The sequence below is a fragment of the Leopardus geoffroyi genome, chromosome B1, assembly GCF_018350155.1.
Source record: "Leopardus geoffroyi isolate Oge1 chromosome B1, O.geoffroyi_Oge1_pat1.0, whole genome shotgun sequence".
Lineage (NCBI taxonomy): Eukaryota > Metazoa > Chordata > Mammalia > Carnivora > Felidae > Leopardus > Leopardus geoffroyi.
This window is the reverse complement of record NC_059327.1, coordinates 9,342,859-9,400,606: the sequence shown is the minus strand read 5'-3', so window position 1 is coordinate 9,400,606 and position 57,748 is coordinate 9,342,859. Positions and strand designations below refer to the sequence as shown.

Below are 57,748 nucleotides of genomic sequence, written 5' to 3'. Positions count from 1 at the left end.
CTCTGCCTGGAGGATCAACACCCTAATCTCCTCCTGGCTGGATCCTTTTTTTCTTTCAGGCATCACCTTCAGGGCAGGCTTTGCCTGGCACTCCCAAGTTCACTTTCAATCCCATCACCTTAGTTTATTACTATGTTTTGTTTTACCATTTGTTTACTTTTTGTTCTCTGTCTTCTCTCACTATAGTGAATACTGCAAGTGTTTCCTAGGTAACTTACTGGGTCTTATTAATGGGTCTAATTAATGGGTCTCTTACCTTTGCCGTCTCATAGATAAGGATGTGGGCCACACCGGAAAAGGTGCTGTTGGCAAGTTTGGACCATTTCTATGTTCCTCTGTCTCTCTTCACATACCACTGATGTGGCAAGTGAGTCCAGATCACCTTCCTTTTTCCTTTCTCAGGGACAGACCAGTGGGTAATGCCTTGTATTGCTCCAAGTAAAGAGTCTTTATCCTTCACATCCTCGTTTCCTATCACACTTCCTTTCTGCTCTGTCCTCGACCGCATTCTCCACTTCTGGTCAGTCACCTCTGACACTTTCTCATTCAATGAGTTTAGTTAGATACATTACAATGATTGTATCCTTCTCAGGGTCAAAGACACATTCATCTTTATGTATGAAAAATTGATGCAAGAAATGTTTATTAAAATATACTTTGCTCTGGGTTTAAATGTGCCTGTTAGTTGATGAAATTCACAGTAATTTTTACAGAATAAATAAAATGGCCTAGAGAGTTTTTCAATTTTCTCAGTCTCCCTGACACATTTTCCTCCCAGAATAATCATAGATTAAATTCTTACGAGGTGGTTATATGTGATAGCTCAGGAAAAGATTCTAGTATCCTCAAATTTGGTAATTCAGGACAATATAATAAATTATAGAGAACTGTTAAATCTTAATTAACAACAAGTAGGGAGCACCCTCCTTTCTCAGCTGATCTAGCTTCTACACGATCTTAAACAATTGTATGTTTTGAAAACATTATCAGCTAAAGACTATGCTTGAATATCTTCGGAATTAATGGGTAATGCTAATAACTAACACAGCAGTAAAACACGTTGGTTTGATCCTTGGATACTTGTTTCCCAGCTAAAACAACATTTGTCTTTTCTCCAACAGTAAGAGTTAAAATAAAACAAAGCAAGCAAACAAATGACTGACACACACACACACACACACACACACACACACACACACACACTTGAGGATCTCCAGTGAATCTCCAAAAGTATATGGTCTTTGGAATAAGCCAATGACTGCACAAAGCAGGCTTCTTCTGCCTAAAACCACCAGAATAAGACAACCCTCGTGCCAGATGCCACAATCTGCAATATGTTTAGGTACAAGTTTTGTTCTTTAGCCTCTACGCTACTTTCTTTCCTCCTATTGGTATAAGATTCTACTTTTTTTTTTTTTTTTTTTTTTCAACGTTTATTTATTTTTGGGACAGAGAGAGACAGAGCATGAACGGGGGAGGGGCAGAGAGAGAGGGAGACACAGAATCCGAAACAGGCTCCAGGCTCTGAGCCATCAGCCCAGAGCCCGACGCGGGGCTCGAACTCACGGACCGCGAGATCGTGACCTGGCTGAAGTCGGACGCCTAACCGACTGCGCCACCCAGGCGCCCCGAAGATTCTAAATTGTTAGTAGACATCCTTCTCCTTAAATCGTGGTATTCCCGACTCTTATCATTGATAACCACTAGGTTATATGATGTCATTGTAATACCAGATGGTTTGTTTTTTTTTTTTAAACTTTTTTTTTTTTTTTCAACGTTTATTTATTTTTGGGACAGAGAGAGACAGAGCATGAACGGGGGAGAGGCAGAGAGAGAGGGAGACACAGAATCGGAAACAGGCTCCAGGCTCTGAGCCATCAGCCCAGAGCCCGACGCGGGGCTCGAACTCACGGACCGCGAGATCGTGACCTGGCTGAAGTCGGACGCTTAACCGACTGCACCACCCAGGCGCCCCCAGATGGTTTTAAAAAAAGATTATTTTTGAGAGTACATGAAAGAATTCTCACAGAGGTCAAAATACTACCATTATAAACATGATATAAGATCATTATCCATTGAATGAACAGTGGTGCCAGTTTGGATTGATGATAACACCAGGAGATGATGGGCTATCCTTCCACTTAGGCTAAAAACCCACCAGAAAAAAAGACTAATGAAATAAAAATGTGGTCTCTGGAGAGAGCTGGGCTGTGCGTGTGTGTGTTTGGAGAGGGGGGTAGTTGTGGTAGGAGGTGAAAATTTGCATGGGAACTGCAATTTGCAAGACAGACTCATCTATTACTTACAAAATAGATACATCCAGCAAGCAAAAATGTCATCTACACCACACACTCTCTGCAATTAGACTCCTTTAATATCAACTTGATTACACCCATATGTTCCAGGAAATAAAAAAAAAAATACAGAAAAATGTTCCTACATTTCTACGGGGACTCGCGTGCTCTAATGAGATCACTAACCATTCTAGCACTTTAACTATTTGATATATCCTGACCAATCCTTCCAAAGACAAACTTATGACCAACTTCACTTACGAAATCCTAAAATTATCCTTCCCTAACTTCTACAAAACAACCCCAGTCACTGTTGTGTATATCATCCCTTGCTGGAAATTGAATAAACCCACATTCTTAAAAAGGTTCACTTATTTATTTCGGGAGTGCATGAGAGAGATTGTGTGCCCATGTGCACATGTGTGCACGAGCAGGTGGAGAGGTGGGGGGAGGGCTCCACTCCAGGAACCATGTGATCATGAGCTGAGCCGAAATCAAGTGTCAGTCTCTTAACTGGCTGAGCCACCCAGGGTCCCCTAAACCCACATTTTTTTTTTTCAAAACCACAACTATATTCTTGGTGGTCTTAGGTTGGTGACTTCTATCACTAGTTAACAAAGGTAAAATTCAGTGCAATTGCAGAATTGCTGTGAAATATACATAAATAAACTCCAACATTGCAGTTTCCAAGTTTTATTTAAGGGGTCACAAAATCCTGTACTAACTTATTTAAAATATTTTCCTCTTTACTGCTCTAATTAAATCTTCAACCTGGTGAGTGGAAGGAAAATTAGATATTTTTAAAGAGTGACTAAAAGAAAAATATTTACAAGAAAATATGTTCTTCATTCCCACCTCTTTTTAAAAGTTTCAGCAGCCACAAGCATTAATGAAAGTTTGTGGTTATACAACAAATCTTATTTTATTTTTCTGAACCTGTGTAACTATCTTCACGGCACTAACTTTTTAAAGAAGCAAATCTAATATCCAAATGATCAATTATTCTATTCCTTACAATAAAGCATGGGTATAAAGGTGTAATGTAATAAAGAGGGCTTTTTCCCCCCAAATAAATTCTTTTAAACTTCCAGAAAAATTGTGATTTCCCTGACACTATCTGAATGCTGACTTCATAATACTACCTGATACCCCAGATATTTATTGTCTTTGAATCCTGCTTAGGAAAAATCAGAGAAATTATGAGCTTCAGACTAACCAAAGTAGAGCAATTACGTGAATTATCTGATATTGAAAATGTGTGTAATTTAGGCTATTATGATTCTGCATAAAATGATAAAAGTTACCTTTTCCCTCTTGGGGACATGTAACATGTACAAAACAAAGCTTAGGTAGCAATTACGAATTATAATTAGGAACTGAATAAATTGTAGTCCTGGTTTCTTGCATTATTATTGTAATTATTTTATTAAATATTCTTACCAAAATTTCTAACTTCATTTTACTCAGTACAAATTATGATGAACTACAGAGAGTTAATGGTCAGGCCTTATTTCAAAATTTTTAAAATATAAGATCCAACCCATAAACAACCTATAACCTATTTTAGGAAGTTTGGGAAGGCATAGGTGAAGTTACATGGTGAAGTTAAACATTAACACATTTAACAAAAGATTAATTTTTTTCAACCTTTAGGCTCCATCTGATACAACACAAAATCTATTAATCATGCGAATAATCATGTTATCGATTAAATTTCCCCCCAAATAAATAACTTGAGTGGAAAAGTGTCAAAATGCCCATTTGCAAGTAAATTCTTATTTCTATTTTGAGCTCATTGGTCCTTTTTTTAAAGTTTATTTTTTTATTTTGAGAGAGAGAGGGAGAGAGGGAGGGACAAAAAGATAAGGAGAGAGAGAGAATTGCAAGCAAGCTCCGCACTTTCAGTGAAAAGCTGGAGTGGGGCTCGAACTCACAAACTGCAAGATCATGCCCTGAGCTGAAATCAAGAATCAGATGCTCAACCAACTGAGCCACCCATGCACTCCCTCATTGGTCCTTTTGATGCAAGCAAGTTCAATCAAAGAATGAAAATTTCAGTCAGCATTGCCCATTAGAATACAAACCATCACCTACGACAATGAGAGCTCAGTGAGTGTTTGCCTCTATTTTAAACCGCTACAGTTGTTAGTTTAATGCTCGGTGGATCTTTGTGCATGGTTTATATGGTAAGAGGGGAAATGCCCTTGTTTTGAGAATTCATCGTGTCACATAAAATTTCCCAAATTGCTTTCGTTCTTGGAGTGAAACTAAAGATGGGTACCATTTAAAATGAAAAGAGCCCTGGACTCCTTTATTATTTGAAGATGAGATCACAACAGGATTCCTTTACTGTACCTTAATAATGTAGTTGCAAATATCTGTCTGAACCATGTGGCTCATTGTGTATCCCTGTGTATTTATAGTATGTACTAGGCTTCAAATTCTCATTTTACGTAGTGCTGTGTAACTCAAACAGTTGAGGCATAACGTTGGGTTGTTTGATTTGTTGAAATTAACTTTGGCAGGTTATAATGTGCAGCACGCTCAGAAAATAGCTTCAGAAATCAGCATTCACTAACCAGAACGGCATAGCCCACACAGATAAAAGTTCCTTTCCTTAAGTAATTATTTTTTTCTGGTAATACGTATAATACATATTAATTGTAAAAATTTTGGGAAACTTTATAAGGAAAAACAACCACCCCAAATTAGGCATGACTCCACTACCCGGAATTAAGTATCGTTAACATTTATTTCTAAAAATCAAAATTAGAATTATACAGACCATGTACACTGAAATGGTATATTCCATTATATTTAATAGTAGATTATTTTCCCATATTCCTTAATATCCTTGCATTTCTTGTAATGCTAATTTAACCCATAGTGGTCAGAAAAGCATGCAGGTGAACTCTAACCTAAAAACGACCCATTGTTATGCAAAGTTGACCATGAGTACATCTGAAGTCCAGCTGATTCTTTTACACAGTTTCCTCCAGTGCTTTTTAAACAGTGACAAAGTAGACTCATTAAGGTTTGGAAGTTCCACATCTCCTCTGGTCTCTTCCCCTCTGAGCGTTTCTGCTTCTTTTCCGTAAGTAGCAACTCTGATATACACTGCTATTCCTTTAACCCAGGTACCACCACCCATATTTTTTTCAGAGAGGAGTACCTAAGGAAAAAAAAATCTATAATTGTTTTGATATTGAAACCTTGATCCATTGTTGCATTAATGATACTTTCTCAAATAGAAGTCAGGATGGTGAGGCACAAAGGGGTGATGGAGGCACGGCCCCCCACCTATACCATGAATGCAATGGCTACGTATCACTCCATCATATGGGTGCATCACAACTTATTTAGTCAATCTATGATTCTAAAAACTCAATCTATTTCTTTATTTTCCAGTTATAAATAACAATGCAATGATGATCATGTTTTCCTCTGATGGATTCCTAAAATAAGTTCCTAGAGACAAATTATTAAATCAAGAATATGAACGTTTTCATGAAACTTAACTCAAAATGCCATATCGAGTAGAGAGATATAATTTATACCCTATGGTAGTTGATTATTTTCTTTTTACTTCTTCCTCCAACCTCCCTTTCCTTTCTGACCCTAAGATCCATTCATTGCCGCTTTCTGCTCTGTTTTCTGTCCTGGGAAGTTCACTGCCAGGAACTTGACTATATCACCTGGTTCTAGTTGGGATAAGTCAAAGGGAGACACCAGCAAGAGATGGAAAGGGAGGGATAGATCGGGGCTCTTACCCTCTCTTCTGCAAACTCATTGATTCCCTTCTTGGTGATGGCAGGGTATAAATGTACAGCTTCTATAGGGAATCTTCACTTCTACAGCCCTGACCTACCCATGCTCTTCTAACCCCACTTGCTACCCTTTCAGGCTTCAGTTAGGTAATGGCTTTCTGCTGGTGGTGGTCCTTGTGTGTTTCACCATTCCTGATGGTCCCTTATGGTTCCTTAACTGTGACCACAATAAATAGAACTTCATTGAACTGCTCTCAAAAAATTTGAATATGCCCTCTGTTTGCCGCTAGGACCCTGACTAATACTTCCAGCAGTGTCCCAGGATGCTGGCTTCAAAATATATTTGGTAATAAAAGAAGGACTTTAAAAGAATATTTGACAATCTGAACAATTTTAAGAGAAAAAGATATCTCATTTTTATTTAAATCCTTTGATTCCCAGTGAGGCTGAGTATTATAATAAAGATTTTTTCTTCAAATTTTTGTTTAAATTCTAGTTAGTTAACATGTAGTGTAATACTGATTTCAAGAGTAGAATTTAGTGATTCATCACTTACATATAACACCCAGTGCTCATCCCAACAAATACCTCCCTTAATACCCATCACCCATCTGGCCCATCCTCCACCCTCTTCCCTCCATCAACCCTTGGTTTGTTCTCTATCATTAAGAGTCTCTTGTGGTTTGCTTCCCTCTCTTTTTTAACCTACACTTATGGGGGGATAGCCATCCTAACTATTGCTTGTTCACTTTTTTAAAGAAGAGTTTGTCTTTCTCTTACAGCTTTGAAAATCATCATTTATATAACAGAAATGTCCAATTTGATACTTAATTTCATTTAGGATTTAAAGAAAAACAGATTGTCATTTCTACCATTGCCTTGAGTTTTAATTTTCTGCTCCCTTTGTCAGCCACATTTGATGCATACACGAAAGTTTTCATCTCATTGTAGCTAATAGCTACACGTGATTGCAAATATGAGAACTTTCCAACGAGGATTCAGAAAGGTGTTCCTGAGTCCTGGGCTGCTGACCTCTGCCAGATCAGAGTTGATCAGACACACCTGCAGCACAGTGGTTAGTACTTGCAATAGATAAGACAAAATTCATGAACAAAACCACACTTCCTATAAGTCTCTGTACTTTCCTGTGATGTATGTCATCTTCTAGCTCAACTTTTGAGCTAGATAACACAGTGACTAGATAACACAGTGATATCCGATAGCCAATAACACAGTGACTAGAACCACCAATTTATCACATCCAAAATATTAGTGGAAGGGGATAAGCTTCTGCAACTTGTCACAAGGTTGTAGTTGGTATTTTATAAATTCTTTCTTCCGATACCAATTTCTTGTCTTTGCCCTCAGGTGGAGCTCCATCCAGTTCTTAACTTCATACATTGAATGAAATTGTCATTGAGATTTGGGGTCATTAACGATCTGATTTCGAGGTGTTGTAGTCTTTCATTAACTTGCAGTAGTGGACAAGGGCATTACTAAGAGGTACTACCAGAGAATCACCTGAATTCCAGAAATTCTTCTCGTTGACCCCATTTTGCGGTAGCAATTCCATTCTCCCTTAATGAATAGGACCAGTCAACTGCGATCCCCATTTGTTGCGGATTGCCAAACCACAAGTGAAAATGTGGTGGCCTCAACATATAATTCAGAACAGCTTTTGTTGTGCTCCCTGGTGGGATCATATCTTCTTTGGTTCTAAGACCTATAAACTGTCAGTGCCCAACAGATGGAGGAAAGGAAATATAATATAATAAAGAGTTTGAGGGTATATGTTGATGTTTCCACAGTTTTTCAGCCTCATCCCTCCTTTCTGGCTTCAGCACCACACCTGGGCAAGCTGAAAACAAAGCTGGGGTGCTCCCTGCTTAGATACACTGGTAGGAGATACAAACCACATGAGCTCCTCCCGATGTGTGGGAACCCTCACTCAGCTTCCACCCCTAACCACAATGAAAGCGCCCGCACAGTCTCTTTTACTTCATCTCCCAGGTCGTGTTTAGATATGTGTAAAAGATCTAGTCCAATGATGAATAAGACTAATGAAGTCAGGCATCTTTATTTTCTTCCCGAACTCAAGGGGAATAAAGAACAATGTTTACCATTAAAATGTTGCTAATTTTTGTTTCTGCAGATTTTCTTTCTGAGAACGTCAGTTATATCTGTGTGTATCAAACTACATCGCTAGTTACTAGTTGAAAACAATGTCATTTATTTAGATGATGATTCTGTGGCAGAAGCTTCTACTGGGATAGGCTAGCCAGTTCTTCGCTGGTCATGATAGTTATTTCCGATGAACTAAACTCTATCTCATCATAAGGTGACCTAGTTATTTCTAGTGTTGCATTTTGCTTTAAAGTTTATCTTCTATTAAAATGGGCACATCAATTTTCTTTGATTATTATTTATATTACATATTTTTCATCCTGTTATTTTACATTTTCTTCATGCTCATATTTCAGATGCATCTCTTATAAGCAAGTATGAATTGCTTGTACATTTTTCATTTAGACTATCAAGCATTGTCCTTTCTTAAAATATCATTTTGAGTTTTATTGAGGTATAACTGATAAAAATCGTATATGTTTAAGGTGTACAATGAGATGGTTTGATAGGCACATACGTTGCAAAATGATTCCTACAATCATTTATTACCTCACATGTTACCATTTTTTTTGATTGAGGACATGAAAAAACTCTCTTAGCAAATTTAAAGTATGCAGTGCAGTATTATTAACTATATACACCATGCTGTATATTAGATTTCCAGAACTTATTTATCTTATGTCTGAGAGTGGGTACTAACAACCAACTTCTATTCATTTCTAATAGCTCTCAAGTCCTGCAAACCTCCATTCTCCACTCAGTTTCTGAGTTCTAATTTTTATGGATGAATGCTATCGCATCACATAAATAAACAGGTATTTATCTAGAGTGAAATACTACTCAGTCAAGCATCTTTCACATGGTTTATTGCCCATTTACTTATTTATTGGGCTTTGATTATATGATATCCTTATGTTATTCCTATGTGTCTCCAATATTTTATTGTTTATTTCCCTTCTTGTTTCTTGTTTGAGATATGTTCATCATTCCATTTTTTTCCGTTGCTGTGCTAATTTTATGGTGTTTTACTCTTAGTGTTACCCTAAACATTTTATGCTCTTTTCATTAATTTAATTCTGTATATAATTTCAAACACCACAATATGTAATTTTCTGTTTATTTTTTAAAGATTTTATTTTTTAACATAATTTATTGTCAAATTGGTTTCCATACAACATCCAGTGCTCACCCCAACAAGTGCCCTCCTCAGTGCCCATCACCCACTTTCTCCTCTTCCCCACCCCCCATCCACTCTCAGCTTGTTCTCTGTATTTAAGAGTCTCTTATGGTTTGCCTCCCTCCCCACTCTGTTTCTATGTATTATTTCCCCTTCCCTGCCCCCATGGTCTTCTGTTAAGTTTCTCAAGTTCCACATATGAGTGAAAATATATGATATCTGACTTTCTCTGACTGACTTATTTCACTTAGCATAATACCCTCCAGTTCCATCCATGTTGCTGCAAATGGCAGGATTTCATTTTTTCTCATCTCCAGGTAATATTCCATTAGATATATAAACCACATCTTCTTTATCCATTCATCACTTGATGGACATTTAGGCTCTTTCCATAATTTTCCTATTGTTGAAAATATTTTATTTTTAAGTAATCTCTATACCAACATGGGGCTCAAACTTAAAACCCTGAGGTCAAATCGCATGTTTTACCAACTGAGCCAGCCCAGTGCCCCTGTAATTTTCTATTTAGATAGTGATGCCCCCCACCATATGTTACACTTTTCCTTTGCTTTTATAGTTAGACATATTACATCTTCTAATGTTTCCTCAACGTCTCATCCTTTCTTCTGTGGTTTTTATTCTTTTGTCTTTTGGTGCTTCATTCCTGAGAGTTCTCTCATTTATGTCCCAGTTCACTAATGTTCTCTTCAGCTAAATCTCATTTCCTGTTATGTTGGCTCCTGAGTCCTTAATTTTAGTAATTACATCTTCAGTGGAAAATGTTTAGTTGTTTCTTTTTCAAACTTGGAGTATCAGTTTTTTTTTTTTTAATCTTTGAGTTCTTTGCTGAAATGTTTACACTTGTCTATTATCTCCACAGTAAGCATAGTTATTGTACAACCTGCATCTCCTAATTCTACTATCTGGAGTACCAGTGGACTTATTTGATTCTTCAGAAAACTTAATCCTTGTATTCATAATTTTATTTGTTTTGAATAAAGCTTTTTTTTTTTTTCAATTACCCTTTCACTATTACCATAATCAGGACTCTCCCTTTCCACTGTCTTACTTAGAACATCTCTCCTCTCTCTCTCTCTCTCTCCTTTTTTTTTTTTTTTCCTGATAGGGAAAACTGTAAGAACTCTGAATATTATAGACTTAAGGTGACTACCATAACTATTTTATTATAAAAGTTCTTAAAGTTCTCATCACAAGAAAAAAATAATTAAAAATGAATTCCCTTAAACAAGCAAAGGAAGAGAGAGAGAGAAAGAGAGAGAGAGAGAGAGAGAACCAAGAATAGACTCTTACATATGGAGAACAAAATGATGGTTATCAGAGGGGAGGTGGGTGGATGATGGGTGGAAGAGGGGATGCGGATTAAGGAGGACATCTGTCGTGATGAGCACTGGGTGGTATATGGAATTGCTGAATCACCATATTGTACACCTAAAACAAATATAACACTGTAGATTAACTATACTGGAATTAAAATAAAATTTAAAAAATCAACTCCCTGATCATAGGCAATGCTGAGTGAAATTTTATGATAAAAAATAAGGTATTTAATAAATATATGGATGTGGTGTTGGTAGAATTAATGTAGATAGAGAATGCAGTTACATATTAAGAATAAGTGTCTATTTTACTGTGGATAGATTACTGCTCCTGCCATGATGAAAGAATTCCAATGTAATCAATCTTAATTTGCCACTATTTGGCTGCTCTTTCCCTCCAGAGAATGGTGCCACATCAAGGAATCAACAATATTTTCTGTTGTTGACATATGAGATATGCAATAGTAGTGTTAGCCAAATCAACCATGGTAAGACAAACGCTGCACAATCATGTTTTTCCCAGCAGCCCTGGCTATATTTTTTGTGTCCCTTTAGTGAGAGCCAGGTCAGTTGGAAAAGAAGGCAGACTAACCTCTAATGAATGGGTCATTTTTGTCTATCTGATCACTGAGAGCTTGATCTGTAGAAGATGCACTTTGATGATCAATCTTAATTCCGTTAAAGATTTTTACACACAGTTCCAATGCTGGACATCAGTTCATACATTTTGTGCTCATTCCTCCATTGTTATGCCTTCCAAGTCTGTGACCATGAGCTAAGTAGTTAGCCAACATATCAGTGTCGCTCCAAAATTTTAGCTCTCTTTTCTTGTAGGCAAAGTAGATGAACAGATTTATAGTTCAAGTCTCTCGACTGGGAGTATTTACTTTCTCATTGTCATTGAGGGACATCCCTTTGAGAGGCTCTGTGACCAACCAGTGTCATTTTAGGCTGAGTCAGAATATTATGCAAAGCAATCATAAATAAAGGCCCAACTATTTAATTTCTCATTTTACTGTCATAGGGAATTCCACATAGATTCACTGGTTTGGGTTGAGATAAAGGTGGTCATAGAACAATAGAGGGGTGACTGGATGACTCAGTTGGTTAAGTGTCTGACTCTTGATTTGTAATTAGGTCATGATCTTGTGGTCCATGAGATCGAGTCCTGTGTCAGGCTCTGGGCTGACAGCATGGACCCTGCTTGGGATTGTCTCTACTCTCTCTGCCCCTCCCTAGCTCACTTGTGCTCACTCTCTCTCTCACTCTCTCAAAATAAATATAGGCGCATGGGTGGCTCAGTCGGTTAAGCATCCGACTTCAGCTCAGGTCATGATCTCACAGTTTGTGGGTTTGAGCCCAACTTGGGCTCTGTGCCTACAGCTCAAGCCTGCTTGGGATTCTGTGTGTGTCTCTCTCTCTGCCTCCCCTACTCATGTTCTGTCTCTGTCTCTCAAAATAAATAAATGTTAAAAAAATAAAAAATAAACTTAAAAAAAAGAATAGTAGATACTATATAGGAGTCTGAACCATGGTTTATGAGATTTTTATGCTTTTAGAGAGGATTTAGGCATGATATTTACATTACCCTCATACTTGGTAATGGAATATTTAATTTTATGCCCTCATAGATCAGATTATATGTCTTTTCTGATAGGCAGGTCAGACCACAAGCTCACCAACTGACTCAGGGCCAAGCATTCCGCATCTACCAGCGAGCACCATTAAGCCAGAAGTTCTTGTCCAAGTAGAATATTTGTGGGTAAAAGAGAGCATGCTTTCCCCAATCTACGGTGTTTGTCTTATCAGATCTTGCCAGAGGCTCCACATGCCGACCATATCTGTCACAGGCACTTGGAACATCACCGATCTGGTTCATAGAGCTCAAGTGGCTTAGTAGTTTGCAGTGTCCTCAACTTGCTCTTGTTGTTGGCCCACGGAAATTGGCAGCCTTATGGTTCATGTTGTAAATGGGTCAAAAAAAATTTTTTTTCATTTAAGACATTTAATCAATCACAGTAAGACATTCAGGCTATAAAAACATTCTATACAGTGATCGTAAAAAGCGATTGTAAAAAGTGATACGCATCCCCCAAAAGCAACCCAACATATATACAACACAGACCCATTTCTCCTGAAGAGCTTCAAAGCACAAAGCCCGCATGAATAATCTTTGTAAAAGAATTAGAGGCATCTCAGAGACAACTTCCCCCCAATGCAGAGCCCCCATAGGGGTCACAGATGCAGCAACCAGGGTTTGCAAAAATAAATAGGTCTCTGTTTCATATATATAAGTGATAAATGTCTAATGAATATACAAAGTGCAAATGTAACAAAAAGTGCCCCCGCCCCGTATCTGTACAGCGGTTTATTTACATGCTTCAGAAGGAGAAAAGGCTTTCACAGTTTCCTACAGAGTAGGGCACAGTGCTTAGTGGTCATGCAGTAAACAGTGGACACTCCCTAGACGACATTAAGCAGGAATCCACAAGAGGCTGGCACTTCTTTCTTTGGTCATGAGTGTGACATGTGTGATAAGATCAGAAAGTTTTGTTTCAGAAGTCCCATAAAAATGACCAAGCCCAGGGGATGCCTTACAAGGCTAAAACGAACCATCTTCTTGGGGAAACTAACGGCTCAGGGGGCATCTGCATAGAAGCGGCAACACTAGCTGGACAGTCATGATTGTGACTTTGACGTGTTGGGGGGCTGGGGGAGGGAGGCCTCGAGATAGCACGTTCATCCACAAGGGCCCTCTCCACTAAGTCCACTATGCTGTATTACGTAACTGTTCACAATCCAGAGAATTGCTAAATAGAATAAGACAGTCATTCCTTCTGATCAACAGATCTAATCAGTATGTGACCAATCGGATAAACTAGTGCCATGTCCAAACTGATACCAAGATGGTCAAGATTAGTCTATGACAGTCATGAGGATGACATAATGTTAAGACTAAGAACATACTTCTATTCATACCAAGTGAAAGAAAACTACATCTTTCTTGCTTCATATAAACAACAACACATTTTTCAAATAGATAGCTTTATCTCAGAGGTTGGGCTAATTTGCACCTGCAAAGGGAAGACATCAGTGTAATTGGAGTCCTCACCTGGCTACTTGACATTGCACTATCGTTCTTTAAGATACATTTGCCTTATGCAAAGGCAAAAAGAAAAGTTACACAGAGATATAACAGAAATCATACTGTTTTCTTTTCTCTCAAATCTTTGTTGCTTTAAAATTGGTATTTCCTGAGAAATGTGGCTTTCAATTCAGTTGACTATTTTGATAAAGAGGGTAAGTTCCACTGGTTCTATCCGAACTTTTAAATCCTAACCATAAGTTTGGGGGGCTGTGAGATGATACTGTAGTTCATCAAGCTACATGTATTTCTATTATGAATATATGTTCAGGACTCACCTGTGCCAAAACCCTATTTATTATTTTTCATAAGCTTCCATTTTAGTATAGACCACAAAGGTACTTTGTCTTTCCAGGGATTAGGATAGGGTCAGGCATGTGGTACATTCTGTGGTACATTCTCTTGCCTGAAGAACTTCTTCTAACACTCCTGATAATGAAAGACTCCTGATACTGAATCCTTTCAACATTAGTTTGCCTGAAAGTCTTTATTTTACCTTAATTTTAGGTTGACAGTTTCTTTTTCTCAGCAGTTGCAAATCTTCTTCTCTTCTTCTGGCTTACAGAGATTCTGATGAGAAATCGACTCGAATTTCCCACCTTTTTTCCTCTGTTTTTAATGTTGATGTTTCTTTTGCTCCCCTCCAGATTTTTTCTCTATCTTTGTTTTCAGTAGACTGACTCTTCTGTATCTAGGTGTATTTTTGAATTTTATTATTTTTTTAAAATCCTGCTTGGATGTCTCTAAAAATTTGGAATATGTACTTTGTTGCCTTACTAATTTTGGTGGATTCTTAACCATTATTCTTCCAAACATTTCTTATGGATCATTCTCTTTTCCTTCTGAGATTACAGTTCCAACTACATGTAAGTTAGATAATTTGATTGACTTAGGTTCGGTGTTTTGTTTTCTGTTTTTTGTTTGTTTTTGTTTTTAACTTTCTCTCTTCATGAAACTGCAAGTTGAGATAATTTCTTTTGACATATATTCAAGTTCACTATTTTCCCATCAGCTGTGTTTCGTTATCGGATAATCTTGTTGAAGGCATTCATGATTTATATTGTGATTTTTATTTCTAATATTTCCTTTTTCCTTTTTGTTTTAATTCCCCTGTGGAATTTCCCATCTGTCCATGCATGCTGTGTATCTTTTCCACTACGTTTAAAAACATTGAACATAGTTACTGTACATGCCCTATCTGCAATCTGCATTTGAGTCATTTTTGCAGCTGGTTCTATTGACTAATTGATCTCTTGGCAATGCCCCCAACCTCACCCCACCTAACTGTATTTTGTGGCTTATCATTTTTTTATTGAATGCCAAGTATCACGTAAAAAAATAGTAGAAAATGAGGTAATTAGTATTTATGACTAGAAATGATGGATCCACTTTTGTCAGACTAATGGTGTGATGAGTTGATCTAGTCAGTTCCTTGGGCTGGGTTTGGGTTTTGTTGTTGGGAGAAAAGCCTCAGTGTTCCACATGCCTTTCCAGTGTTGGGTCATTGTTATCTTGTCCTTAGTGAGCTTAGGGTGCTAGAGTTTTTCCCACTGTCCCTGCTCCACCTTCAACTTTGATCAGTTCCTATATATGGCATCATAGAGGCAATTTCTCTCATGCTCTTGTCTCTCCTCTTATGGTACATTGCTATACTTCATTACTTAGTGTGGGCTTATGGTGGAGGCAGGAGGGTTTCTTGTCCAACTTCTATCTTAGGCTGGACTTTCTTACCCAAGTTAAGGGGTGAGATCTTCTGAGCATTTATGCCTTTTCCTCATCTGTCAAACTGCTGCCAGATTCTGCCATGTATCTGCTGCAAATCAGCCAAGAGAGGGTTTCCTGTTCCTCCCTGGATTTTAGCAGAACTTTTTTTGTACTATTGCAGGATCTTGGGTTGTACAAGTTGTTTGTATGTTTGTTTGTTTGTTTGTTTTTAGTTTTGATTTTCTTTGCTTTTGCTTCTACCTTTCCAACAGGACCAGTGGATCTGTACCTTGTTCCTAAAGGTAGGAAGAAAGGTTGTCTACCCATCCCCCAATTATAGATACATTTTGCTTTTTTTTTTTAACACCATTTTATTTAGGTTTATTTACTTATTTTGAGCATGAGCAGGGGAGAGGCAGAGAAAGAAGGAGAGAGAGAGAGAAGCTGAAGCAGATTCTTCACTGTCAGAGCAGAGCCCAGTGCAGAGCTCAAACCCACAAACCATGAGATGACGACTTGAGTTGAAATCAGACACTTAACCGATTGAGCCAACCCAGGCACCCCTAAGTTTTGCTTTTAATACTCACCCAATATTGCTCCTAGGGTGGAGAGAGCTTGCTGTGGTCCTCTGTCCTAATCTAAATATTTTAAGTAAGCAAATGACACAGAATCACAGGGAAGAAATTTCCGTGGGAAATCTTTTTTATGTGTAGGACTCCCAGGTGAGATTCTAAACTAACATGCTCACCATGTTATTCATCCTTTACAAGTTTAGCTGATTTCTTCTTACCCATTTCCATGGTAGCAACCATTTCCTCTCCTCCAATGGCAGAAGTTTCTTTTTCTGCCTCTTCTATGGGGACTTGTTACACTTTGGTTCTCAGTTGTCTTGATTATGTTATGACCTACAAGCTACTTCATGAGTTAAAGGAAAGCTAAACTTTTGCAGATTATCTTTTTGTTTTGTTTTGTTTTGTTTTCTTTAGATGTTAGGATGCTGTAACTTTGCTGCTTTCTACTAACAGTAATGCTTTCAATGCAGGAAATGGGAGGCTAACAAATCATTGGAAAAAATTGAGAAGTGAAAAAATATGGAGGTTCAGAGAGTATAGGGAACTAACTCTCTGTGGTCTTAACTGATTTTACTACCGTAGTGCAGTCTCAACAGGGCATCCAAAATCTATGGGATAATCCCAACTCAGGAAGTTGCTGATACCCATATACCTGACTGCAGTTGCCCCTTGAGAATGATCTCTTCTACCTTCCTCAAGCCACAGTGTCTGTCCACAATCTTCCCGGCAAGAAAGACTTGCAAGTGGAGTTTTCAGGATTGATGGATTGATGCCTTGCACACAGCAGAGCATAGGATGGTGTGAAATACGCTGAGTATCAACAAATAATATCAGGCACATCTCAACCCATTAAATTGTCATTTCCAGTAGAAGCAAATGATTAAATATCTGAATATGTATTTACACAACTGATCTTGGAATAAATGTTACATGTTTTATAATCCTTAAATTATATTTACAGTGTACTGTAATGGCCCTGCAAATATCACAAGATACACCATTTTAATCTTATTTTAAAAGTACCAAATGAAAACACCAAAGGAAACTCAAGCTAATCAATTGTTAAAACTATCCTTTGCTTGACAGGAGTCATGTTACTATATAGGATTCTATAACAGACTAGCTAAAAAGCTCATGCATTTTGTTTTTGAGAGAAAGAGAAAGCACATGACTAGGGAAGAGGGACAGACGGAAAGACAGAATCTTAAGCAGGCTTCATACTCAGCGCAGAGCCCTACTGGGGGCTCCATGTCACAACCATGAGATCATGACCTGAGCTGAAATCAAAAGTTGGACACTCAACTGAATGACCCACCCAGGTGCCATGGAGCTTATGCAATTTTAATAACACAATTATCTAGATTACAAAATGCTTTATGTAAGCACACATTTTTTTTGCTAGATTCTATGGGTAAAATGTTGTAAGTTTATAACAAGCTTTTTTTTCCTTCAGAGCCAATGCTATGAAGTCCAGTATACCCTTCGCATTAATGTACCCTAATTCTTGAAAATGCAACTGTGGATGACCATGACTCAGCACTACAAATGAAGTAATTACTGAAGAATGCCATGACATGGATGTCAAAAAACATTAAACTGAGTGAAAGAAGCCAGGCTTAACGGGGTATGTACCGTATGATTTTATTCTCATTAAACTCAAGAAAAGCCTCATACAATCTACCCTGACAGAAAACAGGTGAGCGCTGCCTGGGACTAGGGCTGGAGGAGGATCGACTGGGAAGGTGCAGGAAGGAATTTTTGAAGTGATGGAAATATTCTGTATCTTGATTTGGGTGTGTTCCCATCAGTGTATACCTTTATCAAGATTAACTGAAATGCGCTCTTTCATGGAAGCCCTTTATATCAATTATATTTCAATGAAGTGTGTTAAAATAAACAAATAAAGGAAACCAACAACCGAAAGAACTATCGGAGTCACATAGGGTGGCCAAGGCAGTTTCCCGGAGGAGGGGACTTAAAGACGCTAAAAGGTCAAAGTCATCAGTGATAAGAGACAAGGTTTTTCAGGAAAAACCTGTGGTAGGAAATGCTCCTGAGTAAGAAGTTGACCTGGATGATTGCTGTCCTCAAATCTTCTAGAAGAAGCAAACAGGTTCTTCCTTTGAGACTCAGAGCAATGAAGGAGGAAGATGAGTAACTATCTTCCCCACAGCCTGCGAGGCAGATGGGCTGGAGCAGGAGCACAGGTTTTCTGAGTCAAATGCGGTGGGGCTCCTCCCGGGGTTCCTTCTGCTCCTGCAGCATTGGGGGTGAGGCTTCACGTGCAGCAGGGATGACATGTGGCTCTGGTCACTGAGGACACCCAGGGAAGTGTCAAACGAGTATCATGTGCCTAAAAAAACATGCCTAACGCAGTGCTTGGCATATGGAAAGCGTTACACAAACGTATGTATGGATTTCTGACTGTGACCATAAAATCAAGCTCTTTAGTTCCATCCTTCTTAATCGCTGTTCTCTCTCACTCATGTTTTGTGAGAAAATGCACAAATCAATGCTACGCCTCCATCTCAGCTGCTGTTCGGAGTCACCAGAAGGTCTCCGTGTCCTGTCTTGCTTGTGTAAGCCCCCAGCTGATTTCAAGCAGACACGTCCCACTAAGTGTAACTTTGTGATGAAAATTATGGTAGGCATAACAATGGCCGCCCAAATCCTGAAATCTGTGAATACACAGTCAAGGGAAGCTGGCAGGTGTGATTAAGTTAAGAGTCTTCAGATGGGGAGACTGGCCTAGATTGTCCAGGTGGGTCAATGTAATTCCAGGTCCTTATAAAAGGAAGGCAGGCAGCGCAGAGCCCTACTCGGGGGTCTGTTGCTGGATTTGGGGGGTTTCCCGTGATATGAAGTCAGAGTCACAAATTGAGAAAGGCAGGCAATCTCTAGATCCAGGGGTGTGTGACCCTGTCATACAGCTTCACTTTAGACTTCGGGTGGTAAGTTAATTTATTTTTTGTTGTTTTAAGAGAGCTTGTGGAAGTTTGTGGCAGCAGCCGTGGGAATCTGTTAAGGGGGGTGTTGGATAACGGTGGTGAAGATCTATAGATTCTCTGCAGGAGTCCCTAGGGTCGCCTTGAACCTAAGACTCCTTTCCTCGTCCAATTTCTCTGAGGCTGTTCACTCTTATGGTCCCTTATTCCTAGATCTCTTTGAGCTTCAGTGACCATATATTCTCCCACTCTTCCACCCTGTAGTTGGAGAGGGAAAGGCCTCTATCTTCCCAACTATCAGATCGCTGGCAGTGTAACAGAGACACTGACTATTCATTTTTTCAAACACCTGCTGTTGGTTACAGGGTCTTGCTGAGCTAGCCACAGACTGACACAGGGCTCAGTCATCACTTCTACTGGGATACAGTTCTGTGTTTTCGCTGCAGCTAGAAATAGAGCGGAAGGGAAGGGATTTTTTTTCCTCCAATCTCATAAGCACGTTTATACTTAGAGGCCACTTGAGAAGTAAAATTAAAATTAACACTCTCCACATCATCGTGGACAGTGAAAGTTATTTACAGTTACAACTGTCTTTTAGAAGGAGCTGTTCACTGGTTTGTAGTATATGTATTTTTTTTTCTGCCTTGCAAATTATTTGAAAGAGGTGAATGTTTTCAGACTAATGATTTGGAGATGAATTCTGCAGGTTGAATTACTTTAGTGATAATGAAACATTCAATTCTAAAACAGGCTTTTGCAATGGTTATAATTGCTAACCTATGGTTTACAGAGAAAAATACTGTATTTTAAACCACTTGGAGTTTTTTTGTTCCTCATGTAAGAAGGATGGAGGAAATAATCTTTTGAAACATTTCTTTGTTTTCAAGTGAAGGTAGATAGAAAGTCTCGAAGTACTTGTTTCAAGGTACTATGAATTTGACAGTTTTCTCCTGAAGAAAATTCGGTGGTATTAAATAACAATGGGAGGACATAAGGATTTGATAGCTTGGAAAAATAGTGTAAAATCAAATTGGAACGTGTACCTTCTTGAAAGATGAGACCACAAGCCTTCAAAACACTACGAATCGTCACCTAGAACAGTATCTGAACTTGATTTGCAGGTTGACAGAAATCAGTAGGAGAGCTTTTAAAACCTACTGGAACCTTATTCTTCCCATCAGAGATTGGTTTAATTGATTTGGAGGTGTGGCCTGACTGTGTGTGTGTGTGTGTGTGTGTGTGTGTGTGTGTGTTCGAGCTTCTTTCTCCCCAGGTGGTTGTAATATTCAGGCTGGCCTGCTAACCATCCTGTTTTTCCTAATGGGATCTGCAAAACAGGCTCTAGCTTTCTCCTAGGCTGTTCTATCAATTAAAACAAATTTTGGCTAGCTGAGCCTTAGGGGGCTTGATTTTCAACATGACCTTCCTGGCTCAGCTGAAGCCCGATCTACAGAACGGCTGCCTCAGTTACCTTATAACTGAATATTATCAAAGTACTTAAAACCTCGGGCCCCAATTTTATCTTCTCATAAAAAGAAGAATCCCTCAAAGGTGAATAAAGGATCTAATAGGAGTTCACTGTGAGGAAAATAAAAATGGCCAGTGCATATGGAACAATTCTCAAGATAACCACCTATTTAGCAACTGAAATTTGGAAAAAAAAAAAAAAAGGTTCATTGGCAAAAATCCAAGTCTGATAATAACAGTGATAGTGAGGATAATGGGAATGTACTGTCCTATATTAGTGGTAGAGGTGAAAATTACTGTAGACACTTGATGGAAAAAATGGCACTATTGAATAAAAAAACCTAATGCAGCAATTTCAAATCTGTATGTAAAATCATTAATTTGTTGACAAAATGACATACAGGTAGATGTTCACTGCACTTGTATTTGTAATAGCAAGTGAGTGGAGAAAAGCTAAATTATGAAAAGCAATACATATGCTACACAATGAAAAAAATATTAAGTTAAAAAATTCATTAAATCTTATCTATATAAATTGTACAAAATACAAGCTTTTGAATGAAAACAAGACTATACTAAGTCTGAAAATCTAACAGTACAAGGAATGAAAGTGGGACAGATATGCACAAACATTTTACTTGGCTACATTCCCCTTAACTATAGTCATTCATTCTGGTAACAAAACTTGTTACATGAATTAGCAGCAGTACTGTTGGTACCTTTTCTCCTTTTTTCTTAATCTCTCTGAAATGGCCTTATTCCCACCTCTGTTGAAATCCCTGTCAGTGGTAGTGACCTTCATCTTTTCAAATACACTGATCTTGTCCTAGTTCTTATCTGACTTTTCACTAACCGTTTTTGAAATTGTTATATAACTTGTTTTCCAAGATAGCATTCTTCTCTCTAGAAGCTCATATTTTCTAAATTTACCTGTTCATACGTTGGATTCTCAGAAGGTTTTTTCCGTGGACATTTTCGTTTTTAACTACCCTTATTCCAGGTGATCGTGTCCTTTCCAAACCTATTCCCCTATTCCATACCGTCTGCAAACAAAACTGGTTCTAAATATTTAACTCCAGCCCTAAAATTTAATTCTGCCCCTAAAATCCAGCCTTTTAGGTTAAGTCACTTCTTATTACATCCACTACCACCTTATTGCAAGGTACTGTAATTTCTCACTGCGAAATTGGAACCACCGTTTCAAATGTGTGAAATTAGTTTCCCAGAGAAAAGAAGATTGAATTAATGGTTGAAAACTGGCTAAATGAGGATAACTATAAATCCACAGATGGAAAAAAAGGAGTTATTAAACAGAACCTCTTCAAGTTACAGATAATATAATTCTTTTTTTTTTTTTTTAAGTTTATTCATTTTTGAGAGGGACAGACTTGCATGAGTAGGGGAGGGGCAGAGAGGGAGAGAGAGAATCCCAAGCAGGCTCTGAGCTGTCAACACATAACAGAGCCTGATGCAGGGCTTAAACTCAGGCACTGTGAGATCATGAGCTGAGCCAAAACCAAGAGTTGGATGCTTAACCAACTGAGCCATGCAGGCACCCCAATACATTATTTTTTTTTAATTAATTTATTGAGAGAGGGAGGGGGAGAGGGAGAGAGAGCACAAGTCAGGGACGGGCTCAGAGAGAATGAGACACAGAACCTTAGCAGGCTCCAGGCTTTGATCTTGCAGCACAGAGCCCGACAAGGGGCTGGAACTCAAAAGCTGTGAGATCATGACCTGAGCTGAAGTCAGACGCTCAACTGACTGAGCCACCCAGGTACCCCCACCCCAATAAATTCTTTATACCAGCCAGAAAAAATTAGAGACAGAGGAGCAAAAGGGAGAAGGACAGCAGACTTTGCAGAAAATATTTAAAGGAAAGACCAATTGAGATTTCTTTGATTTACTGAAAAAGGGCCTATCTATAATTGTACACTAAGCAAGCCTACAACTCCAATGAAATGATTATTTTAGGGGAAAAAGATGAACCAACGGGTGTGAACTATACAAAGTCATAACCTCTGAGGTGAGAAAGAAAAAATACCCCATACGATAGGACCTTCAGTGTCCATAAAACTGAAACACTAGGAAGCATACATACGTAAGTCAGTATTAATGACCTCTTTACTGTAGTCTCCATGTATTTTTTTTATTAGTCATTGATGTACTGGTTTAATAGCCTGTTGTCTAGCCTCCACATGTTTGTTGCCTAGTTTTGTTTGTGTCTTTGTTTTTGTTTTTGTGTTTCTTGTGATGCATTCCTTGTTTGGTATCCTTGTGATTGGAAAAGATGAATGATAGGATTTTAGTCCTGTTAATTGCATTGAGACTTATTGTGGGGCCAACTCTGTAATCTATCCAAGAGAAAGTTCCATTCCTCGGTTCACTTGCCCTGAGAACAGCAAAACCTTTAGTAGAACTCCATCTAAGACCTGACCTAACTCTACCATGGCTCCTGGAAATGTAATGCTGTGTCCCCAGGATGATCCCCACCCTCCCTCCTCCCCAACACTGCATCTCCAACAAAATGTCTGCCTGAGAAAGCTCAGTGTTGCCAGCAACTTTACTACTGCTTGTAGCCAACAACTAATGAATTTCCCTGACCTTCTTAGAGCTTTCACTGAAAAAGGCTGAACATTTTGAGTAGGTATCTTTTAAAACTCAGAGGCTATGTCTTGAAGACATGAGAGGATTTATTTTGAAATGAAATCTTTGGGAAACCTTCTTAATCCCTGGAAGGATTGAATCCTTTAACCTTCTTAATCCCTGGGAGGATGGAATCCTGGTGTCCAGGTAACAGAACTGTCCTAATCACATTGATGTTGACCAGTCTTGTGTGCTTGTTGACTTCTCTTGCTCTACTGAATAACCTGTATCGCTCCCTCCCTTCTCCTCCCTCTATAACTCTCATATCACTTTCATACCTCGAATGGAACCCACTCTTGCCCCTCGGGTCAGAAGTTGGCTGAGCAAAATCTGTTATACCACATTGACGAATGTCTGGCTATGTTGATCCTTGACACCTCAGTTCCTGGCAACCACTGGTAGGCTTCCTATCCCTTTGAATTTACACTAGTACTCCCATAAGTGGGGTCATAGAACATTTATACTTCTGTTACTGGCTTACATCCATTAGCATTAGATCTTCGAGTTTCAACCAAGTCCTAACCTGCAGAATTTGCCATTGTAAGTCAGGAATATTCCCTTCTGTGTATACCACATCTACTTATCCATTCACCTGTCATTGGATACCTGGTTTGCTTCTACCTTTTTGTTATTGAGAATAATGCTATTACAAATAAGGATGTACAAACAAAAATTAAAGCCTCTGCTTTCTGGGGTTTTTTTGGGTGGGTATATATTCAGAAGTTGAACTAGTGGGTGATACTGTGTTTCTATAAAACTTTGGAGCAACTGCCATATTTTTCTCAAGGACTTCACCATTGTACATTGTCATCAATCACGCACAAAGGTTAGAATTTTTCTATGTTCTTGACCATATTAAGTTTTCTGTTTTGGTAGTAATGATCATAATAGATCCTAATGATGATAATAGATGTGAGTTTGTATCTCAGTGTGGTTGTGACTTTCATTACCCTATTGATTGATGTTGAACATCTCTTCACATAATAGTCTTTTGTGTATCTATTAAGGAAGAATGCCTAATTTGTCCATTTTTACATCAGTTCTTTTTTTGTTTTGAGTTACAGGGAATGAATATTAAGAACATGTAAACTATCAGACATGGAACATAAAAATATTTTGTTCCATTACATAGGTTACCTTTTGACTATGTTGCTAGTGCGCATTGAACAAAAAATCTAATGTTCAGTCTGCATATTGTTGAATTTGCTTTTGATCCTATACAAAAAAATCAGTAAAAAATAAGTCTTGAAGCTTTTTCCCTGTGTTTGCTCCTAAAGAGTTGTATGGTTGTTGCTCTTAAATTGAGGTCTTAGTTCCATTTTAAGTTAATGCTTCTACATGGTATAAAGTAAGGGTTCAACTTCTATTTTTTTTTTTTTTGCATGTGGCTATCCAGTTTTCCCATCATTTGTTGAAAAATGAAACTTGTCAGATCATTTGACCATATATTAAGTTTTATTTGGTGGCTCTCTATTAAACCTCTTTGCACATTTCTTTATGATAGTACCAAACTGTGTTGATTACCGTAGTTGTAGGTTTAACTGGAGCTTTGTAGCAAGTTAGGCCATCAGGAAATGTGAGACTATCAGTTTTGTTGATGAATAAGATTGTTGGCACTCTTCAGGCTCCCTTGAGATTCCACGTCAGTTGTTAGATAAATATTTGCTTGTCAAATGTCATTGGGATTTTGACAGACCTTGCATTGAATCACTTGGTCACTTTGGGTAATACTGACATTTCAGTAATATGCTTGCAATCCATGAATAGAAGATGCCTTTCTATCTGTAATTCTTACTGTCTTTGAACAGGTTTTGTTGTCTTTTTGCCTCCTTGGCTAAGTTACACCTAAGCATTGTTTTTAATAGTATAAATGGGATGGTGTTCGCCATTTGCTTTTCAGACTGTTAGTATATAGAAATAGCACTTTTTTTTCCTTTTTTTTTTTTTTTTTTGTCTAGCACTTGATTGATTTCTAAAAGGGAACTTGGCTTTTGGCATGTGTAATCTTTACAGATGATAGAAACCTAGACCTAAAAAGCTCTGAACAGGTAATTTACTTGGACGGTGGTGGTGGTGGTGGTGTGTGTGTGTGTGTGTGTGTTTAACTGCTCTGGCTGGGATATCTAGTACTCTGATGAAAGTGGCAGAAGAGGCACTTGTCTTGTTAGGTGTTAAAATGGCTCAACATGTGAACCTTACAATTAGCAACTGTAGGCTTAGTAGCTTCTGCAAGGGCAAAATAAAATGGAGTGGGGGAATAGAACTACACAGTTGTAAGGCTATTGCTGTGTGTATGCAAGGTACATAAGATACACAGTAATTACTTTAAGATGTATGATGTAAACCTACACAAACACAATAAACAAGTATAGCTCATCTAATAAAATTTTAAAATCATTTAAAAATAATTTTAACTCCCTTGTGTACAAGAAGGTAAAGGTAGGACACTGGTAACAAATGGTGTGTGTGGGGCGGGGGGGAGAGGGAGGGAGAGACAGTTGTAAAGACCTCTATATCAGTTATATTAAACTCAAATGACCTAATGCTCTAAGATTGTCATCTTAGATAAAAAAAAAATTGTATCCTCTCTCCCACATAATGATATTATAAACAAAGACAGTTGATGGGTTAAATATGAAAACTAGAATACTGTAACAAGGGATTAAGTAATACTTTGACCAGATGAAGATAACACAGATTTATGAAGAAATAATAGAAAGGATAAGCAGCATCACTTAATAAAATCTTCAGTTGCAACGAAGGTTAAAAGAAAAAAAAAAACCTAACTGTATATGCATGAAATAAGCCTGAGGAGAACACCTAATAGAAGTATAAACAACCAGACAACTGTTGGAAGTGAGGAATTCACTGTGCAATTCACATGTAGACAATGAACCTGAAAAAATGTGGAGGGGGAACGGGGGAAAACCTAGTAACTCTACCTCTATCATGCTTATGGAGTAAGCTGCCAAATGGCAGAAAATAATTCTTCTTAAAAGGCCCACAGAACATTTACCAAGCTAGCTCCTCTTACTTGAAAGTAATGTAACACTGTGTGTCATCTACATGTGAATAAAACTGGTAGTAAAAATGTATTGAGCCATAATAGAAGTCTAAATTTCAAAAGAAGCAAAAAAAAAAAAAGAGTATGCTCCCTGAACATCCTGGAATTACACTAGAAATCAAGAGTACAGAGATAATCATAACAGCACCAAGTGGTGGTAAATAATCTAGTATAGTTGTAAAAGATTCGTTGGTAGGGCACGTGGGTGGTTCAGCCATGAAGCATCCGACTTGAGCTCAGGTCATGATCGTAGTGTTTCTGAGCCCAAGTCCTGCTTTGTTGTTTCTTTCTGTCTCTCTGTCTCTCTCTGCCTCTCTCTGCCTCTCCTCTCCTCTTGTTCTGCCCTTTGCTCCTGTGCTCGCTCGTGCACTCGCGCGCTCTCTTTCTCTAAATAACCATAAGAAACGAAAGCATGCAGACTGAGCCAAACACTAGATGAAAAGAAGGAAATATCAAATAATGAAAACACAAATCAAGAACTAAAAAGAGTAAATGCACAAAAACTGGTCCTTGGAGGAGATCAATAGAAGCAAGTGCCAATATCATGAGAGTTGCTATTGATATTTAAAAGTTCTAAAAGGCAAACTACAGCACTTGGGCGAGATCCAGCCTGCTGCTTGTTGTCCACAATTCTACTGGAGCACAGCCATCCCATTTTCACGTTGCCTGTCAGTGGTTCTGCACTGCCGTAGCAGAGTTGAATAGTCGGGGAAGAAGTAGGGTGCACAAAGCATAAAATTATCTGGCACTCTATAGTAAGTTTGCTAATCCATGTGTTTAATAAAGAGCAGTATACACAAATGTGTACCAATGTAGTAAAAACTTCTGTGGAAGGCGCAAATTTCCAGAGAGGCATGAAGCTAGTGTTTCTCTGTCTAAGACCAACTCTGTAACCTGTCGGCATTTTATCAAAGACCTAGCCACGAAAGCACTTCTGAGTAGGTAGGTTCCGCAGTGAAAGGAGTAACATCAACTCTATAAGCACAGGTGCACACACAGTCCATTAGAACCCATTCCAACTCCTTCTTGGAGTGCAGCATTACCCAGGTACTAAAAAGAGACTTGAGGCTGCCCAAGAAAGGGAAGCTACAGAACAATTCCTGTCAAAAACATAGGTGTTTTAGCAAATCAAATCCAACAATGTAAAGACAAATACAAATAAAAAACAAATGAGGTTTATCCCAAGAGTGCAAATTTGGCTTGTTTGAAAATCAATGTGACTCATCTTCATAAATGTGGAGGTAACAGGTGTCAATTACATCAGTCATCCTTGATGAAATTGTCAAGATGGGATTAGAAGGAAAAACTTTCAACATGGTAAAGGACTTACATGGAAAAATCTTAAGTTTGCATTCTACTTGATAGGAAAAATCTAACTGCCCTCCCTGTAAGAAAAAAGCAAAGCTTTTCCTCTTCCTGCTTATATTGGCATTGTCCCAAAGGCCCTAGCTTTTGAAATAGAGAAAACAGAAAGACAAATGCATTGACATTGGAAAGAAATTAAAATATATCCTTTTGCAAGTGACATGATCTCTTGAGAACAAAATCCATATGCACACACACACACACACACACACACACACACACACCACAGCATTGCTAGTGAAAGTGAAAAGTCTGCAATAGAAGGTCAGTATGGAAATCTCAGTGGTATCAGCAAACCACTGGAAATTGAAATAAAAAATGCTATTTATCATCAAATGACAAAGTGCTTAGGGGTACATTTAAGAATATGCTCAAGAGTTGTACAATGAAATATTGCTAAGAGAATAAGGTATAAATGAAGAGATGCCGTATTCATAGGCCGAAAGCCAATATCTTAAAATTTTCAATTCTCCTTCAATTGATCTCTAGATTCAGTAAAATCTATATCCATAGGCCAGCAGTATTTTCTTTGGAGAAATTGACAAACTGATTTGAAAATGAGGTAATAGAAATTAGCTAGAATAACCAAAACAATTTGGGAGTAAGTTGGAAGATCCACGGTACTCAATTTCAAGATTTGCTATAAATGTACAGCAATTGAAACAGATGGCCATTTGTCTAAGGATAGACACAGATCTATTTTTAGTTTGCAGGCTTCCTTGTGAAAGCTTTAACACCTAAATCAGGTTTAAGATTTACTATTTTCGAAGACAGCTAGTACGGTGGATGTAATTCTTCATTTTTCGGTGTCCTTGACAAGATAGCAGCTCTAATGCAGAGGTACCAGGTTTATGGAAATGATTACTTTTCTATGTGGTCCCCTCTGTTTCTAGCCTTTCACTTGCTTCACCAAGTGCCACACCGTGCCTACTCTGGAGTCACACATAGGCTGTATCACTAATAACATGGCAGTCTTGCCCTTCTTGACTTCAACCATCATTCTACAACTTCCTCCTTGTCTAATTTCATTGTTCTCTTTAACACAATTTTTCTGTAAAGATTGAGGTTCATAATGGGATATTTCATGGTTTCCCTTTGCATGGAATTCATGTTGGTACATCTGGGAGTGAGTGCTCATAGGTAGCAGTCTTGTTGATCTGGACACTCAGTAGTGACGGTGGTGGTGATTATTAATCCTCATTAAAATAAGCGGGAGCCCATTTTTCATTTGTGCTGGTGAACAACTTTCAAGGAAAGAGTAGCTTCCACTTTCTAAGGAGAATGCTTTTAGACCAACTGACCGATGATGAGAGATCAATTTATTACCAAATGATAACACGACTTCTCTTGGCAATTGGGAAGAGAAACCTAAAATATCCAGTGTCTCTTGTAGCATATTCAGAGAACGTTGTGCTCCTCCTACTCCATTGCTTATATCTACACCTTATAACTTACATATTATGGAATTGAATAAACTAAGATAAGCACAGTAACACACTTAAAATCACAAATAGTTGTCATAATCTTACTTCAGTTTTGTGTTCTACCTTGCAAGCTTTAATGGGCAACAAGAACCCCTTGAAATAGCCATGTTCATGGGGCACCTGGGTGACTCAGTCTGTTAAGCATCTGACTTCGTCTCAGGTCCAGATCTTGTGGTACAAGCCCTGCGTCAAACTCTGTGCTGAAATCCCGGAGCCTGCTTTGGATTCTGTGTCTCCCTCTTTTTCTGCCCCTCCCCTTCTCATACTCTGTCTCAAAAAAGGTCTAAAAAAATTAAAGTAGACGTACTCAACTTAAAGGAAATCTAATAGCTTAAGATACCTGAGCAATTATCAAAGGAAATAAAAAAAAAAAACAAAACATAGAGCTCTTTTTCTAGAAGCATGGTAGATGCGGTGTCAATAAGCTTGGCTTCCACATCCTAACACAAACACGTAGGGTTGCTGTGTAAGAAAACTGAGTGTGGGAACAGGAAACAAGGGCTGTCAGCTACAGCTATACATACAGGGGAGCCTCTGCCTATCTTAGTAAACAAAAGGCTTGCATTTTAAATGACTATGTATGAAATGAGAGATGAGGCTTGGATTCTAGACAGAGTATTAAGTTGGGAATGAGTTTTTTATGCATAACTTGGGCCATTTAAAGCAAGGATTTTTCACCTTTTTTTCCCCATCCCGTAGCCTAACAAAAACTTACAACATTGCACTGGTGTAGTCAGGTGTGGTTGTTGGTGCTGGCCTGTAACCCATTTAGCATGATGGCATCGTGACTGGGAACCTCAAACTAAGAAAAATACTTTGATCTGGCAAAATGAGACTGGTAGGAAGTTTATTCTGATTCTATCTTCAGTGGAGGTGGGGAGGGGAAACTCTCTTGAGAATATATGATCAAGATTACCTTTATGTAGACTGGGGGCTCAAACTTCTAAAAACATTTATCCTTAGAGGTTAGCACAGAGGGACCTTGGGTAGATGGAAACCTAAATTGTCCAAAAGGACAGAATCTCAACCCAGATAAATCTTCAAGGATCTTCAAAGCTGAATCACCACCTAATGTGTCGATTGAAAGTGGTATTTGCAGCATGTGATACCATTTATGTTAAATAGAAAATTTTAGAAACCAAGGCTACTTAATATTCAGGTAAATGTATATAAATTGTAAGAGTAGAGAAGTTGTGTATGGGCACTGCATAAAACAAATTGAGGAACCTGGCTTTGTATAGGCAGAATGTTAACCTGATTTGGAAAGCAGAGGTACATGGGAGGTATTTAAATCGTACTTGTGAAGGGCGCCTGGGTGGCTCAGTCGGTTGGGCGTCCGACTTTGGCTCAAGTCATGATCTCGCAGTCCGTGAGTTTGAGCCCCGCATCGGGCTCTGTGCTGACAGCTCAGAGCCTGGAGCCTGTTTCAGATTCTGTGTCTCCCTCTCTCTCTGACCCTCCCCCGTTCATGCTGTTTCTGTCTCAAAAATAAATAAAAACGTAAAATAAGTAAATCGTACTTGTGATACTTAATTTCTTGAGTTGATAGGAATCATGTGTTCCTTCACTCTATGTTCATTAAGTAACATTAAAAAATAGTAGACGGTTTGAGAATGAAAGCCGCTCCTGTGGAAGTCAAAGATCACCTAGCATGCTGGAAAGAAAATGTGGCTAAGAGCCTTTGGGATCCATGACAGGATCTATAATTTAAGTTCTCAAAGCTTAACAGGATGGAATTCATACAATGAAGGCTTAAGTGGACTCCCTGATAATAAACCAGGATAAGAGATGGTCAGGATTTCCTTGAAAAACAATAGTGACAACTATCAGTAGTCCAAAGTACCGTAGGAAGATAGCAACTCAGAGAAGCAAAAGAATGAGTACAAGGCATATTTTGCCCCTCGTTCAGAGAACCTGTCTGGAGGTCTGAGATTAGGGCAAAGCAAGTGTGGAAATGTGATCAAAATCATATCACTAGTACCCAGCATCCGAAGTGTCAGGGTTTCTGTTGCAGAAGGCTATCTTGAATAGCCTGATGGAGAGACTGAGTGTACTTGGCCAAAGTGAAGAACCCTTCATTACTACAAATTATTAGCTTTTAGGAGTTAAAATTGAGGAGACTCTGGACATCAAGAATGTAGTATGTGTTCTCAGAAATCTGAAAGGAAACTACCTCAATGCAGACAAAAGCTGTAGAAGGTGGGGTAAGACTCCATCAGAAGAAATTGCCACTTAGTATATGAAGTATAGCTTCAAACAACAAAAACCACCTACTGGTGTAAGCAGAGAAGACACTTAAAACCATTAGGTAGTTGAGTTTCTCTAAACAGCTATAGAACTATAGGAGGCTTGACGGCAGCCAAAATTAACCATACCAGAGAACTTGGGCCAAGAACTTTCCTTACTTCTGCTTCTGTTGTGAGCCAGCATGCTCTTCAAACTCTGAAATTTCTGTTACCCTAACATGAGCAGAAGATTTCTGAATAAATTATGTCAGGGCATAGTGGACCTAGTTGATAATCATTCACCTTTTGAAATAGAACTTGTTCCTTTTTTGGAACTGCTGTATCTTTACTGAAACAGTTAATAAGTGTAACCTTTCCACTATTATTCTAGGTAACTTGAGAAATTAAGGCAGATCTGAAACTGAATACAAAACTAGAAACCATAATTTTTGTTTTTTAGTTGAGATTTTGGGTTAATGTCAGCAACCCAGATCAAATTGGCATGGCTTTGGGTAAAGGTAAATGTAGGGGGCTCAAATCTCATTAAAGAGTTTTTTTTGTTTTGTTTTGTTTTGTTTTTTATCTTGAGACACTTTGATTTGTCTTTTAGACTTTTTCTCCTGCTTCAGATACACTAAGTCTTAACAGGCAGTTAAGGAATGTGGCTTCTAGCAGCTAAGCTTTATATTTTAAACTTTTCCACCCCGGTGGAAAAAAAATAAAAATCCCCTTTAAAATTTGTAACAAGGGTCACTGGACCTGGCATGTCTTTGTAGTGATTGGCCGTTTCTATCCAGAACAAAAACAAGAAAGTGAGACGCAAGGATTTGGTAATTCTAAGCTTGGGCCACATACCAATGCCTGGTGCCCAAGAGTTGGGTCAATCCAACCAAACTACATATATAACCAGAAGAGATGGGGAAAGAAACTACTTCTTAAAGGAAACTGTTGTGTTCCTACAAGAGGAGCAAATACAATGGATTCCTCTTGTCTACCAGGAACAAAAAAGGTCAAAATATAAAGTATCCTCTGTCATTTGGTGAACCATCTGGTGACTAGTTTGCATAGCTCATTATTTTCTGATGAGATTTTTAGGGTCAGTTGATCGTTTCTTTCTCTGCCTTTGGTCTTTTAACAGATCCGTTAACTTCTGCCAAATCAGTAAATTTCAAATGATAGACATAAACAAAATGAGATTTGGATTAAGGGGTCATATTTGGGTTTTGGTATAACTATTGCTATAGTTTTGTACAATAAAGTTGATTTATTTGAACCTCCAAATTATTTTTAGAAAAATTTTTAACGTTTATTTATTTTTGAGAGACAGAGACAGCACGAGCAGGGGAGGGGCAGAGAAGGAGGGAGACACAGGATCTGAAGCGGGTTCCAGGCTCCGAGTTGTCAGAACAGAGCCTGATGCAGTGCTCAAACTCAAGAACCACGAGATGATGACCTGAGCCAAAATCGAACGCATAACTGACTACACCACCCTGATGGTTTGGTTCCCCAAACCTCAAACTTACTTTAAAACTAGCATATAAGATTCAATCTATGTTCTAGTTCTCTTGGACCTAAGTAAATAACTTTCCTTCTCTGTTTTTTCAAAATCCCTTAATTTGAAATTGACGTCTAAACATGGACAGAGTTGACAAGTTAAATGAAAGTATTGTAAAGTTACTTACATTCTATTTTCAGATGATAAAAATCATGGAGTATTCTCTTCTCAGATATTCTGTGCTTCAACGTTTATTTATTTTTTGGGACAGAGAGAGACAGAGCATGAACGGGGGAGGGGCAGAGAGAGAGGGAGACACAGAATCGGAAACAGGCTCCAGGCTCTGAGCCATCAGCCCAGAGCCTGACGCAGGGCTCGAACTCACGGACCGCGAGATCTTGACCTGGCTGAAGTCAGACGCTTAACCGACTGCGCCACCCAGGCGCCCCAGATATTCTGTGCTTCAGATGATGCTTTGCCACCAAGCCTTCCTTGTGGTTATTTGATAAACACTTTGGACCACTTCCAAAGATAGTTTTATTTTACTTTGACTTGAAGATCAAACAAAATCCTGATGAGACTCAAACAATTTAGATAATCCCCTTCAAATGTGTAGACCTGTTTACATGTGGGTTTTAGTGTCTAATAAAACTGAAAAATAGTATTCATGTTTATTTTCCTTAGCATAACTAGGAAAAATACTGACTATTATCACTTGGACTTCTTCACACTGTTCATCTTTAATACATTCTATACTTGAATAAGTATCCCAGACGATGGCCTAGGAGTTTAACAGAAAGTATAATAGAGATGCAATAAAGTGCACATACTTAAAGCATACACGAGGAGATTTGACATGTGTATAATCATAAGATCAAAACAAAAGAGAAAATGAGGATACAGTCCTCCAAAATTTCTTCTGTCACTTTGTAGTACCTTTCTTCTCCCCATCTCTAGGCAACCAATGAATTGCTTCTGTCATTATGGATTAGTTACACTTTATAAAAACCTACGTAAATAGATGCACACAGTGTGACTACTTTGACCATATTCTGAGATTCATGCATGTTCTTATGTAGATCAACTGTTTCTTCCTTATTGTCCAGTAATATTTCACGTATATATGACAAAATTTGTTCTAACCACGAGAATATTTGGGTGGTTTTCAGCATTTGTTAAATCTGTGATCACCACTTGGTGTATCAATTTTTGTATGGTGTTTATCCTTTGCTTTGGGGTAAATACCTAGGAGTGGAACAGGTGGATCATGTGGTAGGTGTATGTCGAATTTATTAAGCTCTTAAATTATTACATCATGTGCTTGTTACATTGTACATTGTTATGACCACCATATGAGAATTCTAGTGTTTCCACATCCTCACCAACATTTGGTATTGTCAGTTTTTAGTCAGTTTTTTTTTTTTTTTATTGGTATTGTCAGTTTTTAGTCAGTTTTTTTTTTTTTTCAATTTTAGGCCACTTACAAGGTGTGTTACAGTATGTTGCAAACTGAAGTAGAATCTGCCTAATGAATAATCAAGTTGAGTCTGTTTTCAAGTACTTTTTGCCATTCATGTATGTTCTCAGGTGAAATAACTGTTCTTGGAACGTCTGCGTTTACACTGGGTGGTTATATTATTTCTGAAGTTTTACCATTCTTTGTTTACTTTAGATACAATTCTTTTATCAGACTGAGAAAATTAACTTGGAAATTTTTGTCCTAGACGGTGGTTTGCCTTTTCATTTTATTTGTGCATTACAAATATAAAAAAAAAATTTGAAACCTATGTTACCAATGTATTCCTTTGATGGATTATGTTATCATTGTGTCTAAGAAATCTTTGCAAATTGAATTTCAAAGATGTTTTCCTCCTGTGCTTCTAGAAGTTTTATAGTTCTATATTTTACATTTGAGTATATCATCCATTTTAATGTTCGTATATTGGACAAGACAGCCAGCAAAGTTGACTCTTAAGCATAGCAACATACACATTGCTAGCAATATGTGTGAAAAAGATTGTCCTTTGATTCCTCAAGTTGTACACCCATATGGGTCTCTTTCTGGACTTGCTACCCTGTTTCATTGATAGAGGATCATTATGTTGATGACAGTAACGGTCTTCTACATTACTGGAGCTGTTAAGATCTTCCAGTCAGGCTGTTGTATAGTTTTTAGAATCATTTGGCCTAATTCTAACATTTGAGGATTTTCATGTGAATTATAGAATTGTCATTTTGTTCAAAAAGTCCTGCTGGGGGCACATGGGTGGCTCACTTGATTGAACATCGACTGAACTCAGGTCATGATCTCACAGTTTGTGAGTTTGAGCTCCATGTCCGGCTTTCTGCTGTCAGCTCAGAGCCTGCTTTGGATCCTCTGTCCCCCCTCTCTCTGCCCCTCTCCTTCTTGCTTTTTTGCAAAAATAAACATTAAAAAAAACCTGTTGGAATTTTTACTGGGATTGCATTGTATGTATAGATTAATTTTGGAAGAATTGACATTAACATCGATTTATCAGACTCGAAAAAGTTACATACCTTTTTTATTTAGGTATTTGAAATTTCAGCAATGTTTTGTGTTTTGTGTGCACAGATAGTACTCATATTTTGTCAGATTGATTTCCAAAACATTGACATTTCAAAAACATCTTAAGTTTGTTTATTTTGAGAGCCACAGAGACCATGTGATCGGGCGAGGGGCAGAGGGAAAGAGAGAGAATCCCAAACCGGCTCTCCACTGTCCTTGCAGACCCCGACACAGGGCTTGAACTCAGGAAACCATGAGATCACCACCTGAGCTGAAGCCAAGAGTCAGACACGTAAGCAGGCACCCCTCAAGAAATTCATATTTTGAATGTTATTGTAAGGTTTTAAAATTTGTTCTTGTTCATTGCTAGTATGTAGAAATACCTTTTTTCTCTTATCCTTCAAACTTCATAATGCACTTAATACTACTTACAACTTTATATATTGCATCCTGTTTTATATATGGTCACACATGTGTATTAAACATGGAAATAAAGCTACTTTCACTTAGTTTTCTTTTTTTTTTTACCATTAAAAAAAATTAAATCAAAGTTAGCTAACATGCAGTGTAATGATTTCAGGAATAGGATTTAGTGATTCATCACTTACATATAACACCCAGCCCTCATCCCAGCAAGTTCTCTCCTTAATGTCCATCCCTCATTTAGCCCATCCCCCCACCCAATATCCCACCAGCAACCCTCCGTTTGTTCTCTGTATTTAAGTCTTTTATGGTTTGTCTCCATTTCTTTATTGGTTTTGCTTCCCTTCCCCTGTGTTCATCTGTTTTGTTTCTTAAGTTCCACAAGAGTGATATCATGATATTTGTCTTTCTGACTTATTTTGCTTAACATAATACCCCCTGTTTCCATTCCCACTTTGTTTTCAATCTCTTTATTATTTTAATGACCTTATTACCCAAAATGGCCAGTTCACAGTTAAACAGAAACAGTACAGGCACCTGGGTGGCTCATTTGGTTAAGCATCTGACTCTTGATTTCAGCTCAGGTCATGATCTCATGGTCCATGAGTTCGAGCCCTGTGTCGGGCTCTGTGCTAACAGCAAGGAGCCTGCTTGTGATTTTGCCTCCTTGCTCTCTGCCCCTCTCCTGCTTGCTGTCTATTTCTCTCAAAATAAATAAAAAAAATAAAAAACAGTAGGAGGAACTTTCCTTCTCTTGATCTCAGGAAATAAGCATAGTCTCTATTATGTGGTTAGTTGTAGATACATTATAGATTTTATTATGTTGAAAAAGTTCCCTTTTATTCCCAGTTTGAGAGTTTTGATCAGGAATGGATATGGGATTTTTTCAAATGCCTTTTCTGAGTTTAAGATGATCATTTTGTTTTTAAGTTTAATATGGTGAAAGATTATTTACATTGAGCTACAAATAAAAACAAACTTTTGTTCTTGGTCATGATGTATATTTTTAAATGAATTTATCTTTATTCTTTTACTAACGTATTTTTTAGAATTTTTGCATCTGTGTTCAGGAGGAGTATTGTGAACAGCTTGCCAGATAAAATCAAGTTTTAGACATATAAAATGTACTAGGAAGCATTCATTCCATATTTTTTCACTTAGGTTTTGTAGAAATCACCAGTGAAATCATAGAGGCCTATCATTTTCCTTGAGGAAAAGTTTTTTTTTTTTAATTACAAACTCATGTAATACACCTGTACAAGTTTAAGTTTATTGTTTTTGAAGGAATTTGTCCACAACAAGTCATTGGAGTTGAATACATTGGCACACAATTGTTCATAATACTCACTTTGTGCTCAATTTTTGTAGAATATGATCTGTAGTTACATTTTTCCTTTAATCTTAGTAGAGTCTTACCTTTATTTTGTTCCTAACCAGTCTATAGTCTTAGCAGATTACTTCTTTAAGAGCCAATTTTGGAATATATTGCTTTTGTTCCATTTTTTTCTATCTGCTTTAGCTGTTAATATTTCTTTTTCTCTGTTGATTTGAAGTTTGGCTTGTTCTTTTTTTAGTTGGTTAAAATGAAACTTGAGGTCATGAATTGGGTTTTTTTCTAACACGATTTCTTTTTCTATGTTTCTGCCTATATATAGCTTCAATGGTATTCCACTTACTGTTATATTCTGTGCTTTTACCCACATTGAGTTCAAAATACTTCCTTTGTGATTTTCCTTTGACCCATGTTTTATTTACTAATGTTATTTAATTTCCATTTGCTTAAGGATTTTCCAGAACTCCTGTTAATAGTTTGTAATCATTTTGCAGTGAGAGAACATATTTTGTATGAATTGGAACCTTTTAAATTTGAGACGTGTGTTAAAGGGCAAGATATGGTCTATCTCAGTAAATGTTCCATGTGCACTTTAAGGTATGTATTCTGCTCAATAGATTGTTCTAAAATTGTCAATTGGCCCGATTAGGTTGATAGTGTTATTAAAGTGTTCCATACAGTTACATATTTTCTAGCAATTGTTCACAGAGTAGTATTACTGTTCAACTATAGTTGTGGAAATATCTCTTGGTCTTTGCAGTGCTATCATTTTTTTTTTTTTTTTTGCATTGCATGTTCTGAAGATCTGTTACGTACATTAAGTTGGGGATTTTTACTTCTTTAGGAATTGACTCTGTGTGAAGAGACCTTCCTTTTTGGTTATATTTTTCTGGAATCTACTTTGCCTATTAATGTCCTTATAGCAGACTTATTTTTATTAGTTTAGAATGGTTTATTCTATCTACCCATTTACTTTTTACCTACTTAGATACTAATAGTGATAGTGCTTTTTTTTAAATAGCAAAAAGTTGTGACTTTTTGAACTAATCTAACAATCTCTGCCTTTTAATTGTAGCGCCTATCAGTTACATGTATTAGGATTGATATGGTTGGGATTAAGTCCTACTTGAAGTTAACACTGGAGTTTGACTGGACATCTTCAATATATGCATGGATGGAAACATGCTTATATTCCCACATTTGGTTAAATATTGAAGATCATTAGAATTTGAAAGAAAATTGAACATAAAAATATCCACCTACATTCCTATGTTTGCCTTTATAACATTCTAATCTATAAAAAACTATGAGAGATTGGAAATTCTATTTTCTACTGTAGATGTAGAGACTAAGAACTATCTAAAAATATCTTGGACAAATCTCATTTAACATTTTATAGACCGTACTATATGCTCTGCATGAAGCTAATTTAACACACACTAGTTAAATTGTTTCTGTCATCTTGAACATCTAACCCAGTACTTGAGAGCCCATGTGCCAATATTGGTGTTCTAGATTACTAAAATGATATAGAAGCTTCTGGTCCATTCTAGAGTTTTAAGCTTGGCGGTACAGCAAGAAGTGGTCAGCTAAGTTGCCCACAGAGGGAGCAAGACTTTGGTCCCGGGTCCCACTTTGAATATTGTCTAGTCCCATAGGCTGTACTTCATGTGGCCCACACTCTGAATTTAAAGAAATATGACCTTCTCAGGGCACCTGGTTGGGTCAGCCAGTTAAGCGTCCTCTTGTCGTGGTCTCATGGTTAGTGAGTTCCGGTTCCTGGTCAGGCTCTGTGCTGACAGCTTAGAGCCAGGACCCTGCCTCAGAATCTGCTTCAGATTATTCCTTTTTTCTCTGCTCCTCCCCTCCTCACTCATTCTCGCTCTCCCTTTTGCAGTCTCTCTGTCTCTCTCCAAAGTAAACATTAAAAAATTTTAAAAGGACCTTCTTACTCCTTCCTCTGATGATATACGTAAGGAATCTGTTTTACACATCCATCAAAAGAAGGTAACAGGTTTGATAAAGGAGGTTAAACTATAGTAAATCATCAACTAAAAGGGATTTATGAATCCAGTGAGAAATTTACCATTTGTATTTTCATATTCTCTTTGATGTGTATTTTATACCTAAGTTACAAATCCAGATCACATGTATTGGTATCTAAGAAAATGAACTGTTAGCAAAGTTACTGATACACCCACATAATATTAAATCTAAAGCCTGTGATTTTGACATACTTCAATTATCAGAGCAGATGAATATTACAGTTGAACTTAGAAGGCAAATTGAATGTCTGTGTTGTGCAGATAAGCTCCTGATTGGCCTGCTACTTGAGTTCAACTGAAAGTTATAACTGTTTTTGCCCACTTGTATACTGTTCTATAAATCATGAGATTTTTAAAGACCTAAAATATTGATTAGCTTGGCTCTCATATCTAGAGACCAATTAAGTGGTAAGAAAAATGGAGTCCCAGAACATTTTAAGAGCAAACTATGATAGTATGAGTAAAATCCTTGTTACTAAGCCAAATACTTAAATTTCTGACAAAAAGATAATCCTTTTGAATAATTGTGTCAGCATACAAAACTATAGAGCACTTATTGAAAAATATACAAATGATTATCTGCCTGTGATGCAGTCATATGATGGTCTGACAACAATTACTATGAACACCACTCAAGATGAGAGTTTTTTTCTTTCACTTGCCATTAATCTAGAGCAGGGTAACCTGGGTAACCTGCCAGTTTCTAGAACCCACAGTGACTGCATTATATTCCAACAACTAGTCTTGAGATCTCAGCTCATCCAACAGCAGCTTCTCACTTTTTTTATGAGTAATTGTATGCCAAAAAAAAAAAAAAAAAAACATGTCCTAAGGTTGTGTTGGAATGAATGGTTTGGAAATAGGAGAGGGTTCCTGGTACATGTCTAAAACTCAAATCCTTTTAAGCCTTTATCCACAACTCGTGATACAGTGGCAATACAGCTTGTACCTGGCTATGTTCTCCCTGGAAGGCTTGCCCTCAGAATGGAAAGATCACTTTGGGTAATACTCTGCCTGACAGGCCCAGCTAGTCCCCCAGCTGACCGTCATCCTCTATGATAAGACATGTGAGTGAGTAAGCTTCCAGATGTTTCCAGGCCTGGATTTTTTTTTAAATGTTTATTTTTGAGAGAGACACAGAGGGCGAGTGGGGGAGGGGCAGAGAGAGAGGGAGACACAGAATCCGAAGCAGGCTCCAAGCTCTGATCTTGTCAGCACAGAGCCTGATGTGGGGCTCGAACTCAGGACTCATGAGATCATTACCTGAGCCAAAGTCAGACACTTAACTGGCTGAGCCACCCAGACACCCCTCCAGGCCTGGATTTGAGTTTCTACCTGTGTTCCAGACACTATGGCACAACAATTACATTCTCATAGGTCTTAACTCCTAGTTAATGGAAACTGAGAGATAATAACTAACTTGTAGCCTCTATGTTCTGGGAAATGCCTTGCACCACAGTAGACTGATGTTTCTATGTGGCTCTTGTAGTGAGTTTGAGTTGAAGGCGATGTCCGACTTTTCATGCCCCGCTGCGTTTGTCCCCCAGCCCACACAAATTCAGCCCTGACTTTTTGCTACGGTGACACAGTTTAGGAGTTGTGATGTCCATGCCAGCTCTAGTGTCAGGGAGGAAGACTGAATCCGGATGGGGAAAAATGTTCCCTGAATGATCATTTTCAAAAAAATTGCTACTGGTATAGTGCTTCTAGTGGTGAAGGAGAAAGGCTAGAGCCAGTGGCATTTTGAGCACCGTTTATATGTAATATCATTACAAATTGGTTTTTGCTCAGATTGTCAATGATCAAAATAAACTTTTTTTTCCAGTCTTTTTTAGTGAGCTATAACTGACCTATAACATTACGTTAATTTCAGGTGTACATCATAATTTTAAATTTGTATGTATAGCAAACAGATCATAACAAGCCTGGGTAACATTTATCACCATGCAGTGTTAAAATTTTTTTCTTGAAACTTAAGATCCTCTCTTAGCAGTGTTGAAATACATAATACAATATTAACTATGATCACCATGTTGTACCTTACATCCCCAAGACTTACTTTATAACAAGAATTTTGTGCCTTTTGACCCCCTTCACCTGTTTCATCCACCGTCCCATCCTTTCCCAGTGATATTGAGAAATAATTGACATATATCGCTGCCTAAGTTTCAGGCCTATAGAATGGTGGTTTGATTTACATAGATGAAATGATTAACACAGTAGGTTCACCTAGTATCCATCTTTTCATAAACGTTTTCCTTCTTATGAGAACTCTTAAGTTTTCCTCAACTTCACTATACACCATAAAACACTGTTAACTATAGTCCTCATGCTGTGTGTTATATCACTAACACTCATAACTGGAAGTTTGTACTTGATGACCATGTACCTCCAATCCCCCACTACATACACACACACACACACACTACCCCTTGATAAATGGCATTTGGGAAGTGTAAGAAAGACCTGCCTATGTTTTCTGAATGTTCAATCCGAAGGGAATTGGTACCATTTATTGATAGTACGAATGGGAATTCAGATGAGATGATGAGGTCAGGGGACTTGAAGACCATCAAAAGCAAATACCAAGCAGATAGTTTGATAAATGGGTCTCAGAAAGAGAGGGAATGTAGATAATATAAATGGTTGAGTCCTGTGCTTAGACATGAATCTAGAAACCATAGATGTTAGTGAGACCATATGAGTAGAGCTGTTGGAGGGTTGCTGAAAAGCACTGTTGACATGATGAGCAAGACAGTTTTTTCTTATGTGTTAGGTGCATTGCAGGACTTGGAGCAACATCCCTGGCCTTTGCAAGCCAGATGCCACCAGCACCCCTAGTGGTGACCGCTAGAATGTCTCCAATGATTGCCAAGTGTCCCTTGGGGCAAAAATACCCCTAGTTGAGAACCACTGGATTAGAATAGTAAGAGGAGAAAAATCCCTCTTAATATTATTGGAGTAACCAAACCTACCTGTGTTGTAAAAATGTAGACCATTCTCAAAGTTTTTCTAAGCAGAGAAAAGAGTTAAGTGACCTAAGCAAAACTTAAGGTAGCTGTTTGTCACGAACATAAGCAAAATAGTTTTTTTGAGGTTTTTTTGGTTTTTTTGTTTTGTTTTTTGGTAAATGTCTCCTGGTAATCCTAAAACTTAAGTCATCTACCTAAAATGGTGCTGAAATAGTTCCTTTTAACCAATCCTCTGCTGTCTGGGAACTGCACTATAATAACCAATCCATCGTAAAAGGTAAGCAACTTCCTCATCTTTCCCTTTAAAGTCTTTTCGTAGTTTCATGTCTCCTAGCTTCTTGCCAGTTTCTTGTTTGAGATCTCCCAGTTTCGAGTTTTTCCACTCAATAGAATACTCGTTTCACATCTCTTTGAATTTTTATTAACAACATGATTTTACATGTGTTTCTATAAAAACTTTTTACTTCTCTATTGCCAATAAAGTCCCTTTTCAGATATTATTCTCTGAAATCTACTCTCCAGTGTATATATATTTTTCATAAAAGACTTCTAATTTACTGGAAAAATTATACATACCCCATCCATATGTGGGGCAAAACAACTGTACCATCCTTTGATTATCTGAGCCTTAATTCTGTTCATATTCTTTAAGGACAGCTGGCGTGACTGTTACTTGTCAGAATAATTTGGGTATTCTTGGAAAATCCCATTTAGGAGATACATAAATCTTCTAAAAACATTTTTCTATGTTGCTTCAGTTTAAATGTTCTGATCATAATTAAACACAGAAATCTCTTCAGAAATATCTGAACCACCTACTATAATTAAATATATGGCATATTTCTTTTTATATTGTGTTGGACAGATTTATGAATGATAATTTCAAATAGGCAATTCCAAATTGATTTATGTAACAGAGAGCCCTCAATTATAGTGTTAACTGTCTAGAAATACATTTATCAATTCATGATAAAATTAATACTGCGGAAGAGAAAGATAAACTACACAGTATTGATTGATAAAACTTCATAATAAGTGGTTGTTAGGCAGTATATAGTTTTCTTTTAAACAGCCTAATGCCTTGAGATTACTTCAGTGATGTTTTCTTATCCATTTAAATTCTATGTTCCATAACATTAATGTAAATATCCCTAACCCCTGAACAAAACTCTCTAGTACTTAAATTATTAAACTTTTTTGGGGGAATGTCAAATCTTACAAAACATCCTTATAACAATGTTATTGTTATGTAAAGTTGTTTGTAAATAATCTTTTCCTCTATAAGTAATGGCTTTTATCAATTACCGATTCTTCATAACAAATCACCCTAAAACTTAGCATCTGAAAATGACAGTTACATTCTCAGTTTCTGGAAGTCAGGGATCAGGCCATGGCTTAGCTTCATCCTCGGACTCTGAGCCTCTCACATTTTCAACTAGACCCAAGTCCTCTCAAATTTCTACTGTGGCAGAAACAACTTACAAGATCTCTCCACGGTTGCAGGAAGGGCTCAGTTCTTCTAGGGTCTTTGGACTACAAGGTTTTTCTCCAACATGGGATTCTATAACATGGCAGCTGGTTTCATACACTTGAGCCAGCCAAGAAATCAAAAGAGTGTTCCCAAGAGAGCATTACTGAGATGGAAATCACACAGCCTTTGTAACCTAATCACATTAGTGACAGTTCATGAGTGTTGTTGTATTTCATGTTACAAACTAGTCACTATATCCAACCACACTCAAGGATAAGGGCAGAAATAACTCAGGGCCACCTTAGAAGTTAGCCTACTTATTTGCTTATGTAATTGGTCGTTGGTTTGGGAGACACCCTGAAGAACTGAATTTCCCACGGAAACCTTGCATGACTATGCCCTCTGCTGCTGCTCCTTGATTTTTCCAGTCTGCACCCAAACTATCTAAACAATGGCTGCTAACTCCAAGAACAATTCTTTGCACTTCTAGGAAGGATTTTTTGGACAACTATGCCCCAAACATTAGTTGACTTCCCTTGCTAAAAACTATAAAATTCCATCCTTCTTCCTCATAGTAGAAAACTCCTGTAGAGATAGATAAAGGTGTGTGTTTAATAATGTGGTTGATTTTTCTTTCACAGTATATTTGTTCATAGTCTGTCCTTGGTTAATCTTAATGGAAGATTGTCAATTTTGGTAACATTTTTGAAGAACCACTTTTGTTTTGGTGGTCACTTCTATTTTGTTTCTACACTTTTTATTTCATGGGGAAATGCTGTTTTAAATTTCTGAGTTGGAGGTTGTCAAATCAGGCCCTATGAGGGGCAGATGTCAAGATGGAATTACACGTGTAATATAGGTTCTGAAGAAACCCCTCTGAAGGGTGAAGTGAAAAGAATCCAGATCAATCAGAGAGGACCTTCAGACCATGATGTAGATGTGGTGATTGGGAAATGAGAGTAGGCAGGAAGGAGGGTTTGAGAGGAAGTGGTTCTGGTTGAAATGCAACTCTAAGAAAATCTTGGGATGTTAGGGCACTCTAGAGCAAAGATTGCCCAATAGTGAAGTCGGCAAGAATGGTGGAATATTTGTACCACTGCTACAATCAGTTACTGGTTTTATAAAGATGAGGAACAGTGTGGACTTGAAGTGAACACTGCAGCAGATAGGATAATGACAAAGCTGGAAACTTTCTGCCAACCACCCTTCACTCAGAAGGTACCCTCTTGAAACTGCCTTCGCAGTTGGACGTGAAGCACAGCATAGGTGGTGGTACACTCAATGGTCCAGTGATAGGACAATCGAACCCAAATACTTTTGAGATGTATCATCCCCACGTTTTCCATTAGCCCTTTTTCCTGAGGGAAAAAGACTAGAGTTGAGATGGAGGAACTAAACCCCCTAACTCTTGTTGGTCATGAAGCAATGTCTCTTTCTTGAATTCTGCGTTATAAATGGCCTCAGCCACTGCACTCCTCTCTGAAATTTTTGACCGCTTACTTGGTGAGCTGACTTAAATTCTTACTCAAAGAAAGTGAGAAGGTCTTGGAAATGCTGCCGTTCTCGGATCTGGACTGTTGCACGGTCCTCACACTGTTAGAATTGAGCTACATGAGCACCAAATGGTGTCTATGAAGATTTCCTGAGACACACAAGCATTTCTCCTTGACTCCAGTGTGTTCAATCTGCACTATCTCCTGGTGATGAGTGTAAATTATCCGTGGCAGTTAGTGGGGAGTTAACCTGCCTTTGCAGGATAAAGGATAGTGCAGAAGTAGGTGTGTAGAGCTTCAGGTCTACAGCGGACATGGATGGAAGCAGGGTTGTATAGGAGGGGTCTCAGGCCAGTAAATGGAGGGTGTTCCAAAGTGAAGATTGCCTGTTAGACTTAGCCCTGGATGGAAAGGGCTGGGCCAGCAATATTCCCCTGCTGTGTTCAGTCATTGTGACAGCATGGGAATAATATGTCCTTAGCATGAACACAATGGATGTAACAGATCCAACATTACAGCACCTGGAGTGTGTCCAGGCACTACCCCCTCACTACAGATTCACATGAAGGAGATCAGAGCAGCACACTCCATTCATCACCACCTGAGGTTTACAGCCATCAAATGTTTATTCCTCTTTAGCAGAGAGGCATTTGTAGATCTAATCTCTCCCTAAATACTTGGTTGCATTTCATCCATTTTGGAAGATAGTATTTTTATTATCCTTCACATGTATTTTCTAATATTAAGACATCTCCAAGTATTTAGAAGAATTTATACTAAATTTTTATTTCTCTAGGACTCCTTTCTAAATTAGGTATATATTTAGAGAATGTATTCAGTACAATGATACTGATTGTTGAAGATTTGTAGGGGCTTCTTTGAGTGTTAAATATATACATGGAAATAACTTGGTAAAATCCATTTTACTCTTCTATATGTTAAATATTCTTGCTGTTTATTTTATTCTTCAAACTCAAATACACAATATTTTTTTCTTTTTGTTCTCTTGATTGTTGAAGGACTCACTTTTAATTCTTCCCTGGGAAGATGGATTTAAAAGTATTGTGTTGAATCTATTAATTTCAAATTAAACAAAACTAGAATCATCATGTTACATATGTAAAAGCTCCAAAGTGTTCTATTTATAGAGTAGATTAAACATAGTGAATGCTATGTAAAAGTAATAGTGTTTCCTGGTAACAATTTTCTATTTAAATGCATTTTGTCTAGTATTAACATACTTACATTGATTTTTCAAATCTGCTTTTGCAGTTCTTACAGGTAGGATATATTGGTGGTAAATTTGCTCATGTTTAATTTTTAATATGAAAAACTATTTTTTCTCAGGGCTTTAAACATGTTTTTCCATTGTCTGCTGTCTTCAACTTTTGCTGTTTGGAAATTAGTTGTCTTTGTTGTAGTTTGCTTTCCATTGGTTTTATCTTCTCTTTGTCTTAAGTATAGGACAGTTTAATGATAGTACAGGTAGTTGTAGATTTATTTGTATCCCTGTTAGGCACCTGCGAAACTTTTTGAAACTGAAGTATTCTGGGAAATACTTCGAGGTTTTATCATCAAATACTATCTTTTGTTATTGCTATTCCTATCTTCTAAGACTCTGGTCTCATATTCTTAGTTTACTTGTGGTTTCATCTTCGTAAATTGTCCCATTTCAGATGTCTCTTAGATGCATTCTGAGTAATATCTTCGGTCCTATTTTTAACTTAACTAATGCTCTCTTCCCCTGTACCTAATGTTCAAATTGTATCTCTAACTTCAACTTGACACAGAAAAACACACTCCTGATAATTCTAGAACATGTCTAGAAATGATATTTGTTATGATTTTTAAATGCTTCGTGTTTTGATAGCTTATTTTTTTAGTCATAGTTTTAATATTCTTTAAAATATAAACAAATAGAGACTTCTGATCTTTTAAGTCTTAAGTCTAATTATGGGACTTCTTTATACTGACAATCACTTTTGAAGACAAAATTCCTAGTCATTGATTTACTGCATGCCTTTATATTTTTCAGCTCCTGTTCATGTTTTTAATTTTGTCTTGGGAAACTATGAGTCCTGAGTTAAGGGTACCCTTCTTCCAGAATGTTTTATTGTGTGTTCTATTAATGATTGGCAGTATTACCAACAGAAGAAGCTTAAAATTTTCTTGGTGTTAAAGAACCAAACAGTATTTAAAATGCAAATTCAAAAATCACATGATGAGACATCTGAAAAATTTCAGGTCTTATTTCACAGAAATAATAGCCCTTACCATCTTGATGTGTGAAGTAGCATTATTTTCTTGATCCTACATCTTATATCCTCTAGCTGAGCAACAACATAGTCAAAAGATGAAGTGTAGATCCTGAACTTGGATGGCCTATGCTGAACCCTAGTTCCACCATTTACTAACACTTAAGTCAAAGAGCTTACCTTATACTCTCTCTGCCTCAAATTCTTGAATCTGTAAAATCAGAATTATAATGGTTATTATAAGGAGAAGTTGATGTAGAACAAAATTGCTAGGACAGTGGCTGTTAAAATGTATGTGGTCAACATACATGAATCTAGTAGTTCGCATCGTACGCTGGTACACTGATGTGTTCCACAAAGCTAAGCTCTGACTTCCTTTTTTGTAAAAGTTTTTATTTTAATTCCAGTTAACATTCAGTGTGAAATTAGTTTCAGGAATAAAATACAGTGATTTAACATTTCCATACATCACCAAGTGCTCATCATCATGCCCTCCCTAATACCATCATTTACTTACTCCATCTGCGACCCTCCTCCCGTCTGTTTGTTCTCTATAATAAGAGTCTATTTCTTTGTCTCTTTTTTTTCCCTTTGTTCATTTGTTTCTTAAATTCTGCATATGAGTGAAATCATAAGGTATTTTTCTTTCTCTGACTTTGCTTAGCATTGTACTTTCTAGCTCCATTCATGTCATTGCAAATGACAAGATTTCATTCTTGCTTTTTTTCCCCCAAGTTTTTATTTAAATTCTAGTTAACATATAGTGTAATACTAGATTCAGGAGTAGAATTCAGTGACTCACCACTTACATATAATACTCAGTGCTCAACACAATGAGTGCCCTCAGTACCCATAAGCCATTTAGCCCATTCCCCATTCACCATCCCTCCATCAACCTTCGGTTTGTTCTTTATCATTAAGAGTCATATACGGTTTGCTTCATTATTTTTTTCCCTTACCATATGTTCATCTGTTATGTTTCTTAAATTCCATGGTATTCGTCTTTCTCTGACTTACATTGCTTAGCATAATGCATTCTTTTTCCATCTACATCATTGCAAATGGCAAGATTCCATTGTTTTTGATGGCTAATACTCCATTGTGTATATACCACATCTTCTTTATCCATTCCTCATCAATGGACACTTGGGCTGTTTCCACAGTTTGGTTATTGTTGATAATGCTTCTCTAAAAATTGGGGTATATATATATATATACCCCTTAAAACCAGTATCTTTGTATCCTTTGGGTAAATACCTAGTAGTGCAGTTGTTGGGTCCCAGGGTAGTTCTATTTTTAACTTCATGAGGAATCTCCATACTGTTTTCCATAGTGGTTGCACCAGTTTGTATTTCCACCAACAGTGTAAGAGGGTTCCCCTTGCTCCATATCCTGGTGAACATCTATTGTTTCCTGTGTTGTTAATTTTACCCATTCTAACAGTGTGAACTATTATCTCATCCTAGTTTTGATTTGTATTTCCCTGATGACAAGTAATATTGACCATCTTGTCATATGGCTATTGGCCATCTGTATGTTGTCTTTGGAAAAGTGTCTATTCATGTCTTCTGCCCATTTCTTAACTGAGTTATTTGTTTTTTGGGTGTTCAGTTTGATAAGTTCTTTATAGATTTTGGATACCAGTGCTTTATCAGATACGTCATTTGAAAATCTCTTCTCCCATTCTGAAGGTTTGCCTTTTAGTTTTAGTTTCCTTTGCTGTGCAGAAGTTTTTTTTTTATCTTGAAGTCCCCAAAATTCATGTTTGTTTCTGTTTCCCTTTGGCAACGTATCCAGTAAGAAATTGCTGAGGCCAAGGTCAAAGAGGTTACTACCTGTGTTCTCCTCCAGGATTTTGATGGTTTTCTGTCTCACACTTAGGTCTTTGATCCATCTTCAATTTTTGTGTATGGTGTAAAAAAGTGGTTCAGTTTCAATCTTTTGCGTGTTGCTGTCCAGTTTTCCCAATACACTTTGTGGAAGAGACAGTCTTTTTTCCCATGGGATATTCTTTCCTGCTTTGTCATAGATGAGTTGACCATATAGGTGTGGGTCCATTTCTGGATTTTCTATTCTTTGCCACTGATCTATGTGTCTGTTTTTGTGCCAGTACCTACCATACTGTTTTGGTGTCTATAGCTTTGTAATGTAGCTTGAAGTCCAGAATTGTGATACATCCAGCTTTGCTTTTCTTTTTCAAGATTGCTTTGGCTATTTAGGGTTTTGTCGTTCCATATAAATTTTAGCATTGTTTGTTCTAGCTCTGAAAAATGGTGGTATTTTGATTGGGATTGTATTAAATGTGTAGATTTATTTGGGTAATATATCTAATATTCTTACATTCCATGAGCATGGAATGTTTCTCCATTTGTGTCCTCATTAATTTCTTTCATCAGTGTTTTACAGTTTTCAGAGTACAGGTCTTTGACTTCTTTGGTTAGATTTATTCCTATGTATCTTATTTTTGCTGCAATTGTAAATCAGATTGATTCCTTAATTTCTGTTCCTGCTGCTTCTTTATTAGTGTATGGAAACAAGAGATTTGTATACATTGGTTTTGTATCTACAACCTTACTGAATTCATTTATCAGTTCTAGCAGTTATTTAGTGGAGTTTTTTGGGTTTTCTACTTATAGTATCATGTTATATACAAATAATGAAAGTATTACTTCTTCCTTAATGATGGGGATTTTTTATTTCTTTTTATTCTCTGGTGCTGTGGCTAGGACTTTGGATACTTTTTGGATGAAAAGTGGAGAGAGTGGACATCCTTGCCTTGTTCCTGACCTCCTCTCAGTTTTCTGCCATTAAAGATGATGATTGCTATAGGTTTTCCATATATGGTCTTTATTATGTTGAGGTATGTTCCCTCTGAAGCTACTTTGTTGAGGGTTTTTATCATGAATGGATGTTGTACTTGGCCAAATGCTTTTTCTGCATCTACTGAAATGATAAAATTGTTACGCTTTCTCTTACTGATGTGATGTATCACATTGACTTGTGAATATTGAACCACTCTTGGAACCAAGTAATTAATCCCACTTGATTGTGGTGAATGATTTTTTTAAATGGATTGTTGAGTTCAGTTTGCTAGTATCTTGTTGAGAACTTTTGAATCTATGTTCATCAGGGATATTTCTCTATTTTTTAGTGGTGTCTTTAGCTGGTTTTTGTATCAGGGCAATGCTAACCTCATAGAATGAATTTGGAAGTTTCCCTTCCAAATTTTTTGGAATAGTTTTTTTTTTTTTTTTTTTTTTTTTTTTTTTTTTTTTTTTTTTTTGCAATAGTTTCATAAGAATAGATACTCTTTTTAAAAGGTTTGGTTGAATTCACCTGTGAAGCCATCTGGTCCTAGACTTTTGTTTGTTAGGAGTTTGTTGATTGAATTTCTTTCCTGGATAACAGTGTGCTCAATTTTCTATTTCTTCCTGTTTTGGTCTGGGAGGTTATATGCTTGTAGGAATTTAGCCATTTTTTTTCCAACTTGGACCTTTTTTGATACATAATTTTTAATATTCTTTTATAACCTTAGGTATTCATGTAGTGTTGGATGTTATTTCTTTCATTTCTGATTTTGAGTACCCTTTTCATCTCTCTTTTTCCCTCTCTTTTTCAAATTTGTTGATCTTTTCAAAGAATTAGCTCATGGTTTGTGTTCTATCATTTAGCTTCTATCCTTTTTTTGGCTCACATCTTTATTTTCTTCATTCAGTGGGTTTGGGGTTTTGTTCTTTTGTTTCTGTTCTTTAAGGTATATGGTTACATTTGAATTGAGATTTTTCTTGCTTTTGGAGGTGGGCCTGTATTGGTATAAACTTCCTTTTCAGAACAGATTTTGGACAATTGTGTTTTCATTTTCATTTGTCACCATGTACTTTTTGATTTCCTCTTTGATTTCTTGGTTGACCAATTCTTTGTTTAGTAACAAGTTACATAACCTCCATGTGTTTTTGTTCTTTCCAGATTTTTGCCTGTGGTTGATTTTGACTTTTCATAGTGTTGTAGTCAGAAAAGATGCGTGATGTGGCTTCAATCTTTCTGAATTTTTTGAGATTGGTTTTGTGGCCTAAAATGTAAACTACTCTGGAGAATGTTCCATGCACTCTTGAAAATAATGTGTATTCTGCTGTATTAAGGAATATTCTTCATATATCTGATTGAATGTGAATCCAATGCATCATCAAAAGGCACTGTTTCCTTGTTGATTTTGTTTACTAATAGCTGCTTTGGGTGTGGGTGCTTCCATGTTGAATGCGTAAGTATTTATAATTGTTATAATTTCTTGTCAGATTGTTAGCTTTATGATGATGTAGTGTCCTTCTTTTTCTCGTTACAATCTTTGTATTAACGTCTATTTTGATTCATAAAGGTACTGTGACCTGGCTTTGCTTTCATTTCCATTTGTGTGATAAATGTTTGTCTATCCCTTGACTTTCAATCCGCATTTGTCTTTAGGTCTGCAGTGAGTTTTGAAGCAGCATATAAATGGGTCTTGCTTTTTTAGGCGTTAACCTTACATCTTTTGATTGGAGCATTTGGTTCATTTAAATTCAAAGTAATTATTGATAGGTATTATTGCCATTGTGTTACCTATTTCACAGTTGTTTTTGTGGTTCTTCTCTGTTCTTTTCTTTCTTTGCTCTTTTGTTTTCTGGCTTGATGGCTTTCTTTAGTGATATACTTAGGTCCCTTTTTCTTTATTTTTTGTGTATCTACTACTGATTTTTCAACTGTGGTCACCCTTAGGTTTATATAAAACATCTTGGGCATATAGTAGTCTATATTAAGTGAATGGCCACTTAAGTTTGAACCTACTTCAAAAGCAATAAAGTTTTACTACCCTCTGTCTACACTTTAGGTATATGGTGACGTCATTTACGTTTTTTTATTTTGTGAATCCCTTGACTGATATTTATAGATTTAATTAATTTTACTACTTTTGTGCTTTCTTCTTTTCATACTCCTGCTTATGGTGTGTCTTTACCACTCGAAGAATCCCCTTTAACATTTCTATTGGGCTGATTTAGTGGTGAATTTTTGCAGCTCGTGTTTGGGAAATTCTATCTCTGCTTCATTCTGCATGATAGCTTTGCTAGATAGAGTAGAACTGGTTGCAGATTTTTTTCTTGCATCACATTGAATATATCATGCCACTCCAGTCTGCCTTGCAAATTTCTGCTGAAAACTCTGCTGATGGTCTTATGGTATTTCCCTTGTTATAACTGTTTTGCTGCTTTTAAAATTCTCTCCTTATCACTACATTTTTGCCATTTTCATTACTTTGTGACTTGGTGTGGACCTCCTTGGGGGATCTCTGTGCCTCCTGGATCTTGATTTCTAATTCTTTCCCCAGATTCAGGAATTTTTCAGCTACTATATTTTCAGTTAAATTTTATGCTCCCTTTTCTCACTCTTGTCCTTGTCAGAGGCCCCTATATTGCAAAGATTTTGTACTTGATAGTATCACTGAGTTTGCTTCATCTTTTCTCATAATTTTTTTCTCTTTTTAGCTTGACTGCTTTCCATGTCCCTGAACCATTCTTTTGCTTCCTCTAGTCTATTTATTCCCTCTGCTGTGTTTTTAATCTGTTATTGAGTTCTTCATCTCAGATTCTTCTTTCAGCATTTCTCTTTGTGGAGGGTCTCAGTGAGGTGCTCCATTCTATTCTTATGTCCAGTATTTTAATGACTTTTGATTCTCCATCAGGCATACTTCTTAAGTGTATTTTGTGTAGCTCTATGGCTATGATTTTTGTACTGTTGTCATATTTGGGACATAATCTTATTATTTTTTTTTATGTAACTGTGTGTGTTGGTTTCTGTGTGTTAAGAAAGTCACCTATGTCTCCTGCTGTTGAAAGTAGTGGCTTTATGGAGAAGAGGTCCTGTAGTGCCACGCAGTGCGGTGTTGCCTCTTTACCAGAACCTGGTGCTCCATAGGTGTCTCTTAGGTATGTGCATGTACCCTACCATTAGCCTGGAGTGTGTTTTATTTCCATCCAGGCATCTGTGATGGCTCTCTGCCTATTGTGGCTGAAGTTTGGCCATTGTGCTGTTAGTGGGCCAGTTTGGGTGCTTTGAGTTTGAGTTAGGTCAGGTCAGGTATTTTCCAAAACTGCAGTCACACCAAACTGCAGGTCACTCTGTGTGTTGTTCCTTGAGAGACTTTGATTGGCAAGTAAGACCTATAATTACACCAGATGTCTATCCCCAGCTCACTGCTGGAGCCACAGTGGATGCAGTGTATGTGGTTATCTTCCCCTTTCCTCAGGGCAGGAGTCACTTTGGAGTGATGGTTGCTACTTTCTGGGCTGATGTATGATGCCCTATTTTTGGAGCTGCTTTGGATAGGCTTCTGCAAAGAGCAGATTTTCAGGAGAACGCGGGGGTGGTGTTAGCAAGTTTTGCCCTGGTCTGCTGTGAGAAAGGACCTGAAGTGCCTTGGAGAATTTCTGCTAAGAATGGTTGGGATGGCAGGTTGTGGGAGAGAGCAGGGGTGAGGCACAGGGTGTTAATATTGTTTGTGGATCTGTTGTGGGTGGAGGGGAGAATTGTAGCCATTTAGGAGAACTGCCAAGTGTGAGTTTGATGGGCAGGTCCGCAGTAGTAAGCTAGAGAAGGGGGCGGGGCACTGTGAGCAAGCTAGGTGAAGAGTGTTCATGTTGGTTCCTGCAGATGTCTATGTATCTAGCCTGGGATGTTGCAGAGGGAAATTATGCATGCCATCTCTCTTGTTCTTAGACTTTTCTAAAGACCCCTGGCCCTCCAGCACATGTGAGATGAGTAAATTTTCGTGTATAACCCAGGCATGTTTTCAGCTGCTGCTTCTATGTTGTATTTCAGTGGAGTTGTTGGTTATGCTGACTCTTTACTGGATGTGAACTCCATTTCCTGTTGCCTTGTGACCTCCCCGCTCCCTCCTGCCCAGTCTAGCTGTTGGTTTTTAAAGTTCCAGGTGTCAAGCCCCACTGATTGTTTTTTGTTTTGTTTTATTTTGTTTTGTTTCGTTTCACAAACTGGCAAAGTTGAGCCTCTTTGGTTTTCAGAGCCAAATTTGGGTATTTGTCTTCCTAGGGCAGGTCCCCCATGCCTGGGGTGCCTGGGATGGAGTATTGCCTCTTTTCTCTGTTCCTGTGGTGTCCCACCCTACGGTCTTGTCAGTCACTTTGATTCTGGCCTGCCTCTCTGCCCTTCCTAACATTTTCAATGTGCTCTCTTCTCTGTGATTAACTTGGAGAGTCTGTTAAGCCAGTTCTGGGGTAATTTTCTGGGTTATTTACACTGATGGGGTGCTACCTAGAAGTGTCTGTGGGAGGAAGTGAGCTTAGTGCCCTCTTACTGCACCATCTTGTCTATAAATCCCTCAGAATCTTATAAAAATAATTATCTCAACTCAATATACCCTTGGGGCTATTGCTGCAGTGTTCCCCTTTTCATAGTGAAACTTACTTTATTTTTAATTTGTCTTGAAAAGGATTCACTTAGTCACCTCCTTTTTTTCTCCTTCAGGTCTGTCCAACCTTCCAGCAAGTTGCAATGATCTTCACTCCTTGGGCACTATTTTGCCAAATCACAGCAACCATATTGTGATATCTAGCAAAATATCCTTGTCTTAATTTGCTTGAGCCCTTATTTGATAGCTCCTTGCTAATTGGGATCGCTGTTTTAGTTTCTATAACATTAGCTCTCACAGTTTGTGAGATGATGTCCTGAGCAGAAATCAAGATACTTAGCCAACTGAGTCACCCATGTGGCCCTCTCTTTGCCATTGTTAGTACTTCTTACTCTGAAATAACTGTTTCTATACCCACAAGCTTTGTTTCTCACTATTTGTTCTACAGCTTTGCTCTCTCTTGATAACACAATTCCCTTTCAGCCTTCTCAAGGGTTAAGGTTCTCTTTCCCAAATCCCTCCTGGAATGGACTTGGAAGCGGAGGAACTTTTCTTTTAATGTACATTGCTGTTTCTAGAATATGCTCCCTTGCCATCACTTAACCTCCTCGCATATGGCCCTTCATTATGCCCAAATTTTATCACCCTACATTCCACCCTACTTGTTTCTATCTAAAGAAGCTTAGGCTGTTCCCATTCACTTCTTCATTTAAAAAAAAAAAATTCACTGCTACTCAAATTCATTGACCTCTGAGCTCCTTGACAAAGCACTGGGAAACGTTTTCAAAGTTTTCTAAATGTTTCAATATCCCACTGTTTTAAAATGTAAACATTTAAACATTTAAAAAATTTTAGAATTGCTTTAGATTATGGAAGAATTTAAAAGATAGTACAGAGTTCCCAAAGCTCTCAAACCCTGTTCCAATATGATAAACATCTTCTATTAGTGTGGCATATTTGTGACAATTAATAAGCTGGTATTTGTACATTTTTATTAAATAAAAGCCATATATGATTAATTTTCATTATTTTTTCTCTAAGACCTATTATTTTTTCTTCTTGGATCCCAATCAGGATATGACCTACCTCTTTACTTATCCTATTTCTTGATTATCATTTTTTCTCTTACTATCTCGTTATCATATTTGCAGAAACAACAACTTCAACCTTACGAAGACCAACACTCTATTGATCATACCAGTGTTTTTCTATTGCAACAACCCTTTTATCTTGATTTCTTAGCTGGATTAAATTTCATGGTAAATAATGATAATTATATCCTTTCATAGATCTTCAATTCCCTTGCCACCTTTACCTTTTGTTAACCAAACAACCATTCCAATTATGTTTTCTTCCCTCATCCTCCACGGAAACGGATTTTTTCCAAAATTGATCAATACAGAAGTTACTGACAAATGACTTTCATATTGCTAAATCTAATGGTGAGTTTCTCATCATTCACCTTAGTTGGCATATCAAATTGATTCAGCTAACTACCTTCTTCTCTTTACAACATTCTCTTCAATTACTGTCTATTGTGCCTTAATGTTTTTAATTTCCTCCTTTGCCAATAAACTTGATCTCAAACTACTTGACATTTTTCTTTTCATCTTTTATTTGGCCTTGGAATGCCCCAGGATTTATCATTTGGACCATACCAATTCCTTATCCACTGATCATCGTATGCTGTCTTGTGATTTCAAATAGCATCTAAAAACAACTCCCAAACATACATATTTCCATCTTAAATGTTTCTCCTTGATAGCAATCTCATAAGCCAAATAGCCTTGTCAAATTTTGCATGGATATCTAATCAGCAACTCAAACTGGCTGTGTATAAAAGCAAAATCCTGAACACCACCACTGTTCCACAAAAAAACATACATACAAACGAAAACTTCTGCAGCCATACATTTTTACCTTGATTATTGATAACTGGATGCTTTAAGTTAGTCTGGAAATCTTGCTCTTCTCCTGAATTCTGCTTTTTCTCTCACACTCCAAATAAAATACACCGACCAATCATGAAAGCTTAACCTTCAAAGTAAACCCCAGATCTAAGCACCTCTCATTAATACACCACTAAGACACCCTAATCCATTACCACCTTCATTGCTTGCCTGAATGACTGCCAGTTAGCTGATTCTGCACTTGTTCCCTACAGCATATTATAACAAAGTAAACACATTTTCATTGAGTGACATCAAGTTAGGATGTCTAAAACCCTGAGATGTTTTTCCATCTCTCCTTAGGTGAAATCTAAAATTCTCGCAGAAACCTAAATACTTCACATACTGATTATTTCTTTCCTATCTTCATCTCTTATTAATATTCTTCTTAAGCCAATATAGAGACCTATTGCTGTGTTCTTTCTTGCACATGCAGGTATGTTTTTTATGTCAGAACCTGGGCTTGATGTTTCTTATGCCTGTGAAACTATTCCAACAGGTATTTTCCTAACATGCCCCCACTACTCTAATGGCTTTTAAATGACTGATTTTTGCTGCCTTAAAATTAATCTCTGCATCTTCAAGAATTTCCTAGTGATCTTTATCAGGTCAGGAAGTGAATCTTCTTGACCTAGAAACTTGAAATAAAACACTAGTTATGCTTTCTTCCAAAATGCAGTATACACTATGAAAGAGGGAAGTATAACTGCATTAAATACTCCCATTCCAAAATGCTGACAAGGCAAGACACTTACAAGTCCCTAATTCATGGTCATTCTGAAATCCACTGGGCCAATTTTGTGATGTCGTCTTAGAGTGGGCCCAAATTTTTCGAGATCTTTCTATCCTTGATTAAATCCCTGTTCTCCCTGAATATATGTCCTAAGTCTCTTAATTTCTTGGGCTCTTTGTCTATCGTGTGAATGTGCTTCCTTTTTCATCGTCGTCCTTTGCTACATCTGAAGGGAGTGGTAGGAAACATATCCTCCTGAGAGACTGAGAAGTTCTTTAAACCATCTTTAAGGAAGGAGAAGCGAGGGTCTTCATACCTTGAATAGCCTCAGTGTCTTTTA

The 57,748-nt window shown here is 37.6% G+C and overlaps 1 long non-coding RNA gene across 1 annotated transcript; it reads left to right on the top strand.

Annotated features, from left to right (window-relative positions):
- The first annotated feature begins 13,036 nt into the window (after window positions 1–13,036).
- LOC123582618 lies at window positions 13,037–40,531 on the top strand. The gene is made up of 3 exons (XR_006704481.1): window positions 13,037–13,246; window positions 22,149–22,155; window positions 40,517–40,531. It is a non-coding gene; the product is annotated as an uncharacterized LOC123582618 (long non-coding RNA).
- The last annotated feature ends 17,217 nt before the right edge of the window (window positions 40,532–57,748 follow it).